Here is a 71,016-nt window from a genome sequence, read left to right on the forward strand (position 1 = left end):
TTGAAAAGGTTGTCTCCAGTTTAGTCCTCTGCTATTGTCAGCAAGTGCCTTAGGAAAGGCCATTTCTCAGCTAATCAGGCTGCTGTATAAAACCTTAAGGAAACACATTTAAACTCCATGGTCAGCATGGTGCTGACATACCTAGTTGCAGACTAATCTCAGAATTCTTAGCTAAAGGGGACCAGGAGAGAGAGAGAAAATGGTGGATACTGAGGGAATAATGTGAAACTGGGCTCCCCTCTGCTCCACAGGACTTCCCACTCGCACAAACCCTGCTGTATGTTCATCCTCACGCCTGACAACTGACAAAACAGACATGTGGGCATCGAGGACTGTCATCTCTGTGTCAGTCACAGTGAGCTTTCCCTTCCAGAGCTTCAAATCTACTGTTCCAGACAGTCCCCCACGTCTGGGAGATGGAGGGATGTGAATGACAGGAGTGACCCGAGAGCCACGACAAATGACACGGCCCCGTGTCACAGAGCTCTGTCTCCTGCTCTAATTCATCATCACCAGATGAAGAAGAGCTCAGACACTGCAGCTGGGGCTGGTTTAATCTTCTGCAGGGCTGTAATGACTCTGAACCCTGTGTCTAACATCCCTCAGCGTGACTACTTAATTGCAGTAATTAGGGAGTGTGGCAGGAACCTGTGCAGTGTGAAGGAGGCACTGCTCTCAGGAAACGGATTCTCTGTCCCTTGGGTCCATTAGGAAGTGATCCTGCCCATCCCTTCCACCTCCTGTGGCAGCCTGTGCTCCAGTCTGGTTGCTCAGGAGCTCTGTCTGCTCCAAGGTGGGCTGGACTCCCTGTTCTAGGCAGGGGATGTGCTGCTTCTCAATGGTTCTTCCTTCCCTCCCATTCCCAGACCTGATTTTATGCTCCAGCATCAGCAAAAGATCACTCCTGGCTACTCTTTAGAAGAAGACAAGGATGGTGTTGGTCAGTTAGAGAGATGTCTCTGGGAGAGAAGGTGACAACCAGGGCTCCTCTCTCACCATCACCTCCCACGAGACTGGAAGTGAACATCAGCTTTCCCACCGGGTCACGGGGAGCTGGAGAATCTCTCCACCCTGGGAAAAGGCATGTGGAATACTGATGGAGAGGAGAGAGCACCGGCACAGCATTGCTGTCACCCCACATTCACGGCCAGGATGGCCTTTCCCTCCACAGAGAGTGATGGCAGCTCGCCCTCGAAGTAGGTGTGATGTCCTTCTGGAGCAGCACCTCACTCCTGACCCTGCCCAGCCCCCTGCCCACATTCCCCGAGCTCAGACAGAGAAAATCCTCTCTGCCCTGTGCCCTGAGTGACTCCCACAGGCTCACAGCAGCTGGATCACAGCACAGCCCTTTCCCCACCCCACCACACGAGTCCCTCTCAGCCCCGACCCGCCCTGGCACTCAGCCTGTTCCCTCGGCTGCTCCCGCTCTGCTCCTCACACCTGATCTTCCCTGAGCTGCAGCAAAACACATTTCACACCAGGAGTGTTGACCTTTCCAGCTTCCCTGTGGTTCAGAGACACTTTCCCTGCCTGCTGTGACGTCCCTGTCCGAGCACACCCCACGTTGGTCACGCTTTGGGGGGTGACACCGAGCGTGGCCAAGGGACAGGGATTAAACCTGCCCCCAGCCAGGGCAGAAATAATCCTGGCCCCACACCACTGCACCGAGGAAGAACCCCGGCTCTGAGTTAATGAACCATAAATTCCAGCTTAATGAGTTTTATACTGAGGAGAATAATTAATGTAATTAGTACTGATACGAAAATGATGGTACTCGAGCCCGGATTACGAGGAGAGGGGAGGCTGAGGGTGGGAGGAAGCTTGGAGAAAGTTCACTCTGTCTATGATGCTGCTCACCCAGAGGAACAGGGCTGGATGCATTCTTGGCAGGCTTTAAAACCTCACCTCCCATCTGCCATAAAGGGGAAGAAAGTAGAGCATGACAATAAGAGCAAAAAAAAAACCCCAAAGAGATCAGCCTGCCCTGTTTGCAGCAGGGACATGGAGCCTTCAGTGCAGCTCTTTTTCCTGGGATGGCCTTTAATTCACAGCTCCCCCACTCCACTCCCTGCTCATGGTGTATCCTCTGCCCTCCACAGTGCCTATTTTTTTGTTCTACATGAAAATATCTTTATAAAGGTGATTAACTCCAGGATGAAACAACAGCTCTTCACCTCACACTGCATAAGCATATATTTACTTCTACTATATAACTGTTTTGATATGTTTTATGTATTTAATGCAGTCCAGGAGGCACTAATACCTGTATTTTAGTTTTATTCACGTAAACTGATACATAAATTTCTATATAACCATAAAGTGACCCAGTAAGGGGTACTCTGAGTGTGGCACTGATCAGACATTCAGCAGTGGAGAAGCAGACCTCAAAACTCATCTTAAGTGCTGACCCTGATAGCAGGAGAGAAATAAAAAAGAGCAGGAATTGAGGTGTTTCACAGCACCTCTGTTTGATTTGGCTTCTTTTCCCCCTTACCTGTGCAAGGTTTTGCTCACACCAGCCTGGGTGTTTGTGTGACTTTTCAACACAGATAAGCCAAGCTCTAGCTGGGCTTTGGTGGGAGTCTCCTGTTTCATAACCTGCCATGCAGGAGGTAAATCCAGATTCTTTCCCCCTTTTTGGAAAGCGAACACAGTCCTGGGGGGGAGATGCCAGGTTCCAGAAATACAGGATAAACCAGTCTTTGTGCAGAGTGAGGGTGGCATTGCCAGCAGTCTGCTCCCACCATCCTGCATTCTACCCTGGGCCAGGTTGCCCCTGAGGAGAAGCTGTGTCTCTCCTTGATATTTCTGAGAAACAACCCAGGGAAATGCTGGAGTTCTCAGCAAAACCGTGCCATGGTCTTGTCAGCTTATCTCAGGCAATCCAATAAATCCTGCCCAGTAATGCCCAGCTTTGGCTGCTGCTGGTGCTGTATCCAACCCACTGGCTGCAAGGCAGAGACCCTTTTACCCTCCCTCCTTCAACCCCCACCCCAGCCCTCTGCAGTCTGCTAACCCAGATCTGTGGCTAAATTGTCCCAAAAAGGCCTTTATCCAGAGGCAGAGGCTCTATCCTTGTGCAGTGGAGCTTTGTTATTAAAAAATATCCTGGGGATTTTTTCATTCTCGGAGTAAGTGGCTTGTGCTAAAAATTCTCCAATGGTGTATTGATCAAATGTGTCTGACAGGGAACCTCCTGAGTAAGCAGGAGCTCTGTGTTCAGCTGGGTTGGGCTGATGCCCCACGAGTGCAGGTTCAATGCCTCCCTTCCTGTGGAAGCAGGACTGCTTTCCTGCCCAGGGAAATCAGGCCACTGGCACTGAGAAGTGGGCTAGAGAGGAGGGAACCCAGGGGTGACCCCACTGCACCTTCCCTGAATAGCTGCTGGCCCCGAGGACCGGCTGGCTGTGACTGATTCTATCCCACCCACGTGCACAGGGAAGCTGGGAGGAGGCTTCCCAAACAGTTAACAAAAGGAATTGAGTGAAAGAGGCGTTTTTTGGGGGCACCACAGTGGTTGCATTGCTCCGAGGGCAGAGCTAGAGTGGGAATGTGCAGCAGATCAGCAGATAGTGCCTTGCAGATCACCTGGATGTCGCTCCTCTGCTTACCTGTAAGTCCCATTTCCCCACTGGCAAAGGAAAGGTGTGTTATCCCGGTCCTGGGAAGCCTTTGGAATGGGCAGGACTCAGCCAGTGTCTCCTGGGCCCCGTGCAAAGGCAGGAGTGTGTGCAGAGTTTGGGGTGGGAAGGGCAAGGGAGGAGGGAGGTGGTGAACAACTCCAGCCAGCACTGGGAGAAAGGCAGAGATCAAACAGCCCACCCGGGTTTCACAGGTATGACAGAAGCCCTTGTAACTCTTCAGTTCACTTTTATTTAAGTTCTGTGATCAGTCTTTTCCATCTGCAAGAGCTCTTGTGTCAGTGCCACCAACATATGGAACAGAAGTTGTGACATTTCACCCTGGTTACAGGAAGAAGGGCTTCATCTTAAAGGTCTTTTCAACCTAAATGGTTCTGTGTCCTATAACACCAGTTCCTCCCATATTCTGCCAGCCCACTGGGTCACACTCCACCAGTTTCCTGCTCAACTTGTTCAGCAGTCTACACCCAACAGCTTCATGGCTCAGTTCCTGGAGCAGGGATCTTTTAGAGTCAATTGGCACCATGTCAGGAGGAGAGCACCTCTCCTCAGAGTTGCTGCAGCAGGATTTCAGCACCTCCGGGGTCCCCACGGGCATGGGCAGCCTTTTCATGGAGCAAAGGGAGTGTTGAGCCCACGGCAGAAGGTGCAGGGGAGTTTGGAAGGAGCCACCAGGCAAACACTGGGCAGCAGCAGGGAAAGGGAGGGAGGAGTAAGAGCCCCGAATCAGAACCATTTCCAAACACAGATTTGTAAAACCAAAGCAGTGGACTTGGACCTCATTAGCTCTTCCTTCAAGGTTTTCCTTCAGGGTTTTCCCCCTTTTCCTAGGGTGGTGTGTGGTGAATCTCTCTTGCCATTTTTTTTTTTTTTGAGACCAACCCAGAAAGGCAAAGAGAACCAAGACATTCCTATACTTATTATATGTGCTGGCATAAGTCAAACTAGTGCTTTGAATTCAGGCTCCTCTTGCCTTTTACTTTTCTAAGGAGGGTTGAAATACTTTTGCTTTGCTGAAAGCACAGTAAAACCCTCTGTGGCAGACTTCTGTGGGCAGCTCACATTCAAAGCTGCACGAGGCAAACCAGAGTTTCTCTGTAATGCTGCAGTTTGAATCTCTGCCTTCCCCTTCCTCATCAAAGCATCCTCCCCCCCAGCCATGGGCAGCAGAGAAAACCACCTGCAACATGTTCTCTGCCTCCTCTGGCAAACAATCATTTTGTCTGGCTTGTTTCCTTATGTGTCTGAAGACCTGAACATCTTCCACTCCTCGTTTAAATTCTTAGATCTGTCTGAAACTGCATCAGGAGGTGAAGGCTCCAAATCAAACCTACCTCTGCTATTCCAGGCATGCAAGTAGGGAAGTGTGTGATGGATTTTTGCTTGCCTTTATTCCGTGGTCAGCAGTGCTGGGTTGGTTCCAGGACATCAGAGACCCTTGGGTTTTCCAGCACCTCATCACCTTTCCAAACAGAGGGACCAAAGGCAGGTTTGGCAGACTTGAACACAGTTCCCTGCTGGGGTGGAAGTGTTGGCTGTGCCTTCAGTTCAGAGCACACCCAGTTTCCAGCTCTGTGGCAACCAGAAAGTCCCCCAAGGTGTGTTGAGAAGGAAACGAGAGATAAACACATTATCTGAATCAAGACACGTAGCATTTGAGTCCATTGGTGACCAGCTGAATTCTCTGGAAACTGGGGGAGGAACTGTGAATCCAAATGACTCCGAGAAGGTTTCCATCAGTCAAGACCAAAAGGATGGCATTGTAAAGTTGTGTTGAATGCTCTAAGGCTGTGCCTGCATAGTCCCCTGATCCTTTGGGATGAGAGTGCTCCATGCACCAGCACACAGGGAAGCTGCTGCTGCCCATTTCAGCTTGGCCAAAAAATGTTCACCCCCACCTCAGCCAGCCAAGCCCAGCCAGGTCACTCAGCTGTCATCCAGTGGGACACCACCTCCCAGCAGGAATCTACCTCCCCAGGAGCAGCAATTCCCACCACAGAGGGGAAACCTTGTCCTTGTGACCAGCTCCCAGCCCCTCTCAAGCACAAAGTGTCAGCGTGCACAGGGAAGCAGGGAAGGGTGGGAACACTCCGTGCTCCAGGGGTGTGTTTGGTGCCTTGCAAGGGCCTGGGGGATCCATGCACGTGGTGCCATCTCACACAGGGCTGGATTGCCCCACTCACTGAAGAATAAACTTCTCTCTTACGTACAGATCTGCTCATTATCCTGCAGGGGATCCACGAGGTAGTGTGACATTCACAGATGTGCTTCTCTGGGGAGGAGGAGGAGGAGGAGGAGGAGGAGAAGGAGGAGGGACAAGCAGGGCGAGGCTGGAGGCTGCTCCAGGTGGGAACACAGCAAGTGCAGGCACCAACTCCAGCTGCTCACGTTCAGATACACAAAAATCAATGGGTGCCTCAGTCCGGGTGGCACAGCAGGAGCTGGGATGGGGCAGCCAAGGGGTTCCCCCCTCCCCTGGCAGGGAGGCTTCACCTGGCTGGGAGTTCCTTTCTCACGTGTACAGAACAGCACTGACACGTTGTCTGGGGCCTGGGCAGTGGGATGATGGAGTGGTCCCCATCCCTGCCTCCCACTCAGCTCGAGCACCCTCGTGGTTTCCAGAGGAACAGCAAGTGTGCAATGCCTGCAGAATCCCAAATACCCACCCTGAGCCAAAGGGAAAGAAATGCCCACTCGCCACATATCCCCTTGTTCAGACCTGTCCCACCCCTCCTATGCCATACCTGGGTGAAACAGGTGAAAGTTATCCCTGCAACCAAGCTCTTACACAGCATCTTCATTCCTCGTCCTCCTCCTTCCTCTGCTTTGCTTTTATATACATTTAAGTGTATATCAACATTTATTTTTTCCTCTAATACAGGTGAACACAAATGTGATGTGGAGATAAATTCCCTTCTCTAAAACACTTTGTGGCCACAGGAATGTACATGTTTGGATTGACACACCCACACACATTCCAATATCCAAAAAAAAAAAAAGTGTAGTCCCAAAACTAAGATGCTTTTAAAAAAGTTAAAAGGCCAGATTCCTCTATTGGCTTTTATCCTTCATTAAGAGCAAGGAGATTACCTGAAAACATGATTTGTTCTTGATATTCTGCCTGAGTTAATTTTAAAATTCCAATCAACAGATGCAAGGAAGAGAGAGGGGAAAAGCTAGTGGGGGGCCACGTTAGGCTTTGAAAAGAAAATTAGAGAGAATGTTTTCCTTCATAATTATTTTCCCCTTCTGGTTTCAGGTTATAAGACAGTTATTTAAAGGATGCTTCCTCCAAATGGGTTGACTTCAAAATATGTCCCCATGTCACATGGATTTAAAGGAGTCAATCCAAGAGATTGGGAATGGGAGCAGGAAGGGAAAAGGACAGAAACAAAACCCCCCAAGTCAAGCACTGATCTCTATTTTGGGGTTGGTTTTGAGCATCTTTCATTACAAGCATCTTATGATTTGGTTCAGCCATCCTGGCTGTTTAGCTCTTCACAAACAGGGATTTCCTACCTCCACTGCCAAGGGGGAAATTTCTCCAAAGGGGGGGTGGTGATAGAAAAAAAACAACTCCCAAAGCTACAGCCTGAGCCCTGAGCCCTGGCTGTGTTGGAAAACCTCACACAAGCTGGACCAGGGGCCGTGGAGGATCCACACCCGGCTCCTGCGGTGCAGGGAATGACATGAGGGAGCCTACAGGGGATGTTTCATGGGGTTGGGCACATCCCACCCACCAGAGGGGCAGCTGCCACCCACGGACACATGCACACACGGAGCCAGCTGGGCACAGGAGGGCCAGGAGGAGGAAGGAGAGAGCGATGCAGGAACCTCAGGAGACGTGGGCGAGGGCAGAGCGTTCCCTTGGGCACGAGCAAAGCCGGGCAGGGGCTCAGCCTAACCCAGGCTTAAAAATCAACCCATGAAATTTAGCTGATGGCAAAAAAGGGGGGGGGGGGGGCAGGATCTAAAAGGCCTTGGTCGCCCAGTGAAAGAACGTGGAGCTTCTTCGTTCTGCGCCTCAGACATACTGTTCCTTAGGGCAGATGTAGGGAGCCCGGGAGCCTGGGGGTGGGCAGCAGAAGGAGATGTCAGAGTGGTGAGGGTAAAGCTCCTGTGGGAGGTCTGACAGGGGGGTGTAGACACGAGGGATCTTCTCCAGGTACCGATGATCCTGGTGTGAGTAGCAGCGGCTCAGGTAATCACCCGCATCCGATACCTCTGGGTGACACTTTCCAAAGTTCTGCGGGCAGAGACAGAGAGTCAAGGGGTGAAAACTCCGGGCCACAAAACCTTCACCGCTCCTCAGCCCCTTGCTGAGACACACGTGGAACGAGCAGGATGGAAAATTAAACAGTTCTGCTCGCTGCTCCAGGGAAATAGAAACCCGGGTGATAAATCCTCACATTGCAAAATTTGTAGTCTCACTCCCCAAAATATCCGTGGTTTTGTTGGTGTGTATGTATAGATTGTGCACAGTTTGTCCCTTGTCCGTAAATACTCTGCTCTCTGGACAAAATAAGCAGCTGGGAGAGGAAAGACAGTTTATTTTCACTCTTTCACACCTGAGTTTTGGAAAAGCAGTGCTTGGAGGCGTCATTAATCTACCCAGGGCTCGTGCTCTTTCATTTAAAGGGCACATGTGTCTGAGCAGGGGCTTTGGATGCAAACTGGGTTACTGTGCCTGATGTTTCCGTGGCAGACAGGAGGGCACGTGCGGAGCTTTACCTGTGTGAGCAGCTCCCCTGGCAGCCTGGGGGCCAGATTTGAGAGTCAAATCAACTGCAGAGAACACAAAGCTCTCGCAAAACCCAGGCTGCTCCGTGGGTCTCATGATCTCTCCTGTGATGGAGTGTGTGCCCTGGACGCTTTGCTCTCTCCCGGGGTGAGAGAGCATCTTTCCCACAGCCCAGGGCTGCGGCTCCCCAGAGGGTGGCAGCAGATGGGAAGGATTCCTCCCTGCTCACAGCCCCTTTCCTCCTCTGGAAGCCCTGCAGGATGACCCAAGCAGGAGGGACACCTGGAGAGGACGGGGCTGTTGGTTTTTAAAATCACCCCACACTTATGGGCGCCAACCAAGAGCCAATTTCTCCTCTAAGGGAGAGCCAACAACACTTTGGTGCCTGTGGTTTCAACAGGGGCTGGTTGAAGCAAGTAACTTGCCCTTGAGTCCTTCCTTGTTCTCGTTCAAAAATACCAGAAAGAGTCAGTTTAGTGGAAAGGACAAGGATTTGACCCTCAGGAGAGAACGCCTGAAGGAACAGAACAATCTACTCAGCTCATCTGCTGCCAGTTCCTGGATAAATATTTCACCAGGATGCTTAAAAAAAAATTTGTATAGAAAACAAGGTGTCAACAAGAATTTATTGATGGGTAGGACTGCTGGGAGAGGCAAGAACAAAGTTGAAGGGCTGCACAGTCTTAAGGCAATTTTGGGAACAGCCTGGGTGGGAGCAAGTGAAGGCTGCTGAGGATGGAAAGTTTGTCTGAGCACCAGGAAAACAGCAGCAATTCCAAGGTCAACCTGATTTTCATTTCCCTGCCATTGGCACAGCTGAATATGCCACAGATTAAGCTTTCAAAAGTCAGTGATTGTGTGTTAGAATTGCTCTGCTGGTATCCTAAATCCGGGTGGGCCATTCCCACAGCTGCCTCACGAGGGTTTGGCCACTTCTGGCCTCGAAGTGAAAAGGTGGTAAAAAGTGAAAAGTGAATGGTGTGCAGCATTAGAGCTGTTTAACTGGAGGAACCCAGGCCAGGGGCCACGAGGGAGCTTCACTAACTCCACCTTAACCTCAGACCCCTGTTTGCTCTTCTTCTGATGGCACCAGCTGCTCAAAAGGCACAAAGAAGGGGTAACAGCCAGGGAGGGTGTGAGCCAGCATGGGGAGTGTGCAAAGTCTGTATAATCTACCCTCCAGAAATCTCAGACACAACAGAACTCCTTTCCATACCTGCAAGGGGGGGAAAAAATAATAGCCATGCTCTCCTCCTGCTTTACAGGGGTCATTAACTTTCTGGGTAAAGCCAAGCTGAAAGGGAAGTTGTCTTAATTATGGCAATTTAGTAAGACACAACAGGCAAGGGGTTTTCTTAGCAAGGTTTGTAATCTGTTATCTGTTAATGGGAGGGAAGGTTTAGATGGTTTTTGGGCATGCAACAGAAAAGCACAGGATTTGATGTTACTGTGTCTAAGAAAGGTCTCACGGGAAAGAGATTCTCAGTTAACAGAAAGTGATGTGTAAGTTGAGCTGGGTGTGAGCAGGTAACTCTAAATTAAACAAAGGGGGTTATGAGATCCTATTTTATGGGCTGCTGTGACAATATTCTGGGTCAGTAAAGCATAATTCTTTCTGCTTGTCTCCCAGTCCATGTGGGCAGGAGACAGACATCCATAAATATTGCTAAAAGACACTAAGTGCAATTCTGTCCCCACTTGTTTGCCCAGGTGAGTCCAAACAAATTCTCCTTTTCTTTCTGGTCAGTGTTTTGTGAAGTCAGGGTCAAAGGAAGAGACTTCCCTGTCTCCTTTCACCTTTCCTCAGCAGGTGAAGGCAGGATTTGCATTGCTCCTGCTTTGTTCCCTGATCTCATTTCTAAGTAGCAAAAGGGAAGAGAACAAAATCAGCCTGGTGGTTTTTTTTAACATATTTAGCAGCCCGTGCCCTTTGACTTCCTTCCCCAGTCCCACTGTGAATTTTCCCCAGTCTAATTTATCTTTAACGAAGTTTGAAATTAAATTAGGGATAATGAACTAATTAAATTGAACTGGCACACGATTCTACCACCTTCCCCCACCTGACTTCTCCCACTTGCTTTTGTCTCCAGCATGACTCCATGCAATTCTTCATTATCTGGGTTACATCCTCCCCTCTCAGTTTTATTTTCAAGAGCTTGATTAAAGGGGATGTCAGCAATCTATCCATTTCAGACAGCCTGGCAGATTACCTTTGAACAGGCTTTATTTGAATGAATTAGAGAGCTTTCATTCCTGCCGTGTCTTACTCTCAACCCTTCTCCACCCCCCATACACCTGATTCCATCTTTTCTTCTATTTGCAGAGCAGCTCTTTGGGTAAAACCATGTGTGCAGCAGGTGACCACATCTTGTACTTTCAATCATCTTGAAATAATGAGTTTTTACTGGTCTAAAAGTGAAAAGCTCCTTCTCAGCATCCTGAGGATTTCTCTGCTGCAGTTTTTGGGAAATCTGAAGAGTATTGAGAGCTGGGCAGACACTGGTTTTCTCTACTTGGCCAAACCCAGGGCACATTCCTGCACTTAAGGAATGTATGAGCCTGTTCCCTGGCTGGGAAAAGTCCCTGCTGCTAAAAACTCTTCAAACTTTGGGCTGCCACCACCCTGACCCTCTCCATCAGCTGATCTGGAATTTTGGGATGCAGCACAGGCTGGTGGCCAGAAAAAAAGTTCTGTTGAGTGACAGCAACATAAGACTGTTGTCACTGTGGACCATTCAGTGGGGAGGATGTAGGTGTTGGGAGATATAAAATACACTGGGAACCAAAAATAAGAAGCATTTCATCATTGGGAGCCTCACATCCTCTCCTCCCTGGTTCTAAACTCCCTGCTTGCTGGTTTTGAGCTGTTTTTCATCTTCCAAGCATGGTCACAACTTTAGGTGTCTCTGGGCACGTCCCTGCTCTGTTTGATGCCTTATCTGTGAGGGAGTTCTCGAATAATCTCTGTCCTGAGCAAAGAACAAACATTCCTGTCCCAGGGATGAGCAGGAACCAGTGGTCCTGAGCTTGCTCTCAGGATCTCTGTGAGCATAAAACCGAGGGCAGGGGGGACAGAGGGACTCACCCCTGGGACAGAGGGACTCACCCCTGAGCTCAGAAAACAAAAAGGATGAGCATGAGGAAAGCTGAAATTCCCAAAACACACGGCAGGGACCTGTGATGAGGGATGCACTCAGACACATGCAAGTATTAGTTATGCAGAAAACTTGCTCATAAAGTTGCATTCCTTCCCACAGCATGCTCCTGTCCTTCTCTTGCTGCCTCTAGCACCTACCTGGTCCGTGTTCCTACAGCAGCTTACACCAGCAACAACCTGAAACATTGCCCTCCTTGCTGTTTCTCTCCCAAATCCTCCTCTCTATCCTTCTGGAGTCAAGGCAGAGCTGCTGTTTAAACTGGGGAAACTAATAAGGAGCCACCTTAGCTCTTTGCTTTATTTCCCCTGCAATTTGGAAAGGGGAATTTTCACCCCGGTCACCGATTTTTTGGGTTCTTGGCACGAGTCTTTTGGTTTTCAGATATTCTTGCTGCAACAGGGACAAGAAATTCCCAAGCAAAGCTGAGAACCAGAGTGCGGGGAGGTGAAGGGGGGAGGAAATAATTAAAAAAGCATCAAGAAAAATGAAATTGCCCTGATCTGTGGTGTGTCTTAGCGGGGAGATTTCGTGGCGGCGAGATTACACCTTCAAAGCACCATATGACTGGCTTTATTTTTACTTCAGAGAGACTGGGAGCATTTCCAAATTTGGATTTGGAGGATTACTGTCCTTTTGCTGACAATAAAATTCCCCACCCCGGGGAGGACAAGGCGAGACCTCCCAAGATGGATTAGGGAGCTCTTGCCTTGTTTGGAGCGGCGGGAGCAGCTCCTCCAGCACAGCCCAGGGATCTGTTGGGAACTGGAGCTGAAGGCATGAGGGAGGGTGGGATTCTCATCCTCTCATCCAGAGGAGGCTGGCAGGTGCCTGGGAGCTGCTCAGCCCCAGGTGACAGACAGACCCCGTGACCCAAATGGAGAAAAGGAAAACCAAACCCATCCAAAACTTACTGTCCACTCTCGCTCGTTACGTCTACGAAGACCTTGATCCTCATTCTGGGAGCAGGAGTGGGTGAGACACCACAAGAGAGAGGTTATGGTTCTGGTCCGGGCCAGGGCTGCTGCAGACACTTACCTAGGAAGGCTTTTGCTACAGCAAGGGGACTACAGGGCTGCTTCCAACACGGGAAAACCAGGGACCACAGGGATAAAAGGCAGACTGAACTCTCCCACTGCACACCTTCCACCTGGGGGGTTTGTGCTGCACCTTCCAGCCTGGGGGTTCCCAGTCCTCAGGGAGACACTGAGCAACAGGGCTGGCCAGGGGGACTTCTTGAAAATACCATTTTCCCCCTGCTTATCTTCCTGCATGGAGCTACTTCCCTCCTTCCCAAGGATCCAATTCCCCTGCACTTTATCTCCTCTGAGCCATCCCTCTCCATCCTCAGGCTGCTGCTTCTCTGTGAGCCTCCTCTTACCCACCTGGGGCGACCTGGGAGGGATTCAGGCAGCTGTAAAGCACCTCAGCACCTCAGCCCTCCATTTGCTGTCTTCCTTTCTCCTCACCCTTCCCTGCACCTCTTCACTGGGTACCCCCTGTAGCCCCTTTGAACCCACAGCCCCTTCCTGCCCTTGAAAAAGCAGCAAAACAAAAGGGAAGAAGTGAGACAGAAGCTGGAATCACCACAGCTTTGGGAATACACAGGAGTGAGGAAGAGTTGTAGCCAAGGAAGGGGGTACCAATGTCATTTCCTTGGCCAACAACTCTTGGAACCATCCAGCAAATTTCCCATGGGCTGGGAAAGGAGGGATGTCTCCCTTTTAGACAGAGACCTGGGGGCTTTAATAGGTGTGGGTTTAGGGCAAGGGAATGTAAGAAGAGCTGAAGATGCCTCTTTCCACTAAAAAAAACACCACTCAAAGGGTCACTGGCAGCCAGAGATGGACCAGAACAACCACTCATAGGTTTAAATTCAGACTGAGTCCTAATCCCTCCCTGCCACAGGACCCGAGCTTGGTGACACTCATGCAAAAAACAGGAGAGCAAAGTCAGGTCCGGTCTCTGATTTTGAGAAGGAGAGCACCAAAGAAAATAACCTTTCCCCCTCTCTCCCAAACATCCAAACACGCTGCCTTGCACCACCCTCACACAACAGCAGCTCTGTCACTGTCACATACACAGCCCCTCTCTGACTGTCTCTTATTCACTGAGTCTTTCGGATGCAGGAACCTTTACGTGTTCCCATATTCTCTCACATCCTCTCCCACCTTGTTCTTTCACACATGCACATATGTTCCATCTTATCTATAGTTACTTCCATGCACACAAAACTCTTCTTTTTTAATTTTCCTTTCAATCAGTCCTTTTTTCTTCCCCCCCCCACCTCCTTCTTGCACTTGGAAAACACCTCTTAACATTTCTAGGAGGATTTTTGACTCCTGCAGAACTAGGTACTAGAATCCTGGTACTGCTGCTGCAAAAATTCCCTGAACTGAATCCCAGACCAGGAGCTGTGCCCACCTCATCTCTCCCTGTGCCTCCAGCCACGCTGATGCAGCAGTGGGGGCAAACCCTGGCCTGAAATGAAGGAATCAACACTTTCCCCCTCTCCCACTGTAGAAAGCAAAGGAAAACACTGGAAAGAGCATGCACAGAGGCAAGGCAAGGCAAGGCATTCCTGTCAGCACCCCCAAAAATCAGGGTAGCACGGAGAGCAGGCAGCGCGCGGGAGGCGGGAGCGAGAGAGGAGGGGACAGACTGGGCACGGTGGGGACCACTCCAGAGGGGGGGAGGAGATGCAGGGAGGGAAGAGCGATGACTTTGAGGGGTGCAGTGAGGAAGGCAGAGTGCAGTTGTGTACCTTGAGGCCAGAATCTGAGGGGAAAGGGCCTAGAGTGACATGCGCTAGCGTAAGTTGGGCTGGATGGTTGCATACTCGACTAGGTCTCCGCCAGCATGGATGGAGGTCCGAGGGCTGGGTGACGAGGCCAGAGCGGACGTGTCCAGCTCTGCATACTGGACATCACAGTCCTTGTTGCCAGAGTTCTGGAGAGAAGAGAGCAGCAAGGCAGTGGGGGACACAGGAGGGAGGAGTCGGGGTCGGAGTGGGGAGTGAGAACGGGACGGAGGGTCCGTGCGGACGAGTGAGCGAGAGGGGAGAGGGGGCGTGTGGAGGGTGAGGGAGAAAGAAGAGAAGGGTGAAGGGGAGAGGGAGGGGAAGAAAAAAAGAGTTAAAAAAGAGGGAGGTAGGGAGGTAATGAATAAATCAGTAAGGTAAAATCTCAAGTCAAAGCAGAAGTCCCAAAGGCACTGCTCCCCAGATTCACCACAGAGCTGAGTGACTAAGCCCGGCTTGGCAGCACTCCCCTTTTCTCACTGCTCTGCTCTTCCATCCAACCCCTCTAGGATCAGCATTTTCCTTAGCTGGGGGGTGGTTCAGTGAATTCAAGCCTTCTCAGGTACCTGTGCTGTCTGTTTTGGCCCAGGGGTTTGGGGTTCACTGCAGCACAGTGGGGGCACATGCAGGGCTGGGGGGGCAGGACTGAAAACCTTGAATTCTGGGCCTTGGGAAGGAGATACCTGGAGGGAATGACCTCAGAGCCACAGCTCCAGGGGCACTGCCATAAGGAAATGGCACTGCTTGGCCAACAGTGTTGTTTTACCCCAGTGTGGGGACTGTAGGGCCCTTAAGTGCCACATTGAACACAAGGCTTGACTGCACAGCTTGCTACTGCAGATTAACTATGCAGCATGATTTTGTCATTGTAATAACGACTAATAGAGGCTAAAAGCATCCTTCTTTGGCATGGAAATATTTATGGGTATTCCTTTACTAAGCAGGCTTATCAGCAAGAGCTGCATGAATGGAATATTATCCAATTTGTCTGATCATTCCTACCCAGCCATCTTTCATGCTTTGCAAACAATAATAATGGGAGAGCCCTGGAAGGCAGGATGGCCCGGAAAGCTCAGGGCTCAGTGGGGAATGTGGATCACCAGGAGGAGCCTTGGTGCCAATAGCCAAGGTGTGAGGGGGACTCTGGCTACTTGCCCTGTGGAATTTCTTTAATACTCACTTTTAGAGCTGTTTTCTGTGCCAGCATTAGCCAGGCATCTGCTAAGCCTCTCTGAGAGGAGAGCCTTTTCTCTTCCAAATGGAACAGCTTTCCAATTTCTCTCTCCCCTTTCCAAAATGGCTGCATCACATGGTAATTATGCAAAAGGTGTTTAATTTGAAAGTGTTTCTCTCCTCTTTGTTTGGAAGTGTCCTCAGCCACCTACCAGCTGTGGCAGAGCCATTTTCAGAAGTTTATAGCCCTGTAATGAGCTGGTTGAGTGCCTGTTGCTGGAAGGGGTTATTCAGTGAGTGACTGTCTCTGCCTGCTGTGCCAGGGCTTGGCTCCCTGATTCCCCATGAGGGGAATGGGGAACAGGGCTGCAGCAGCATTTCCACGCTTCCCAAGCTGGATGCTGGGGGAACAGGAGGCTCGAGGTCACCTCTGTCCTGCCCTTGGTGAGCAGATGGCAGTGGCAAGTTGTTGGCACAAGAGCTGTGCATCCTGTGGCCTCTCTGCTTCATGTCTGGATCCAGACTATGGGCATTTAGGAAAATTAGTAATGCCAACTCCAGCCTCAAACCTAAACCCAGGCCCTGCAAACCCCTTCCCCCTGAACTCTGTATCTCAGTCCCAGAGAAAGGCAGACTAAGTTTTACCTTTTCCTGCCTACTTTGCCTCACTCCTCTCCAAAGTAGTGCTTCCTTCCCACAGGAGGTGTTTTCTCCATGGAGTTTCTCCCATTGCTGGGCTTTCTCCTTCTCCCTGCTGCTCGTTTGGAGCAGAATTTATTACAATATCAATAATGTGACTTGTATACAAGGTCTGGCACTGCCTCACACAAGCGCTGTGTGTAAATCATCGGCATCGGCACCCCGGTAATTGCCCTGCAAACTGAGAGGAATTATTCTGCTGTCTGCAGCAATGAAACTTTCTCCTCCACCTGTGCAAATGGGGCCTGCTGACACCTACACTAATCATGGCTCTGCTCCTCCATGCACTGGTAGCCCCAGCTCCCTCCTCGTGTTGCTGCTCACACGCACCCAGAGCACACCCGCTGTCACCCACACACCTGAGGCACACTCAGCCTTCCCTCCCTTCACTCCTGCCTTGATACCTCCCATAAACCAACTCTGTCACCCCACAAGAGCTCAGAGATGCAGGCAACCCCTCCATCCCTACACCCACTTCTCAGTTGTCCACTCCACTGTCCTCGGGCATTTTGCTGCTGTCAGCTCCACTTCAGCTTTCCCGCAGTCTGCAACTCCTAAATGTACATATTCCTTCACAGTTCTGACACAGGGCTCCCCCTGCTCCCTTCTGCAGGTATCCTGGCCCTGCAGACATGCCCCAGCCTCTCCCTCCCCCTGGTCCCCTGCCAGCACATGTCCACACACACATCCCTGCACACCCTCTTTGGAGGTTCCTCCTCCACCTGCCTCCTTTATTTTGTCTCTGGCACCTCTCCCATTTCCCCCTCCCTCGCTCTTTGCCATCTCTAATCATTTTCTGACTCCCATTCTAGCACTGTGAAATTGTCAACCCCAGGCAGTGGCTTTCATGCTGCCTTGTGATAAATCTAGTTTATCCCAAATTACGAGGTTTTGCACAATTCATTTAAAGCTGAATGCACCCGCCCCATTTTCCTGCAGAATCCGTTCCCTTCAACTCTCATCTTCTTCACTCCCCTCCCAAGTCAAATCTGCAGATGAAGTACAAGCAGAACAAGAATATCTTGCCTTTCTGCTGTGCCTTCCCCTCTAAAGGATCCCAGAACCACAGATACTCTGGAGTAGCTGTGTCTGAACACGGTGGGAGCGGGGCTGTAGCAGAGTGAGGTTGGCAGAGACCAGGTGAAGCTGAAGGGATGTGCTTCCCTCCTCATCCTCCAGCTGACCCACCTCCCAGGTGAAGGATCGGGCAGGTCTGGCTCCATCCCATGGAACAGGGTTGCTGGGACTGAGCTGGGAGTGCTGGTCTTGGTAACCACCACTCTCCCTGCTGCTGTTCCCTGGGGGTTTCCACACCAGTGCTATCCCAGACACCCCTCAGAACCCCAGTGTGACACGAGTAGGAGGTCTCTGCAATGCTTTAGGGGTGGAAAAAAGTGATGCAGGCCACTTTTTTCCCATCAGGGAGGAGGGCAGGAGCTGGCTCCTCTGCAAAGCGTGGCTGGGCGACGCGGTGCACACCCGGCCTGGCTGTGGCAGCACGTCCTGCCTGTGCTGCCTGGGAGAAATCCAGCAAAATCAGCACTCCTTGGCTGCAAAGCAACACCCTTCTCCCCCCTGCCAGTCCCAAACTTGAATAGCCTGCTGCCTGCCTGAAGGACACGGTGATTTAGCAAGGAATGGGAGCAAGCCTCAGCTCGCTCCTCCTGGGGCGCAGAGCCAGGGCACGGAGCAGGTACGTGATGGGTTACAGGGGCTGACCAGGGGATGGGCCAACCCACAGCTGTGCCAGACCCGTGCCAAGAGCAGGCAGAGCTGTGGCAGCAGGGTTTGAGTCCCCCAGACCCCACATCACCACTGCAAAGTGAGCCCTTCATGGGCCAGATGAAACGAGAGCTCCGTCACCTCCTGGCTGAATCCACGGGTGGGGAGCAGCGAGTGCCAGGCTTGGGACGTGGAAATGCATCTTCTCAGGCCAGGATTGAGAGCAGCAAACTCTGTTCCCATGGTTACAGAGCAGCTACCCATCAGGCCCCATCTCACATCACTAACTCTGCCACTTAATTAACTGACTGCTCATTATTTCCCAAAATGAGCTCCTCCATCCTCCTGCCTGCCTGAAATCCAGCCCTCAGATGCTCTCCCAGCAGCTGCCTTGCTTTAGCACCCTGTGTTTCATTTAAAACTCAGCAAGGATTACAAAGACCCAGGACTGAGGGAGGGCTCCAAGGGGAAGTTTTTCCTTTGGGGCCACGGGCCACGCTCAGCTGGGATGAGGGAAATGGGATCACATGCACACAGCCCAGCACAGAGCTCTGCCTTCTGATTTCCAATGCCCTCGGCATCTGTCTCGCTGCAGACTTCTGCCAGCTAAAGGTCACTGGGCCCTGTCCTTCCATTATCTGCACAGGAACACCCATTAAAGGGTCATAGCAGGATGAACTGGGTTATAATGAGTTATGTTCATAAAATATTACTCCGGTGTGGGCTGGTATTTGCACAGCCTTCTCAAACAAATGGGCTCACGCTGCTGGAGCACCAGGCTGGGTGTGCAGTGCTCTGAACCATCCCTTGTGGAGGAAGAATTTGGGAGAGACCTGCAGCATTTACATGGGGATGCCTTGTCTCCCATGGATCAAGGGGGGAGCAGCCCCATGCCATGGGGTGAGGGAGGGAGAGGATATTGTCTGAGGTCCAGTGGTTTTCTGTTTTCTCATCCAAAAAGGACTCTCATCTTACTTGCCTTTGCATCTGACATTTCCTCCTTCAGCCTCCCTCCTTGCAAGCCTGCCTTTCCCACGTGGCTGCTAATATCTCTTCCTGACCCTTAATCTCACTGCTGCTGCTGCCTCACATTAGCATCTCCCCTTCTGAGGCTGAACAAATCCACACACACACACACACAAAAAAAAAAGGGGTTTAAAGAACTTGTTGTCAAGCGAGAGTCAGACACTGGCACGCTCTGCCCTGCAGATAATTGCTTTGTGAAGCTCTCCCTGCTGCTTCCTTCAGCTGCAAACTCTAACAGGGGCTCCTTGCAGGAGGTGAAGAGTGGCCAGGGTGGGCTTGTAGGTGTCATATGTGGGTAAAGGATTTGGAGTTAACAGGGGTGTTCTACTGAGGAATGAGCCATAAAGGCACAGCTCTAGGACCTGGGGAAAGGGGCAGAGGTGGGTCTCAGAGGTGGGCTGAGATCAGTGTGGATGTTGCCTTCCTCCAGCAGAGGAGAATCCTGGGCTGAGAAGCTGCTCTTGGGGGGGGTCTTTTAATTTTTAGGGTGAGAGATGCAGTGTGCAAGGCAGAGAGGCTGGGGGTGAGGGTGAGGCCAGGCAGCACCATCAGCACCCTGTCTGGCAGGGTCCTTACCAGTTTGTCAGTGTAGGGAGAGGGCTCAGGGGCTGCCATGTCATAGTATGGAGTCTGCAAGGGGAGCTTCTGGATCTCCTCCTCGTGTTTCATGTTGTCCAAGTGAACAACCTGTAATAGAGGAGAGAGAAGAGAGATGAGAAGGGCAAGGTCTGTCCTCCTGTCACAGCTTGAGGCAATGTCTGTTCAGGGGACACCATGAAGGGCAGAGCATCTCACCTCCTCCCTTGCTCCCACCACATTATTTGCCTCCTTTTCTCTTTGTCTCATTCTCACACCCCTCACTAACACTTGTGCTGTTCAAAGTGGGGGGAGATGCTCAAAAGTCCTCACACCCAAGAGCCCACCTGAACACCAACTCCTTTGGAACTCAACAGCCACAAAAGGGACTGGGCAGAATCCAAATTACAGCTTTCAACGAGTGCCAAACTCTGGGAGTTCTGGGGGGACGAGTCACAGCATCAGAGAATCACAGAATCAGAGACTCACAGAATGGTTTGGGCTGGAAAACCTTAAAGATAATTTATTTCCAACCCCCAGCCATGGGCAGGGACACCTTCCACTAGAGCAGGTTGTTCACAGCCCTGTCCAACCTGGTCTTGAAAAGTCCTTACTCTCTGCCCCTCCTCAGACTCAGGCCATGGACTTCTTTGCTCCTGGAAACCCCATTTTCCAACATTTAGGTACTGTGGACACTGCCTGGGATCAATTTTCCTTGCCAGAGGAAGGCTGGGGAGGCATACCTGGATATCTTCTGGAGTCAGGTGGCTTTTCATCTCCTGTTTCCTCTTTGGTGGAGGGGCAGGTTTGTGGGATGGAGGCAAGTCAATTCTGCAGGGAAAGAAGTGTCTGATGATTAGAGAGCAAGGGAGAAGGATCTGCTGCTTTGATGTGCCCTGTACCGAGGCTTTGATTGTGTTTGTCACCAAACTGCCAATATAATCATATAGATTACTCTCAGGAACTCCCCCGTGCCCTTTTCCTCACCCCAATTAGAATTGTTAATAGAAATAAACTCCCTGCTAGCATTCTGTTCCTGTTCCAAGCAAATCTCCATGTCGGATTGCAGATCCCGAGGGTGCAGCTGGGATACCCAGCTTTGGAATGGCTCAAAAATCATCCCACGGGAGGTGGTTTATTTTTTATGGCCGTGAGGTACTGGGAAATGCTAGCAAGGTTATGCCAACCCCAGTTTGGCAGCTTACCTGGAATGGCAGCCCCTGCCACAGGCTTCCCAGCAGGACTTTGGATCCTCCTCCCAGACAGGCTGTGCCACGCAGGGACATTCATCCCTGACCCCCAGTCAGGGGATCAGCTCTTGCCCCAGAGCAAAGGGATTGGCAGCCACGGTAATCCCAGCCTAGAGACTGTCTCTGCACATTCTGTTCACATGCACAGATGTGTCTAATCCTTTTACAAAACTTATTAAAACTCTGATCCACTAATTAGCCGGGTCCCCCCTCCCTCCTCTCCACCAGATCTGATGGAGATGGGCGACTTCTCTTGGCAGCCCAGTGGATTCCAGCGTGGGACCAGAGCTTATGGGTGAAGGGGAGGGTGAAAGAGCTCCCTGAGGCTCTGTAAAACATTGACTTTGTGGCTGTATAGAAAAGAAATTCTATTACCTTTTGGATCAGCTTCCACAATAGAGGCAGCACCTCAGCAGAGCAGGGCACTGTTGTGTTTCTATTCTCTGGTAAAGTGGCTCTTCCCTGAGCCTGGTGGAGGGCCATTGTGGGAAGTGGATTGTCAGAAAGCATCTCCATCACAGGGCCTGTGCTGTTGATGTAATTTCACCTCGTGGTGCTGGGGTTTTTTTTGTTTGTGTGCCTTTTCTCTCTCTGCTCCTGCTCTCCCCACTTCTCTTCCCTCCCTTCTGCCGCTCTCCTCCGGTGCCCTCCCTCAAATGGGATTAAATGGAGCACAAAATGTGCCCAAGGTGTAACAACAATGAGCTGGGGGGTTGTGGAAGATAAAAGCAACCTCTGGGCCTTGGGCTTTCCGTGCCTCCCCTGTGAGGTAGGAGAGGAGGGAGGTGGTGGGAAGAGTGGGAAGGGAGGGAGGGGGTGCTCTGGTGAAGAGCTGGTGACAAGACAGAGCTTTTCAGAAGAGCCCAGGCTAAACGTTTCTGAAGAGGTTCATGCTGCATAAACTGACCTCCACACCACACAATTCCCTGCCTGGGATCTGAGCTGTGTGGTGCAGGGCAGAGCAAAGCAAGTACCTGTCAAAGAGGAGCCTCTGTGATGTCCTCTCTCCCTACTATTGCCAGAGTTCATGTCACCCTACGTGCAAAACCAGAATGCTGAGTGGATGTGAATCCTTTCCAGACCCTTTGGAACATATTCAGAGGTGCTCAGGGTGACATCTCTGATGACAGAATGTCATCCAGCCCAACTCAAGAGCCTGAAGCCATTTCACTGAGAAAGAAAGAACAGGATCCTCTTCTACCCATGGAGGTGAGAGGGGCACTGAGCTGCTGCACCATGGTCTAAAATATGCTACAGCATCTGGGTGAACATCATTGTGCTTCAGTTTCCACTTAAAGCTCATGGTAAGAACTCAAAAAACAGGAGAGAGAAGGATGGAAAGCACGAGGGAGCCCCAGTGAAGGGAAGAGAATCAGAGGAGTGCTCCAGGGGGTGGCAGACCCGGCAGAGACGCCACGAAAAAATCGGCTCGCTGCCAATTTTAACTTGTGTGCAGGTAGTGGGGGGCCAGAGGTGCTCTCTCCCACCCCACAGCACCCACACCACCCGTGGGCTGTGGCTCTGTGGGCGTGGGGTCACTCACAGGTCGTGGTCCGTGTCCGTGCGGTTCTTCTGCTGCCGCCGGTAGACGACGATGACGGTGACGGCCACGCCGAGGATGAGAGCGGCTGCCACGACGCCTCCCACGATGCCAATGATGCCTCCCGGGGCACTCTGAGGTAGTGGCTTGTCTACAACGCACAGGGCAGCACAGGGGAGAGGGTCAGAGCATCAGTAGGGCAGCACAAGGACCAGCACAGGCAGGGATTCCAGGAGCAAAGGTGCCAGCTCGCCCCATGGAGGGAGACAGGTCGTGATGAAACACAGCCCTCAGAGCTCAGGAGAACAGAATTTGGGGCTACAATGCAGCCCACTGTGTCCCCAAGAGTTAACCCCTTCCTTAATCCACTCTGCAATTTCCTCTTAAGTCAGGTGGTTATTCCTGGATCTCTTATTCAGCCTTTGTTCAGCTCTAGAAAAAAGAAGGGTTTAGGGAACAAAGGTGCTTCCAAGCTCTCAAGTGGACCTGCTACTTGATGTTGTTTAACTATTTTTGAAAGCCTTCTGCTGGGCTTTGTCAAAGTGTATTCACTGAATTCCTGGCACTGCCTGGAATGAAGGAGAGCCTTGTTCAAGTAGACCTTAGGAGAGCTAAGGAGCAAGGCTGAATTTCATTGAGGTGGAGCAGAGGTATGTGCACCCCTAAAGCTTTCCTAAAAAGATGTCCTGAGTGCAGGATTTAGGGGTAAAGGGGAAACATATCTCATCTTGCATTTCATCTCCTGCTTGCCCCATGGCTGGAGAGCTCTGTGACCTGGGCCAGCTCCTGGGTGACCAACATGGACCTCATTCAAAGGCAACCCATCCCATGGGCCTGATGGGAAAGTGCTTTGAAACCCACGATAAAAGGATTTAATTTGCTCTACCTTCCAACCTAATTAAACTTGAAAACTAGCTAATTGGTACTTTGTACTTACAACTCTGGCAGTGATGAAAGGAGGAGATAATTGGAATGGAGGAAGAAGGAGGAGGAGGAGGAGGAGGAGGAAAAGAAATTCAGGGGAGGGGAGTAAGACAGGGATGAGGGAACAAGGTGCTTCGCAAAACTTGTCTACCACATTTAATTTTTGTACTTATCTTAATGCCCTGGGTACTGGCTGCTCTTAGAGACCAGATGCTGGATTATATGGCCCTTATTTGTGATAATTATGGCTCTGGGTACCATAGTGGCAGCCAGGATCTCCCCTAAACCACCTGGCCCCGAGGCCACTAAATTATACCCACTTTACACGTGCAAAGGAATAAAACCAAGCTAAGTGTGGTCATAAAACATCTGCACACGCTCCTAAACCACGTAGGACCACGTACACAGGGCTTTTCAGGGTGAACATCTGCCCCTTCCTCCCACCTCACACCCGGGGATTCAGCACTCAGATCCTGAAATCCCGGCGCTGGAGCTTTGCCAGCAGCCTATTCCCAGGTCTCACCTGGCCGCCAGCCTTCCTCACCTCTCAGATTTGCAGCTGCCATCCAGGAGTGGAGTGAGGTGTGTAAACATCTCGCAGGGAACACTCCCCCTCCGGTCAATACCGGATTGCAGATCAGAGCCCTGCCGTGTTGGCTGTGTCGGTACAAACCGCTCGGGCTGCCGGCACCACGCTGGGACAGCGCTGCCGGGGAGCAATTTACCCTGGGAATTGTTTGGACACCGATTCCCCACCCTTTCCCGGGCAAACCCGGCTTTCTCTTGCCAAACTACGGCACCCCAGAGCACCCACGGGGCAGCATCCCACGCTGGTCCTTAATTAAGAGCTCGGAGCCGCGTGTGTGATGCTGCAGTCATCAGAACTCGCTGCTCCCCGAAAATCCTCAGCAGTGGCAGCCACTTTTCTTCCTCTTCCCTCCTCCAAAAGCCACGTTGTCTCGAAAATAATATTTCTGCCTTGAGACAGCTCTCTCACAGCCCTGCTCAGGCACAGGGCTGACATGTTGCAATCCAAGCTCCCGTAAAGAATCTCCCAGTCCCTTTGGCTGGGGCATTCCCGAGATGAATTGGCCCCTAATGGCTCTCGGGATGCAGCAGAGAACATCAGCCTCCTGCTGCCGCTGTAAATGTGTGTGTATGTGCGCGGGGGAAGGGGGTGGAAGGAGAAAGAGGGAAATAAATAAATAAAATGAATCTCCGGGAACTTGGACAGGGACCTGCGTAACAGCAGGAAGGGGCAAAGAGAATTTAGAGAGGGGAAAATACAACCATCGTTTTGAAGAAGAGGGAGAGGTAAACGCAGGGCACTGGGTAAAGACAGTAAGGGGATGAGGAGAGTGAAAGAATGAAGGAGGACAAGGAGAAATTTGGGGTCTATCAGGGTCCCTCCTTCTCGCCAGGCTCTCAGGACTGGGGTATGAAGATCCTGGTGTCAGTGCCCACCCAGCTACCTCAGCCAGGGCTGGGTGACACTGCAGGGGCAAGTCCCAAACCCTGACACAGCCCCGGGACAGCAAACCCTGCCCCTCATGTGTGCAGGACAGCCCGAGCCACCCACCCTGCAAAGGGTTGGTCCTGGCTTTGCAGGAGTCCAGGCTGGAAGCTGTGAGAGGTGCCAGGGATAATTGCTGACAATAACAGGAAACACCAGGAGACAAGGAAGATAAATGAGAGAAGAAGGTCCTGAGAGAGCAAGAAAGTGCAGAGGATAGAAGAAGAAAATGAGTAGTAGAGAGAAACCTTCCTTTCTGCTTGCTCTTCCCTCTCCATTTTTTTCCCCCTTTTTAAAACCATTTTTCATCTATGTCCCTCAATCTCCCCTTCCTGGGGAAGAGCTGTGTCTGATGGTTTGGAGGGCACCAACAGAGCTTTTTTGGAGGGCAGGGTGGCTGCAAGAAGGGGTGTTATGAGTCAAACAGGAGAACACCAGGAAAAGCCCCAGGAGATGATCAGAACTGGCAGCTGAGGATTCGGTTACACTGACAGGGCTTTGGGGCAGCCCTGGGAAGATGTTTGCAAGGCTTGTGAATCAGGATCAGAATAAATTGGCAGGACAGCTCAGGGGCCTCCAGACAGGAGTGGGAAAAGGCTTTGCCAATTAAGAATGCAAACCCCCGTGCTCTGTGTCACGCTTGAATAATTTAAAACTCTCCAAAAAAAAAGTTGGTGTGAAGCAGTTGGCAGTGAGGCAGGTACCAGAGAGAACCCAAAGGGGCTGAACAAACAGCTCAGCCTTATCTGGATGTCTAAGGGCTGCTGGGAAACTCCTCGTTCCTGCTGCAAAACTGAATTAATTCACAGTATTACAATTAAGGAGAAAAGAAGGGCGTCCCACCCCCAGTCTCTTTCAGAGCTGTTTTGTTCGTTACTTTGTTCTCCCACGGCTCTTCTGGAGATGGAGGCAGACACAGGAAAGGAGGAAAAGTGGTTATCTCTCTGCAAAGCATCCTTGCCAGTCACCTGATGGTGCGTGTGTCTGGCTTTCCAAAAGTAACTGCTAACAGATGAAGGTCTTTGTACCAACTGGATCAATTAAAGCATTTTGTGGGGTGCTGATACTGTAATTCACCACTCCCAGAGCTCAGCTAAATCACACCCAGCATTCCAGTGCTGCCAGTTGTTCCCAAAGAAGCGAGGAATGGATGGGCATGGATGTGTATCCCGACGGGATGCAGCAGACACAGCCACAGCACACAACTGAGCAGAGTTTAATGGCACTGGCTCTGACAAACCCCTTGTCCAAACAGCCTCGGGGCTCATGGCTCTGTCTGTGAGGGCTCTGATTCACTGCCAAGAGCCAGGGGAGCGTTGCACAGCGGAGAGACAAAGGGACAGAGGCATCCACGGGAGCAGAGCCCAGGGGAGACACAGTGCAGCTGCCCAGAGCAGCAGTCAATAAAAACTGAGGGACAACAAAGGCTCGGGAGAACCAACTTACAGGAGAGTAAGAGAGATGCTCCCAAAGGCAACTTGCAGTGAGGCAGAGATGGATCAACTGGAAAGCATCCAGACAAGGGTATGGCAGAGCAGAGGAAATGACTCACTTGCTCTTGGTAAGGAGGGAGGGATGTGGAGGAATTTGTGAAAGGAGAGACTTTGTCTGTCACACTTTTGGAAGTGAGGTCTCTTCCCTCAGAGCTGCTTGTGTGGTTGGGACATTTGCATCGTGAAGCAGCCTGGCTGATTTTGGGATCAAGGCTTGAGGGAGGGATATGTTACATCCCCAGCAAGGGTCTGTGCCTGCCTGGGATTGACTTTGGCTGTAAAGCTGGGATCAGACAGCTAATTCTGCCCTCCCTGCAGCGTGTGCACAGTGCCATCCAGCCTCAGCAGGTCTGTGGGAAGGAGTCTGGGCAGGCAGGAAGGCTTCATTTGGGTGAGGGGACTGGGTCTCACACTGGGATTGGCTTTCTTCTGTTCTGCCTGTCTGCCATGAATTCAGCTGCCCCAAGGAGAGCCTGAGCCCCATCTGATTGCTGATGCCCCAACCTGCCCCCCCAGGTAAATCTGGAAGCTGGGTCAGTCTCTGGGCTGTTTTACTGCAGCGAAGCCAATACTTCTGAGTGAAGCCAATTTGCTCAAAGAGAGCTGCACACTCTCCTCCTGTCTTTGCCCCCTCCTAAATTCAACCTGATCCCTCATTGCTTCGCAGAAAACCAGCACAGCAACACACAACACCTCTGATAAACGTTTTGCTCCAAGACCTGCCTGCATCCATAACCAGTTCCAAAGCAGGGTTCCCTTTCCATTTATCACCTCCCCACACAGAGCAAATCCCCACCTATTCCGTGGCCGGCTGGCCCAGGCGCTCAGCCCGTGCTGCCCTGCTCACAGACACGTTGCAAATCCACGGGAAGGGATTGGGATCCTTCTCTCCTCTGCTGGCAGCTCTGAAGCCCCTCCAGCAGCCAGCCCTGCTGGAGTTAGTGCTGCCTTGGTGCTCCCCTGCCTGCATGTGTAAAACACCCCGTGCCAGAGCAATGCCAGCCCAAAGAAAGCCTGTCCCTGCCCTGGATTGTCACCCTGACCCACTGCGAGGAGTCAGCACTTGCCGGACTCTTTTCTTCCTGCTGAGCAAGACAATGAGCTCAGACGATGCATATTTATAACACACCCCACCTGACACATTCCAGGGAGCCTGAGACAAGTTCAGGGAGAGCTAAATTAAACGGAGCTGAAAAGCTTGGCAGAACAAATAGATCCCCGGTTCGGTTTTAAAGACGAGAGCAGGATTGGCTAATTTGAGACACGCTCCAGTGGAACACACACACACCCCCGGGCACAAGCTGGTTCCCCAGCCTCCTGGTTCCCTGCCTTTGCAAAGGGTTAATGGAATGCTGCTCCCAGGAGAGCCAGAGCCAGAGCTGGTGGAACTGATAGGCCAAAGGGGAGGATGAACAGCAAGGCCCTGGGGATTTTAAAGGGATCTGAAGACTGAGGGAGCAGAGGATTCTCTGGTGGCAGTTCCCTTCGCTGGGTATATCAAGTGAATCCCTTCCAGGGACAGTGAAGCATCCAGAGGATAAAAGGGATTAAGAAGGGAAGGACACTGCTGGAGAAGCTGTGCCAGGGGCACGGGACCTTCAGTGTGTGAGGTTGAAGTGCCCTCCTGCCCCTTCAGCAGCAGCATTTCCTGGGTCTAAAATATTCACACCCTGTGGTCCTGGCCTGGAGATTATTTATTTCAGAGTTGCCTAAGCCTGGGTGCTTGGTGGTGTCCCACAAACCCAGCACACCCATTGGACTTTTCATGCTGCTATTTACACACAGGAATTCAGAGTTAGTAACAGGTACAGCCCCTCTGTTAGGATTAGTTTAGTCATTTCCACACAAATTCCATAACCCCACCTAACTTCTACTCATGATCTTTACCTGGGCAGGGTCTTTTTTAGTATTATAATTATATAAAAGATACATTAATATTTTTTAGTGTTATAATGAGCATAGTTCAGCTGTAGGACACACGGACCTTGAGTCTTTTGCCAAGTTGGCAATGTATACACAGACATACATCAACATTTTGATTTAATACTTCCTTCCCTAAAAGTTCCACGAGGTCCTTGAGTACGGGATGCTCACTGCCCTCTGTTCTACTGACACACAACAACATCTTCATTTGCTATATCCTTAAAACTTGTTAGTTCCCAGATGTCCTTGACTAAGGCATGCTGGCTGCTGCCTGTTCCACTGATTACGTCTCCTTTCTTGATGATTAGGCTTGAAAGTATACGAAGATTTTACACCAGGGAACATCCTGACTTAAAACAATCTTGACATATTCCACATTTTGCAACACAGCCAGCTAAAGGTTAAACACCAAAACGAAGGCAGAGCTTCTCTTCTGCCTCTGTGCCCTGATACAAGTCAGATGGAATTTTTAGAGCCTGTCACAGCTTCTCCCTGTCAGGGTGTTTGTTGATGTAAGTCTCACTTACACAATCAGCCACCACACAGGCGAGTGCCAAGGCATGGCTTCGATCCTGGCACTGCCTCCTTTCCCTGGAAATCCCCCCCTCAGCACAGGCTGGGGCCACAGGGCCCCCCCAAATGGGGTGCTCACCTCCCACAGGGGTTGCTGCATCTCCCTGCAGCAAAGGGGTGCTGGGAGGGTCCTGCTTGTATTGTGTGTTTGATGAGGCCAAAAGCTGGTGTCCCCAAGGGTGGTTCAACAAACAAATGCCTCTGACCTCTCTGCCTTGTCCTTTCTCCCGTCCCAGGAGAGGGAATCCCTCTCAGCTGCTGAGCCCCTCTGTGAGTGACCTGATATGTCCCCTCTCTAATCCCTCTCCTCTGAAAACCAGAGCTGGGTATCCCCTGGGTCATTCCCAGCGTGGGTATCCCACTGTCTGGGTTCCAATCCCCACATCCCCTGAAGATGCCTGACCACTCTGCTTTCCTCTGTAATTTTTCCAGTGCCAGCTGGCACTCAGGGACTGTGCAAACCACTGGCCTGTCTCTGATGAGGTTTTGGGAGAGCCTGGCAGTGTGGTGTGCGGGTCCAGCCCTCCCTGGGGTGCCTGCTTTGAAGTGGACACAGGGATGTGCTTGATATTAGTGGAGATTTCACAGACATTCCAGCAAAGGCAATTGCTTTGCCATTCACCGAGGGCAGGGACCAGCCTCCCCCCTCTCCCCTCCTGCAGGAAGCAGCAGCCACAGCCATCCTTGGTGAAACAGCATCTGCTTAAGTAGCTACTGGCTGCAAAGGCATGTCTGGAATGTGGCTTTAGCCCCTGGTGACCTCCCCTTGCTGTGCTTCCAGTGGCCACTACCCAGGGTGGGGTTTGGATGCAGCAGTGGGAGCTGGGTGTTAACCCCACGGGGTCCAGCAGAGAGGAGGCTCCTGCAGAGGAACTCCACTAAAGACACCTCTCACTGGGCTGGTTTTTCTTCTCTGTGCCACTCTAGCAAAAGAGGGGGCAAATACGACCTCGTTGCCTCTAACCCACCTGTCCAAACCCAGCCCAAACCTCACCTGGCCTCTCTCCATCCCACTTGGCCAACCCCACAGACACCCCCTGCCTTCCTGCAACCTGCAGCTCAGTGCAGCAGGATGGACAATGCCCCAGCCTGGTTTTGGGGGAGAAGATGAGCCCTGGAGAAGAAGGGAAGTGTTATCTGACATTTCCTCAGCCTCCCAGCCCTTAATTTTAGTTCTGCTTCATTTCCTTGCAGCTCGGCAGAGTAATGAACAATCAAATCCCTTTAGTAATTTATTTCTTCTGCTGTACAGTTTCGAGGAGGTGATGACACTTGAAATTGCCTCTCCTGGAGGGATGAAGGGGCCAGATCCCAAACCCTGTTACACCAGAGTGTGTTTCTCTTGATCTCAGCAGCCTGCTGGAGCTGCCCAGAGCACAGTGTGGTCCCAAATCCATGTTTAGCCAGAGATACAGCCTTGCTCCCTTGATGAGTCCATTAAGGTCATGCTATTACAAGCAGCCACCAGATGAATTCTGTCAGATAGAAGGTACAGGAACTCAGACAGCTCAGACTCTCATCATTTGCGTTAATAGAGTTAATTTGCTCAACAATCTCCGGCAGCTCTCCTGGGAACATCTCACTCTGCCTGGGCTGTGCCCTGGGTTGTGTTTGTCTCCTGCTGCCTTTGGGGTGCTCCCAGCACTGGGCAGCGTGTCCTGGCTGTCTCCAAAGGATGAGCTCCCCTCCCGTTTGCATCCATGCCCAGGAACACGGGGTGTGCCCGGCAGGGTGAGGAGGAATTGCTCTGCCCCTCTGTCACCCCAAAGTGCCTCGATGGTTGTGCAAAGGGAGAGGTGGGCAGGGCTGCAGTTCTCCTCTCTCCCCTGGGAGCTGCAGCAGCAGGGAGGGCTCTGTGCCTCTTCACACCCCCCTTCCCTTCTCTCCTCTCCTCTCCCACAGCTTCCCAAACACCCCTGAGACCTGCTGCAGGCCGGCCAAAAGGATGACTTCAGCCTCCTGGAAAAGGGAGGGAGCTGCCAGATGTGTGAGAAGGAAGCTGTTGGATGCTCCTGTGGCTCTGCCTTGGACTCTGGTGCTGCTGTCCCTCACACACCCCTTCCTGAGGGGCAGTGCTGAGGGTCAATCTGCTTCTCCCAAGCCAGGACTGTCCCTGTGCCTGCCCTGGCTGAGGAGGTGCAGAAAATCCCTGGCTGCCCCTGATCTCCAGGACAGGGACACGATGCAAAGGCAACTCAAACTTCACATTCCTGACCCTTTTCCTGATTTCTCCCTCCCCTTCACGGCACTGAAAGACTTCTGAGACACCTTCCCTCCTAACTTCCTAAAGGCTGTAACCCCCAGTATTTAGCCATGTAACCTCACCCAGCAGGGTGTTTGTCAGCCTGCACACAGGGAGCTTCCCCCAGCTCCAGTATGGATCAAATGGAAAAGCTGGAAAGAGAGCCATCAGTCAGTAGGACACAGAAGCTGTGAAGGACACAGGCTATTGATACAAAAGCCAGGCTCACCCTGGGGAACACAACAGGAATAAACAAAATCCCTGCAGTGCTCCAGAGGCACTTCAGCAGATGGGTATGGTCAAGAGGCCTGTAATGACTCAGAAAAGGCAGAAGGTTTGAATAACTATTCATGATCCGTCTCTGGAGACCAACACACATTTGTTTGTGGCTTCTGAGATGACAAAACAATTTCCTCATGTTTGAGGATGACAAGAGTGAGGAGCTTGCTGGACACCATCTCCTTGGATACTCCACTTACTGTGGGCAAACAGAGAGGCTGAAAGACTTAGATGACAAGACTCCTAACTCAGAGCTGTTGGTTTTTACTATTTGTTAAAATAGTTCAGTTCTAGAAGGTTAAATTTTAGCAGAATGGAAGAGGACACAGAGAAAGACTTGAATCCTACAGGGTGATTTCCTGGCAGCAAAGAGAAAGCAAACACAGGCTCCAGTTAATAAAGAATTAAAAGGAGGGAACATAATCAATGCCAGTCTGCAAGGTTCAGGGGAAATGGGTCTTGTCAGTCAAACACAATGTCATTTTTTGCCTACTAAACCAGTCATCTCATCAAATAAGTGTAGAGATGGGATAGAAAATAGATTTAGAATGGCTGACTGACAGGTCTCAGGGGTTGTCAAGAGGGAGTTGAACAGAGAGTCCCAGAGGCTGCCAGAGCTGATCAGTCCCAAGGTGACACTGGAAGCCAGGACAAGCCTTGCCCAGCTCTAAATCTCTCTCTCCCCACCCTAATCCCCTGCTGGGTGTCAGGCCTTTTGGCTCAGAGGGGAGGTGACCCCTCTCTGACACAGGGAGGATGGTGGGACTTGAGGGAAGAGCATCCTGGGGAGGGGAGAGGGGTCCCAAAGGCTCTGTGGAGGGTGCAGAGCTGCCTGTGCACATCCCTCCAGTCAGGGCCAGGCTCCACACGTCCTCCTCCTCATCTCCCCCTGTTCTGTTGCTCAGGTAACACTTTCAAGGCAGGTCCTCCAAGCAAAATTTTAGGTCAGCTATAATTGGGAAACCTCACGTGGAGCCATAAAACATCAGTTAATATGCTGGAACTATCTAGTTAAATGCCAATTATAAAACCCCATAAGCTCCTCAACTCAAATATATTAATAACATAATTAAACATTTATTGCTTATGCAAATTAAAAGTTAAGTTAATCGGACGGCAACGAAAACCCCGGGAAGTGACCGTTTAAATAACTAATTTCTATTTAATTGTGATTCCTCCCTGTTACAAAGCCCCCCCATGCCATCATTCCTGGAGTGTTTACTTGAGCCATTCCGGCTTGGCATTCCCGCTCTGGCATCCATTCATCACTCCAGACAGCTGCAGCATTCAGCCCAACAGCTGGCAGCAGCTGCACGGGGTGCCCCTCTTCTGCACACTGGGGGAATTATTGGGCCTTGGGATGAGTGTTGCGTGCTGGGATCAGCCCCTCGGCTGGACAGAGCTGCCATTAGTCCATTAATATTGTAAGGTGGCCACTGGAAGGGCTGGGAGCTCCAGCAGGGCAGTGGGATGAGGCTGGGAGGTGGGGAATGAGAGCAAAGCCACATGGATGGGATGTCCCCCCCTCCATCCCTCCCTTCCTCCAAGCCACAGGCAATCAGTTCAACCTGCCAGGTGTGGAGCTGGCAGTTTTCTTTTCCAAACTGAGAGGTAAACAGGCTGCTGGCAGGAGTCTGGGAGGAACAGAGGGATGGGGAGAGATGGGAACATTCCTGCAGCCTCTCTCCATGGGGTGTTGTGAGCAGGGTTGGCTTTGCAAAGCCCCAAGTGCAGCTGGGACTCAGGTGTGAGGGTAGGAAAGGGACTGATGATGAGGAGAAACCCCCTCCTCTCACAGTTCCTCAAAGGGATCCCTCTGATCCCTAAAGATCTGATCCCTGTTCACCCCTGGAGCTCCCTGGCAAACCCCAGCACGGTGTTTCCTGCAGAAAGAGCATTTAGTGCCTCTTTGCATGAAACCATTTTCTTCCCCAAACTCCAAACCCTTCAGACAAAAAAAAAACCCCTGCATGTTTCCTGCCAGGACCTGGGTTTGGGCCAGCAGTTGTGAAATCTGCAGGGGAGGGAGCGTCCCTAACTCACCTTGAGCCAGGCTTAGTCAGACGGGGCCACGCTCACCTCAGCTGCTGAGGGTGAGTGAGCAGCTCCGATGGCAGGTATCCATAAATCACTGCCTTTCAATAATTCAGCCCCTGGAGGGTGATACAACATTTTTAACCTACATTTCAGGTGAAAATGTAAGCACGGCCACGCCTGACTCCCGGATTGCTGCTCGCTAGTATGTAAAATTTCAGCAGTGCAACACACATTTTTTTTTTTTTTTTTTTTTTTTTTTTAACAGGCTGATCCTTGTTCTGCAAACACTATCTGAGAGCCAGCCTGCATCCAGACACGTCTGGGGAGGCTGTGAAATGCCTTGTTTGGAGGAGGAGGAGGAGTGAACCAGCCCCCACCACTGAGGGCATCTGAGGCTCAACAGCACTTCTCGGTGTCACAGGTCCCCCAGCTGGAATACATTTGCATAAAGCAATTTCCTCTGACAAATATGTTCATACAAATCAAACCCAAGATTGCAAATAATTTGAAACCACGAGAAAAAGAAAAAAAAAAAACCAAACCCTAATCAAACATATTTTGCTGCAAGTAATTCACCAGCACTGTAAGTTTTTCTCAGTCCAATTTATCCAGTGGTAGCTGGAGGAGATTTAATGGGGTGTGTGACCTTGTGTGCTCTGACTTGAACTCGAGCAGGGCTTGCCTCTCACCTCACAAGGAATTTGGGATTGAAGGTCATATATTTCTGAACTGACCTGTTTCCAGTGCCCCTGAGCCCCCACCCCCTCACAGCCAGCCTGGTTTAACATCTCCCAATTAAACTGACTTTTCCTCTGTCTGCTGGAGCCTTTTGGCTCTGGCACTTCCAGTTCTGAGTCTGCCACGCGTGTGGATCCCTGGGACATCCATCTGGTTTGGCTGTCATGCAAGGCACTAATCCCAGGTGTCTGTGCCCAAGGATATTGGGCAAGTTACCTGGAAATCCCCTGATTACACTGGGCTTTATCTCACTCTCACTCCCCACAAATCCTTCTCAGGCCACATTCATCTGAATGGGCAGAAATAATAACTCCATTGTAGGCAGAAAAGTTGGATGTGCTTGCACCAGATGGGGACCTGGCTCTGTACCTCCACCATGGACATTCCAGCCCTGAATTCTGCTTACACCTCCCAGCTCCAGGGAGGGAAATCCCACCGTGTTCACTCTGCTCTGGACCCTCTGCTGCTGGACCACGCTCAGCACGGGGCACACAGCAAACACAACCCCCTGGTTCATCTCCTCCTGCCCTGTTCCAGCTCCTCCCCTGACTCTCAGCTGATCCTCAGGGCTCTGAAGTCACTTTTGGGGCCAGCAGTGCTCGCCTGCAGAGATGTGGCTTGGAGAAGGGATCCAAGCCACGCTGCCATTTCTCCATGGGCCGCATGCACCGCTGGCATTCCCCCCACCCCAACGTGTTTCTGGTTTGTTCCAGAGAAACACAATACTTGGGGGCACTGCATGGGACTCTGTTCCCGCTGTGTTCAGCCCTCTGCAACCTGAGCTGCTGAGGAGAGGCCCCGTGCAATGGGTTTTATCCATCATCGCTCAACTCTAAGACACGGCCTGGGAAATCAGCGCGGCATTTCCCAAGGGCTCACCCCAGCAGGACCACGGGCAAAGACAGCCCCTCTTATCCTTCTTCCCATCTTAGACCCGGCTCCCCAGTGCTCCTTTTGTTTCTCTCCCCCCCCCAAACTTGGCTGGAGTGGCTGAGCCAGCTGCTGGGATCTGGTTCTGTGGGATGGTGCCCCTCAGCATCGCTGCTGTGGTCACCCTGAAAGGCTGAGCCGAAGCAAAGCTGCACTTCCAACATTTTGCCTGGCTAAGGTGAGCTGGCAGATGGGAAAATGAGAGGGGTAAAACATGTGGACAGAAGGATACAGCCCAAACAGCAGTCACATCTCCCTTGGACAGGTTGAAGCCTCACAACAGGAGTGTCCCTGCCTTTCCCTCCCACTGCACCTGAGGAAAGCATTCCCAAGGCTCTCTTTCACCCCTTCCAAAGGGAGGTGCCCAGCACACTCCTTTCTCAGCAGCAGGACTGAGAACCGGCTCCAACAGCAGCACAGGGTTTGGAGGAGCCTCCTGCCAGGCAGCAGCACACAGGGCATCGATCACCATCCTCCTGCCAGGCAGCACCCGGGGCACTGATCACCAGCCTGGAATCAGCCTCCTGCTGCTCTGGCACAGCCTCCACTCCTGCTACAGGGAACGAACAATCTGCACCAACCCACTCCTTCCCAGCCTGATCCTGAACACTTCCCTCTCCATCCAGCTCATGGAGACCAGCTCAAGTTCAAATTCAGGTCGGTGCCTTTCTCCCTTTCCCTCTGTGACGGATCAGATCTGGTCCAGATCTCCAGCACATCACCCACGTGCTGAAGTTGGGTGCAAAAATCCCTTTCCAGAGCCATGGAGAAGTGTGTGTTGGTATCAGAGCAGGGACAGCACGCACTGATCCCTCTGATCTCCTGCTCTCCTCGTCTCTCCCTCCCTTGCAAAAGCCTGGCCTTGATCTTTGGGAACAAGGCTGCCTTTGTAGCATCTCTTCACAGCCAGGAAGCTGGGGAGGAAAGGAGAAAGGCAAACTGTTCTTGCCCGTGCAGAGATGAGTGATGGAGACACAGAGATGCCTGATCTCCCCTCCCAGCAGACCCTCAGCACCCCTACAGTATTTAGAGGGGTTTGATGCCCCATTTTAGAGGGGTTTGATGCCCCATTTCCATGGCAGGCAAGTGTTGCACTATAGAACACCCTCCTGTGTCAGAGCAAAGGCTGGCCTAGCCCTGTATCCTGCCCTGACCACAGCAAATTCCACGTGCCTGGAGAAAATATAAGGAAAGCAAGTGTGTATTGACACTTTTCCAATAGCCTGTCCCGTCTGCCACAGCCAACAGCGACTTCAGAACTTCCTCAGCTACAGGCAGCATCCTCATTTTTAACACCTTTAATGGATTTTTTTCTTCTCTTTGTTTTTCTAGCTTTTTTTTTTTTTTTTTTTTTTAGCTCAGGTAAACTTTTGGCACCAGCCAAGGGATTTCACTGTTTACACCAACAAGGCTCCCACCTCCTTTTGTCTGTCTGGAATCTGCTGCCCAGGAATTCCATACAATATGTCAGAGGCAAAACCATTCCCTGCCCACCTCCTCCAGCCCACTGCTGTTTGGGAGGTCTCTTAACCCTGAGCCTTCAGCCTTCACCTGCAAGCAACTCCCAAATTCCAAAATATTGCATATCCTGGGATATTTGCAGCTGTGACTCTCCTTCCAGCTCCCAGCCACGGGGTGCACAACGACGCAGTCCCAGATGCACCAAAAACGAGGAGAACGTCTCTTTTTTTTTTTTCTTTTAAAATTCTTTATTTATAAAAAAGTACATTTTTTTTTTTCCACAGCTGAGCCACTATTGGTTTTTATACAAGTAAAAGGAAGGGTGATGCAACACCCCACCCACACAAATTATAACCATGAAAATGTCCCCCCCCCTATCCCTCCAGGACTCCAAATGAACAAATTACAAAGGATGGAAAACTGGACCAAAAAAAAAAATAATACAACAAACAAACAAACGAAAATCATAAAAGTCCATTACATTATTATTATTTTTTATTTTTATTTTGTACAAAAGCACTTACAACACAGATTACAAAAAAAAAAAAAAAAAAAGTGGGGTTGGGATTGTTTGTCTGTCTGCAGTCTTTATTCCACAATGATAATTACAGCAAGAGGATGAAGAAAAAGAGAGATAAAATCACTGGAGCTAAGGAATCATGGTTGGTTGTTTGTTTTTTTTTTAAAAAGAAAGGCAAAAGAAAAGAAAATCCAGATCCTCAGCATGAGACCCTCCACCAGTACCAGTTCTGCCAGTGGAGGATCTGCCCCCATATGCTCCTTACATTCACCCCCAGGTAAACTGCATATGGAAAGTCACACTGGTCCAAAACACGAAGTTTTGAGACCCAAACTCACCCTCCTCTCTAAGGCTTGGGTTTCCTTCCCTTGCTGGTGGGCTGAATCCCCCCTTCACCCCCCTCTGCCCTCGGTGCCCCCCACCCCCGTGGCCCCTGGGGAGAGGTTGGTGAGTTTTGGGAGTGATGGTGGGGCCGTGGTGGGACCTGAGAGCTTCCCACCCTTGCCCTGCCTCTCCCAGGGTGCAGCTGCAGCTGCTGGCACATCTCAGCAGATACCAGGGGGTGGCAAGGGGGGGGAATAAAGAACAGGCATCAGTGCACGCCAGGCTGGCAGTGCCCCCTCTCCCCATCGGGGTCCACTGCCCACAGCCTGGGCAGACCCAAAACTTCAGTGCTACGACAGCAGAGGCTGTGAACTCGGAAAAATGGGAAAGTGGATTTTAACCTGCTGGCAAAAGGCTCCAACCCGTCTCACTGCTCCCCTTCCCGGAACAAACTGGGCCTGGGATACCCTCCTTTCCACAGTGGGAAACCTCTGAGCCTGCAGGAATGACACATCTGACTCCCTCACGGAGCTGGGCAGGGGGGGGTTCCCCTCCACCTAAGGATTGGTGCCCAAAACTCCCAAAAATCCGTGTGCGTGTGTGCGTGTGTGTGCTCGTGCATGGGAAAGGAAAACAGCAAAGCAGAGCAGCAGCCCCTGTTCTAATCACATTCCCTTCTCTAATTGCTTGAAGATCAATCTTTGGAATCTCTCTCTCTCTCTCTAACCCTCTGTGATTTCTGCAGAACAGTTGTTGTTTCTTTTTGACTCAACATCAGGAAAATGGTTCCCTTTGTCCCTTATGTCTTTGCAATCAATTTGGTGTAACCACTTCAGTTTGTTGATTTATTTCATGAAGAAATCCTCAGGTTGTTTCTTTTTTTAATTTATTTTTTTTTCCCCCTGGTTGAATGAAAATAACTTAACAGGGGAAAAAAAACCTGGTAATTAAATAAGGGAAAATAACATCACCAGGGTGAATTGCAATGAATAATCCTAGAGATAAGCCCCAGCAGGAAAACAGCTGGGGTGTCTTTGTACATAAACCACAGGCTCATTTTGGGTTGTGACACAGATGGGTTTGCTTGTACAGCTCCCTGAAAACACACAGGGAAGGAACTGGGGGATCAGCCCAAATTCACCTGTGTTTTGGGTCACGGGACCCTCAGGGCTCAGCCTGAGCTCCCCCTCAGCCTGCTCAGCTTCCACACATCCCCAGCTCGGTCCTGAGGTCCCACAGGCTTTGCCCCACGCTGCCAGCCAGGATCAGGGCTTGGGAAGGGGAAAAGCACCACGCTGATATGTCTCTTCACTGGCAAGAGCCCAGCACGGGGATCCCAAAAACGATCCCTTCCAATGGATGGGGCAGCCGGCCACGGCTCCGAGGCACTGACACCCAGCCCAGAGCAGGGGGAAGGCATTTCCCAGGCACAAAAGCCAGCCCAGGTACCACTAATGGGACACACCAGTTCAGGACTGGTGTGAAATGGGACAGTTCCTGGAGAGCAGCAGCTCCCTAGCACCGGGGAGGAGAGGCAGCCAGCACAGGCTGGGCACTGAGAGCACAGGGACAGCTTCCCTCTCCCAACTGGAAGCTTCCACTTGCTCTTTTCCCAGGTCCTGCGGGGACCTTTTATGCCTCCTTAGCACCTCTGATGAAAGGGGGGTGGACAAGCTGGGGATTTTTCACCTGAGGGTCCCAGAGGGGTCACCCAGCCTGGGAGCTGTGAAACTCCAGCCTGACACAATCTGCCCACTGCCAGAAACTGGGGCACAAAGGGACAAGTGACCCCGTCCCCTGAGGAAAGAACAGACTGCCCCTCTGACCCCCTCACAGCCCAGGAGACCCCCGGGGCCAGCAGGCAGGTTGTGCCTGCAAGGTGAGCACTGCAGGGTCTCCAGCACCTTCCCTGCCCTGCAGAACCCCCCAGGAAGCACGTGTTGTTCAACCTGGCAGCTCTCCTGAGCTCCCCCTCGCACTCAGGTAGAGACAGGTACCACCTTCTTCCTGGAAAACCTGATCTAATTACCTTCCAGGGCTCCCTCAGAGCAATTTAACCCAGAGAAGACAGTGATGCTATTACAGGACCAAAACAGATCTCAGATGGAACACCAATCTGATTTTCCACCCCCACACTTCTTTTTCCTTCTGCCTTTTTTAATGGATTAATGGCTAATCACTTGGCTAATTGCCACCCCAAGAGCCTCTTGGCCATTTAGCTGACCTTGCAGGGGACAGCAGGAAGCAAATCACAGCACAGAGGTGGCATTTCTCCATGGCTGCAGGGATAACTGCACCAAGGGAGCAATGCTGGAGGGCCCAAGGATGAGAGGAATGCACTCCTGAACCCTGAACTTGCAGGGTACCTCACTGCTGGGCCAGGCAACGCTGCCTAAGGATCTTCCACTCCAGGCTTGATCAGGTTCTGGATGAAAAACAATCATTTGATCCCTTTTCTGAACCACTGTGACGAGGTAAGTGGCTGAGCTAAGTCCTACATTTGTGCTGGTGCACTATTGGGGAGGAAAAAAATGTGCTGCAGCAGGAAGGGAACGAGCTTGGAAATCCCACATTGCTGCACTATCTCCTTTCCTTTCCCCGGGTTTTTGGAGCCCCATTCAGTGAACCATGTGGACAGTGTGTGAATAGGCAGCAAATAAACCATCTCAAAAAATGACACCTCCAAATGCAAAGGAATAACTCCCCAAAGCAGATTGCTCAGGACTCCCTGTTCATGATTCCTGAAAGCCAGACCTTAACTTGGGAACATCCACACTGTCCTGTTCTCTCCCAGGCCCTTCTGCTCTGTCTGCCAGGCTTTGTGCCTTTGCTCTTTAGGGCACAGCTTCCCTGTGGGGTCAGTGCAATGGGAATTTGCCAGCTCAGAGCAGTGGCCCCTGCCTGTGACTAGTGAAGAACATGAAGAATCGCTGCTGGACTCTGCAGATTTCATAAAAGGTTGTTTTCTTCCAAACCCATCCCCTCACAGAGTGTGTCTGTGCTGGGGGAAACCTGCAGAGGAGGGTCTGTGCCACTGACTGCACTCTGGTGATGGACCACCCAGAGTCTGGTGTTGGGGACACTGTCACAGTCCTGTTCAGAGCCCGGTTGTGAAATTCAGACCTAAAGGATTATTCACTTGAGAGAAGGACTTTGCTGGGAATTCCAGGCTCTGCAGCACACCCCGTGTTGCTCTGGGGTGAGCTGTGGCTGGGGTACAACCCTCAGCTGTGCTGCCCTGCTCCAGATTACAGATTCCTTGGGGGAATTAAAGCCCTGTACACGCTGCTATCCCAAGGCACTGGAGAGAAGCCATTCCCACTCCTAACCACCAGCCCCTACTAGTCATCAGAGACCTGTTAAGAGATTTTATTTCCTTTATTGGGGGGTTTCTTGCTAGCAGGGTGCTCCTGGGGGCAGTGGACGGACCCAGGAAGGTTTTAGCCTCATTTTTTTAAGCTTCAGCCTGAGAGACCTCAAGGGAATCTCTGTCTGCCCTGCCTTCCAGAGGACATAAAGCAGCCTTCCTGTGGCATGTGGCTGTTCTGCCAGAAGCCAGGAAGCCTGAGGGGCTGGCAGGAACAGAAGGAGGATTGCAGCCCAACAATTGGATTTCCCACTCCCCTTCCCCACTAACGCAATCAGGGCAAGGGACAAACTGTGGATGGCTCAGGCTGAGCTTCATGTGGTCTGGACCAAGCACCACATGGTGAAGGGGAGCACTGGAAGCTGCCTGGATCAGAGATCTGACCTTGACTCATCTGTGTGGGTCTGCCTCTCCACCCTCCCTTTTGTAGCAGGATAAACCACTGGATGCTATGGAACAAAACCCAGCGGGTAAGGCAGGAGGAGAATTAGTCCTGCTATTTTTAGATGTGCATGATAATACAGCTCAGAAAACTGGGGATTTCTTTTCAAACAAAAGATTTATTTATACATCAAATTAAAAAAAAAAAAATAAAATTAACCCACAAGAAGAAAAATAAGCCCCAACCCAGTGAATCTAATTTTGGAGACGGTCGGTGTGAGACAGAGGGCCCTGAAGTCTGGAATCCCATTTATCCACAGAGCAGAGATAGCAGCAATCCAAACCTCCCCATCACAACACAGTGGCTCAAGGGAAGGAGGACGAGATCAATACCCCAGGCTCAATCACTCCTACCCTGTCTACCAAGCCTGTGCTTAGAAGAGGGATGTGATATTGAAGAAGTGGCAATCAATGCCAACTATGTGGTACAGCCAAGGCTGAGGTTGTTGCTAGGAGAGAGAGAGAGAGAGAGAGAGAGAGAGAGGGGGAGAGAGGGAGAGAGAAGGAAGAAGCACCCCCATGCTCTGACCAGAATAATAAAAAAAAAAAGAAGTGTAAACACATGACAATTAAGTCTTAGTGGTATAACCAAAGCCAGGGGCTGATCCTGCCCTGCCAGGGTGTGCAGAGCTGAAGGCAGTGAGTGTGTGGAAGCGAAGTGTTCTCGGTTGGTCCCTTCCCCAGTCGGTGTGTGCCCGACTTGTGCCCCCAGTGAACTGCTCTGTGGCTGGTACTGACAACAACAACAGCAACAAGAACAAAAAGAGCCAGCATTTCTCTGAGCCATCACAGGGGGAAAAATGTCAGCAATAAATACTCCTCTCCTTTCTTTTAAAAGAACACTCAGACAAAGACAGAAAATGAAAAGCCAGGAAATAATAAATTGTGGAGGGAAAATGGCAGTTTTGTTTCCCTGCTCTGCTATCAGCCCATGCACCTGGGGTTTGGTCTAGGGCTTTTTTTCCCCCCCTTTCTCCTCATTTTCCTTTTATTGAGTCATTAAAAACTGGGTGTGGATCTCTCCAGGTGTGCAGCAGGCAATGGCAATGTCACCCAGACCCCACTGAAGAAAAAAACCCAAGTGATTAGGGGGAAAAACCAAATCCATTCACCTGATAAAATGGCACCTATGTTTCCATTGCCATAAAGTTTCCTGGCCTCTGTCCTAGGGACAGCCCCCGCCTCCCAAGGTTAAAAACAAACAAACAAGACAACATACAAACAAATTCCAGTGTTTCAGGGGTGTGGGAGCGGGAGGAGGAACCCTCGGGGAGGGGAGTGGGGCCGAAGGGCACTCTGAGACATGAAGACACAAAACAGAGTGTAATATACAGGCTGGGCAACAGTCGTTAAAGCAAAGAGTAACACCTAAGCCACCGACCAATACAAACACCACAGAAGGGGACGAAAAGTCGTCGAGAGATTAAAAAGCAGAAAAAAAAAAACAAAACAAAACCAAAGAAAAACAAAAAACCGAAAAACCGAGAGAGAAAATAATTACCCAACCTCCCGCCTCCCTTTAATGCCTTCCCCACCCCCCCCAAAAAAAAAAAACCGATCTGTAAGCAAAGCTGCCCCTCCTTTCCCTGCCCCAGCCCTTCCTTGCCAGTGCTGGAAGTGTCCAAAAGTCTGTGCTGGGGCTGGCCGGGGGGGCGAGCGTGTGTGTGTTTGTGTGCAGGGGGGAGCGCGGGTGTGCAAGCTCCGAGGGGTGCAGGGGAGCAGGAGGGCATCACTCGTGTGTGTGTGTGTGTGTTGTGTGGTGTGTGTGGTGTGTGTGTTGGTGTAGCAGTGCCGTGCCAGGCTACACGTACCACTCCTTTTTGGAAATAAAAGACCCGTCGTTCTGCGACACCATGTTCTCGGCCATGTCGAGCTGCTCGGGGTCGTACTGGAAGCCGAGTGTCCTTTCGTCGTAGGGCTCAGGGTGGGCCTCCCCCTCGTCTACGGTGAAGTAAGGCCTCTTGGCGTCCTCCTCGTACACTTTGGGGCCGCCCAGCTTGCGCTCGCCGCCCGCCTCCTCGTCCTCGTCCTCGTAGGTGCTGCCGCCCAACGGGCCCGGCTTCTTCTCGTCGTCCGAGTCGTCGGGGTACTGCAGGTTCTGGGCCATGGGGGGGTGGTGCTGCGGGATGCCGGCCTTGCTGTAGCCGTTGCCGTACACGTGCTTCTTTGTGCTGTAGTCACCCTTGAAGGTGTGACGCCGGCGCCGGAGTACCACAAAGAGCACCACGGCCACCAGCAGGACCAGCGAGACGCCGCCCACTATGCCCCCAATCACCGGTGTGGGGATGTTCGGCTGCACCATGGATTTGTGATCATCGATTGGAGACGGGGTGTAGGGGAATTCTGGGTAGGAAAAGACAGATGGAAGGGGGAACAGTGTCAAACCATGCGGAAACGCGCCCCTCCCTCCATGCTTTCATTGCCAGTTTGGGGAGGGGAGGGGGGGTGAGGGGGTGGGAAGATGAGGGTAAGGAACAGGGAAGGGAAAAACTAGGGAAAAGGGAATAGGGGTGTCCTCATGGGGGTCAGCTCTGCCTTAGCGAGGGGAGCGCAGCGTGCCGTGCCAAGCTGGCCAAGCCTCATGCAGGAGCCCCGGGGGCTGGAAGCAGTGTGTCTGTCCCTCCCCACCCCACCTGGTCTCTCCGGCCGTGCTCAGATCCCACCAGCCCAGTGTCTTGAGTTCGGACGCTTTTCCGCTTTACCGGGTGACATTTTTCCAGTTCCGGTTGCCCAGAGCGCACTGGCAGCCCCAGAGTGCTCCTGGTGGGGAGCTACACCCACATCCCAGTCCAGCGGTGGGCACCGAGATGCCACAACTGCTCCTGGAGGTGCCACGCTGGACCCGCCAGCTTGGCATCCCCCTCCTGGCATCCCAGCCCGGACCACAACCAGTTTAGTCCAGAGTAGAAGGCACCAGCACCTTGTGATCTCCCACCCACACACCCACAAGGACTGTGTGGCTGCTCAGAGTCCTGCTGGCTCCTGACCCCGTGTGCTGACCCTGGTGACTGTTCTCTGAAGCACAGGGACACAGACCTCCCACTGCTTCTTTGTCTTCCATGGCCAGCCCAGTGCCACTACTCATGCTAATCTTGTTCCTACAGTTACCCTGACCCATTTTAAAAAAAAATAAATAACTCAAAAGAGAAAGAGAAAAAGAGATGAGAAAGCAGCTCTCTTCCCTTTCATGCAGTTCAACACCTACACTTTGGCACAGATAAAGTTTGATCCAGGACTTGAATAAACTTCCTGAAGCTCCCTGGGCACAGTTACAGCCCCTGGCCAAACTCAGCTTTCACGCAGTGCCTGTTGAACACCCGTGTCCACGAGGCATTAAGCACCACATGGTTGTTCAGTCCTTCACCTGCCTCTGAATTTAGACAGCAGGCGCCTGGTTAATGCCCCGTGGCAGCCTTGCCCTTGCACACCAGGCTCAGACCTCTCCCACTGCTCTTCCCACCCCAAGGCCTGTCTGCCAGCCCTGCTCTGAGCTGCAAACCTTTGGTGCTGCTCCAGAGCCTCGTGGTCCTCACTTTTTACTCCAGCAGCCAAGGAGAGGGGCAGGGCGAGCAGCAATCTCAACGTGCCCTCCCAGAGAGCAGCCAGGATGGGGAGATGGGGAAGGAGGGGCTCAAAGGAGCAGATTCCAAAGGGATATGAGGCAGTGTCTGCCTCCTACCCCTCTTCACGTCCCTGCTGGCAGGGAGTGGGGTTCTGCAGCACAGCTTAGCCCAGCAGCTGAGCAAGAGGGGAGAAAAGAGCTTCCCCCCAACAGAGGCAGTTCCTGAAACAGCTGCAGATTTTGGACAAGGGCACTGAGTTTGAGCAATTGCTGGCCTGATCCATAAATGGGGCTTTTTTTTTGTGCCTGAAAGCTGATTTATTCCTGCCTTTCTTGAGACGACAACCCGACAACAGCATCTTGGTCCCTGCAGTGCTGCCTTGCCTCGAGCAAAGCCTCATGAGGCTGAACCCACACAGAGAGCAGCCCACTGGGCAGAGTGGGCTGGGGACAGGCAGATGGAGGGGTCCCTGCTGCAGCCACAATGAGGAGCAAGATGCTGTGCAGGCAGGAGCCAGCATTTTTCCAAAGACAGCCTTTGGAGCAGCAGCAAGGGCATGTCTTTCAGCACAGGGAGCTGGGGTTGGGTTCTGGAAAGCCAAAACCACATGTTGCATCAACAGAAGGCTTGTCACAGCCAGCTGGTTAATGCAAAACCTCTCTGCAGGGACAGCAGGAAAAGTCACGTCCATCCCCTCATGGTCTTGGCTGCTGAGGGCTCGGCCTCAACCACACTGTTCCTTCTCCCCCTGCCCAAGCCACTTCCCAGGGCTGCTCCTTGCCCTCACAGCCTCTGCAAGCCCGTGGTGCCCGATTCCCAAAACTGTGCAACAAAGCAGGGACTACCTGGAGGCTGAGTGGGAGCAGGGAAAGACCAGCAAGCAGCTCAGTCCCCAGGGGCTCTCTGTTTTATTTTCCCACAGCTCCGATCCGAAGCCTCTTCCCACCCTGCTGCTCCCTGCAGCAAGGCTGATGTTGTGCATGGGACCACGGGCCCCAAAATCCACCCTGAGAAGACCCAGACATGGTGTGTAGTGTCCCTAAAAGCCACACTGATCCCTCTGCCTCCCTGCTCTGGAACACAGATCTGAGAGGGGCAGTCTGTGCCCGATTCCTGAAGGAGCTTGGCCCACTTTTCCCTCAAAAGCCTCATTAGCAGTCCAGGTTGGACGCGAGAAGCGAAAAGGGGGAGAGAGGGATGTTTTTCTACCTTTTCTTACAGATATTTATTTTTTCCTGCCCTTTGTGCTGCCCACCCCTGAGACAGAACCCGCCCACGTGCCACCCCCCTGGCACTGCCAACGCTGTGGACACGAGCACGAGCACGAGCCGCCGTGTTGGCTTTCACACGTCGCTCGGGGAAGGAACTATTTTCTGCTCCCGTCCCATCCCCATCCTCCTCGCAGTGGCCCAGTTCCCATGCCAGAGAAAACAAACCCGAACTGTGGGAAGAGAAGTGAGAGGAAGGACGGGGAAGATCACAAGCCAGCAGCCGAAATCATCCCTTCCTCAGGCACGGTTTGCTCCCAGTGCATCCCTCCGGACCGGACACACGGGGGGCTCCGGGGGTGCCATGGGGAAGGTGGGTGACCCCGGGGTGGGGGGACAGGCAGAACCGAGGGGCCAGTGGTCCAGAGAGGAGGGGTCCTGGCCACTCCAGAGCCCGGCACTGCCACTGGATGGCGGCACAGACCGGCGCTGGCTCCGCAGCAGGGTGGGCACTGCCGGCGACCCTCACCATGAGCTCTGGCTGCAGGAGCAGCAAGGGCGGGATGAGCCGGGAAGGGAGGAGTATTCCCTGGGAAGGGAGCAGCATTCCCCGGGCAGGGCTATGCCTCTGCCTTGCAACAAGGTGCCTTGGTGCCAAGGCAGGTGGTGAGCGGGGAGCAGCGTGTCAGCTGTGCCTGGGTCCCTGCCACGGTGCCCCCATCCAGCTCCCGGGTTAATCAATGACTGGGACAGGTCTGGCTCACAGTGGGCACCTCTCCACATGCAGCCACTGCTCCAGCCCCCACAGAGGGGGACTCACCCCTCTGCCCACTTGGTTTCGTGTCTGGGGTGCAAAGAGAGCAGCACTGCAGCCTGGGCAGAGAGAGGAGGCAAGTGTGGGAAAAGGAACCCTCTTTTTGTGTCCAAGGGGGGCGTGAAATTTCTGGAAACTGGTGCGATGCCTGAGCGTGATTGGGGGCCCCCATGTGAAAAATCCATTAGGAAGAGCCTGGAGAGAATTAAAGCCACTGTGAAAAGCGGCCTGGAGAAACAGGAGACAGCAGAGCAGAGGGAGGGGGAACAAGCCAGGCTTTAATGCCAGCATAAAAAGCCTCCCCCCCCCTCCTACCACCCCCCAGCCCTCATAAAAAGAGGGAGTGCTGTATGAATAGGAATTAAAGCAGCAACACTATCTGCCCGTGCCCGGCTCTGCCAGCTGTTGTATTCAGCCCAGCTTCCTGTCCCCGTGCCAGGAGCTGGACCTCTGGGACAGCAGCTGGGAACGCCGGGGGGTCACGCTGGGCTCCGCTCTGGCACCCGGCCGAGCCCACAGGTTCTCTTTGATCCCTCCATCCCCAGCTCCAGGCACCTCCTGCCCTCCCCCTGCAGCACCCCCGGGCACAGCAGAGCAGCCACTGCAGGGACAAACCCTCCCCAGCACTGAGCGGCCTCGAAAATAAAGACTTTTTAAAAATCACGTCTCTCTTCTCATGGCTGGCTTCCAATAAAAATGAGGCGCATGCAAATCATCCCACCTGCCCATCAATCCCACATCTAATGCCTTTTGAACCTGCTGGCCGATTTCAGTGCTATCTGACAGAAGGAGAATGAACCAAAATTAGCCCTCTCATAAAGCTCTTGGTGAGAGCTGGAGAGGGATCCTTGGTAGAGGTGGGAGCTAAACCTCATTAGACATCAGAGAACCCAGAAGGGACAAGAGGCTGCTCCCAAAGGGCAGGATGGGCCCAGATCAGAAAAAGTATATTTTTAGACACCAAGTAATTCTTCTGTGATATGCAGATCCACGGGAAACCAGCTTTCAAAAGCCCTTCTGCTCATCACACTCCTCGGATATTTTAAAAGATTCTACTTCCTGTGGACACGTTTCTTCTTGAAGGCACATTTCCATCCTTTTGCCTTCAATTGTAAAGACCAAGGAAAAACCCAGCACCAGCCAAAGTTCTCCCTGCAGCCACGGGCACTGAGGAAAATGTCAAACTCCACGAGAAATCACCTTCTGGACATGTGTCAGCCCAAGCTGCTCCTTGCACGAAGCTCTTCCAGAGGAAGGCTCTGGATTTCCTTCTACCTTGCAAAACCAAACACCCGCAGCAACGGAGCAGGAACCTGAATTCCAATGGATTCGGGGCTTCCCAGTTCCCAGCTGGCCTCAGCAAACACTACAATGACTATGTGGGTGTTGTTTTTTAAGAGGCAGATTGCTGATGGCAAACTTCCCCTGCCCGGAAGAGTCCACGCCAAATTATCCCAGGACTTTGCCCCCGTGCTGTGTACACGAGTGAAGATAAGGAGATGCCTCTGGACCTGCCTCAGCCTGGAATTTGAGAAGCCCGTAGCACTGCTGCCCTTTTGCCTTCCCCTTTGCACCTCTGCATGCCCACCACCAGCTCCAAGGGCTCCTGCCTTTCCTCTCCCTTCCAGGGGTTCCTCGCGCAGATGGAGGGAGAGGAGGTGGTCGGGGGGTGGAAAAACCACTGGCAACTAATCCAGAAGTTCAGCAGCTGCCACTGGCATTTCAGAGTGTGACAGCTTCCAGGCCAGATGCCAAACGTGTCTTAGGTTCTAATCTCTCTGTCAGGTCACCTATCACTTGTCAATCAAGCCCTGCTCCCGCTGGCACAGATGCCACCAGACAGGATGCAGCAGCAGACACTCCGGAAGATTAGCATCAGACAGACACCCCCCAGGCTTGTAATCAGACAGACACCCCCCAGGCTTGTTCCTCTGCAGCCCCCCCAGGCCATACATCCTCCCACTTAAAGCTGCCTGGCCGGTGGTGTGGCTTTGGGAGCACCTGCTTCAGGCTTGGGATTTAGGACTTCCCAGAAAGGGCTTTCCCTGTGTGCTCTGAGCCTCAGCAAAGCCCTGCTGCTGCTGCATGGCAGAGGGTTCCAGCCAGCCCAGGGGCTGTTTGCAGTGACCTTGCTGGGAGGAGATCACTGCTGGTGTGTAAATAACTCCCTGCTGCAAGCCAAGCAAACAGGGGGGGTGTGATCAGCCCCTGCCAGCCTTTCCTTCCCCCCAGCCTGTAGCACATCCAAGGCCAGGGCTGGCACAGCCTCTCCCTGCTCCCCCAGCTCTCCTCTGAAGGTCCATGATGGTTTAACATCTCTCTCCTTGTGCTGAAGCCAGTACAGAAGTAGGTGAACATCCCCTGCACACACACACACACACACACACAAATATGTATGTACAAACATGCACAGGGGATGGACATGCTCTGCTGCACACAGAAAAGCACGTGTTCCTAAATACATGCATGCACACACATGCAAATGCACTGGTGTTCCAGTCCTGCACACACACATGACTGTGCAGCAGGGCACCCCTGTGCAGGCAGCTCTGGGAAGCCCATTTCCACAGCCAGGATGAGGATCAGGGTCACACAGGTGTGTATGTCCATGGCCAGGATGCAAATGGGGTCACACAGGTGTGTATGTCCATGGCCAGGATGCAAATGGGGTCACACAGGTGTGTATGTCCACGATTAGGATACAAATGGGGGTCACAGCTGTGTATGTCCATGGCCAGGATTCCATTGGGGTCACACACATGTGTGTCCGTGGCCAGGATGCACACAGGGGTCACACAGCTGTGTGTGTCCATGGCCAAGATACAAATTAGGGTCACAGAGGTGTGTTTGGCCCCGACCAGCCCCCTGTGCAGGACCCCCACACCCACACACGGGCAGTCTCCAACCACAGCCTTTCATTATGTCACCCACCCGCCTGCAATAAATAGTTACATGTCACACTACATGGCTTGGCTATGCCTGACAAAGGTCCTGCAAGGCAGGGGAAGCTATTATAGGAACAGATTGCTGGAATAAAATATTAAATTTCCACTTATCAATCTCTTTAATGCGCTATAACTCTCATAGAAGCATTCAGCCTTCTCTCTCTGAACAAGTCTCTTTCCCCATCAGGGGCCAGAACCAGCCCTGCCCTCCTCCTCTCTGGGGCCTGGAGGAAGGATTTTGGGTGGCAGGAGGGGGGAGACAGGGAGGCAGAAGGGGGAAAAGCTGCTGCAGGGTTTTCTCTGCATCAGCCTTCTGTGTTGTTTTTTTTCTCCCAAGGCTGGCTGCTCACTAGATTGAACTCCATTTATTGCATGCAGCTCTTGAAAGAGGTTTCGTGGTCCACTGACAATCCCTAAATTGCCTGCAAGACCCAAACAAATGTACCTGTAATAGCTGAGTGAGGAGGGCTGAGCCCTCCCCAGCACTGGCCTAATCGGTCCTCAGGGAGAGCTGGATAAACATATTCAGATCCCATGAATTATTAAAGGCTCTCTTTTTTTATTTTTATGTGGTGGAGGCCTGGCCTACTGGGTTGGCTGCTAATCCCTCCTGCCAGGGCAGCCATGGGTGTGCCCTTCATTCCCTCTCATTTAACCTCAACCCCACAATTCGGAGCTTTGGGGACAAACTGAGATTACAGGCAGGCAGACACCAACCCAAACCCCAAAATCCTGCCAGTCCCCGCTTCCTTTGCCAGCTCTGTGCTGATGGAGCGTGAGAACAATGCTCTACCAGTCCTCTGAAAAACCACCAGGAAGGGAGACACTTCCAAAAGCCAGAGGGGGAACCCACAGCCCCTCGTGCCCAGAGGAGCCCTCGTGCCTGTGCTGGTGAGTTGGTGCAGCCCACCTGGGCTGCAACGCTGCTGTGGTGCTGAGACACATCCCAAACTGCCAGGTGGCAGCAGGAAATGTCAAGAGAAGGCTGTGTGTGGTGTTTGGGAACACGTGTCCTGACACCACAGGCGACACAGGGTGGCTGGGCAGACAGAATGACAGCGAGGAATGGACGTACGGGCTGGGCAGGAATGGAAAGTGAGACGTGGTGCAGAGAGCCTGTTAGTCTCAAAGTCTTCTGAACTATTCCACCTCCTTCTCTGTGACTGGGGGCTGAGTTTGGAGGCTTTTGCCCTCTGCTCACTGTTCCAAACGTGCCCCAGTGTTCGAGTCGCTGCGTGGGATGGATTTCTGTTGCCGAAGGGAGTCAGCTCAGTTTGTACCAGGCACTGCCTGCACTGTCCCAGGAATGCTGTGCCTTTGGTGGCAACTCCCATGGCATGGCCAGCAGCTGATTTTGGCCATGACCTTCCCCTGGCTTCAGGCAGCTGGGAGGGTTGGGCACCAAGAGCTTTGTTATTCCACTGCCTTTAGCTGTGGAAACAGCCCCCAGAGAAAAGCATGTACCAGGAACGACTCAGCAGGCAAGGATCCAGGACAGGAGGTGTGAATTAAAGGCCTGCTATAGTGATAATGATCATAAATAAATACCGGGTAATTAGCATCTAATTAGCACATCCCATCCATTGACCTCCAAGCACTTGGATAGAGGAAGATTAGCCTGGTTTTACCCATGTTACAGAGAGGGGAACTGAGGTGGTGAGGGTGCCAAACACAGAGTTATTGCTCATTTTAGCTGCCCTGGGCTCATATTTATGGTTGCTCAGCATTTACCACCACAGAAAGCGGGTGGAGGGGGCTGGGGCTCAGCCCCCCTGAGAACTCCATCACACTCAGGTTAAACAACTCCTCAGGCACTGGGGTGGCTCCCAGGGGTGCCTGCTGGCAGAACAGCAGGGCTCTGACTGCCTCAGGGTGGGCAGCAGGAAGGACTAACAACCCCAGGAACCTGTCCTGTATTTCCCTGGGAAGCCCCCAGTGCCCCCTCCAGCTCACAGGCACCTGGGCTGCCCCGGGGTGTTTGCAGCCCAGACCTCACTGCAGTGAGGTACTTCCAGCTCTCCTGAGACCCACAGCTGAGCACTGCCTGTCATTAACCCACTGACAAACCAAATCACTCCTTTTACCCCAAAGGAATGGGACAAACTTCCCTTTCCTGCTCTCAAAGCACCAACAGCCACTTTTCCCCTTTGGTGGTGCCTCGCAATGTCCCTTTGACTCTCTGAAATGAGGCTATTGCCATATGGTATTGCTTTTTTTTTCAACTATTTCTCAACATCACTTTCTCTCCCTGACACTGCCTAAACCTCTCCACACGTCTTTTCCTCACTCCTGTGGCTACACTGATTTGCAAGTCATCAAACTCCTTCTGTCTCAGATGACATCACACAGCACCACTGTCCCACTGCCTGCACCCTGGGATGTTATTCCTTTCTGGAGCCCAGACAAAGCCACTCCAGTGCCCACAGCCTCTCAGAAATCAGGCAGGTGAGCAAGTGCACAGACCAACAGGGCATTGGAAGGAGCTCAAATGAAAAACCATGAGTTACCTAACACCAGAAACACCAAACATCATCCTGCACAAATGACTCATCCATCTCACGCCTTGCAGCCCATATCCTCATCCTACCCCTTCTTCTGCCTCCCAATAAACATCTCCCTGACGTGTCTGTGCTTTTAACACACCCAGTGATCTCTCTGAATCCGAAGCAGAAGGCAAGGGGGAAACAAATTGAATACATCTCGGTGCAAGAAAGGAGAAGACAACACGAGGAGAGGAGAAAAGAAAATCCAAGGCAAACCAGCGCAAAACCAGAACAGAGCAAAGAACCCGCTGCCCCCTCTGCATCCCCACCCTCGAAAGGAGATGCTGGTGACTGGGGAGATGTGACTCCCCCTCCCCAGCTCCCTGTCCCCGTGGTTCAGAGCACACCAGGTGCTGTCCTACCTGTGACATTGACCTCCACCAGGCCCGACCGCGTGCCGATGGCGTTGGTGGCCTCGCAGACGTAGGTGCCGGCCACGCTGTAGGACACGGGCCCTTTGAAGTAGATGGTGTTGTTCTGGATTTCCACACTCCCTGGCAGAGTCCCGTTTGGCCTGGAGGGGGGGGGACAAAGAGCGTGGTTGGCCCCAGAGATGACACCCAGTGGCACTGACACCCTGGGTCTGCTTTTGGGCAGGTCCAGGAGCTGGTGGTGCTGTCTGGAAGGTACCCACTGATGTAGCCAGGAAAAGGACACAACCTGACCCTGCTCTGCTCCAATTTCCTGCCCATGTAACACTCCTGGGCAGCTGATCAGCCAGTGTTAATTGCAACTCAGGCTCTAAAAGAACAGTGTTGATTTAAAGCCCTGCCATCTATGACCTGCCCACGTCAGAACAGCAAGTGTGAAGCTGGAATAATGCAAAACTAGAATAAATGAACAAAGGCAGATAAAAAAAAAATAAAAAAGCCCCTGTGTGTTAGGAAAAGACACACATGGCCTGGTTATTCTTAATTACTGAAGCAAAGTAAAGTAATTACTTCTCTTAGGCAATTAAAAATTACTCAAGTAATTCCTTCCCCTCCTCCCAACCCAAATGTGCACATATTGTCAGCAATTTGTAAGAAACAAAAGGGAATAATGGGGGCATAATTAGGATTGTAAAGAAGTGCCTAAATGCACATGCACTTCTTCTGCATGTCTACATACACACATAGGCACCCAGGTACAGCAAACATTTGAGTCTTTCCCAGCTACACCAATCCAGTGATCCCAAAACTGATGGAAGAACAGAACACCTTAACCTTGGTCCCCACAGAGCCCTGGATCTACAAAGACAAGGGCACATCTCGTGGGGTGGGATGCTAAATAAGGCCATCTCCTCCTCTAACAGCTCCCCTGACTGTTGCTCATCACCATCCAAATGGCAGGGGAGGAAAGCACTGCTGGGTTTTACATTCCAGGCAGGAGCAAAACAGCAGCAGCAGTAATTGCTTCCTGACCTCCGGGAAGGGGAAGAGGAACATCTGAGCACAGAAATAGCCTCAAGTGGCATCTTTTCTGCCGTGGGTGCATCTCGGCCTCTGAGGCTTTCCTGGAAATGTTGTGAGGAGCCCAAAGAGCCCCTCGGAGTTTAAGGCAGCCTGGCAGAACCAACAGATGGAGGGAGCTGGGGATGAGGACTAGAAGAAAAGCAAGAAAAACAATCCTCTTCAGACTTTCCCTTTGAACAGTTTGATCTGGGAAGTGAAATGAGAGAGAATATGCTCCTTGCAAAGCCATGTTGAGAGCCTCTTTCCTGATGACAAATGCCAGCTGAAAAGAAGAAAGGATCCATTTGATCTTTCTCTTTTAAAGTTACATGAGTGCTTATAGAAAAGAGAGAGCAGCAGAATCACATCAGGTTGTATCAATTCCCATCTGGCTCCCCAGACACCCCTCACTCACTTTTCATGTCTCTTTAGTGTTTTCAGCCAAAAGCTGAAACCCTGGAGGATGAGGAATTGGTTCTGTTTAATGTCAGTCACGTGGGGATCTCCTGGAGCTGATTCCAGGGAAAGGTTGTTCACACACAGACAAATTTTGTGCCATTTGTGCCCCTTTAAGGCAGGGAAATCCTGGGTTATTTTCCAGCTCTGCTACCAAAGCACTTGGTGGTGCTGGGCAAATTAATCACCTTGTCACATCTCAGCTGCTTCACGTCACCAGGGCAGAATATTATTCCAGTGAGGTGAGAACAGGAAGTTTTGCTGGATATTGAGGCTGCAGTGCTGCTGGCAGCAAGTTTCATCACAGGCACAGGTTCTGCCTTGGAGTGACACCGCTGACACTAATGGGACTGGGCCCTAATTGACCAGAGGGTGAGTGAGGTGTCTGCAGAGGCTCCCTGGCCCTGGTGGAAGGTGACATGTGCTGCTGAGAGCAGAGGCACTGGAGGCACTTACAGCTTCCATTCGTAGGTGTGAGCTGGGGGGTTGGCATCAGATTTGCATATCAGCTTCACATCCTTGCGGTTGAGGAACCAGTTGCCGTCGAAGCCCTCGATGGTGACTTCTGGCTCGTCTGCAGGGGGCGGTGGGAGAGAGAGAAAAGCAGTAGGGAAAGGGAGAGGAGAGAGGGAAAAGGAAAGGAAAGAGTTGTGGAAAAGCAAGGAGGAGAAAATGAAACAGGAAGAGATGAGGGGGCAGGGGTGGGAGAAGGAGAGAGATTGCAAGGAGGCAAAGATGACAGGACAAGAAATGTGAGGGAGGGGAGCAAAAGGGACATGGTAGAGGCAGAGAGGGAAGGTGTGAAAAGGAGAAAACATATGATTATTCCAAGGGATCACTTCAGTTTTCACTCTCAAAAAAAAGAGAGCAGCCTCCACCACACCAACATCCTCCCTTTGGAAAATTCTCTTCTGCCCGACTTTATCCCAGACTTTATCCCGCACCCACCGCAGGGACTGGGCACTGCTCCCTGCCCCCAGCCCTGCCCCCTGCCCTGCTCCAGGCCCTGCCCAGGCCCACTCACACTGCACGTTGAGGGTGATGCTGTCAGTGAACCTGTCCAGCTGGTAGTTGACCACACACATGAGCTGCTGCCGATGGGCCTCCCGGCTCGGCACCAGCCGGTACCGGCTGATCACCGTGAAGGTGCCGTTGCTGTTCCTGATCTCCTGGAATTCCGCCTCCCCCTTCAGCTTGGTGTCCCAGGTGACAGTGCTGGGGGGCTTCCCGTTGGAGGAGGTGCAGGTGGCCACCAGGATCTTCTCTGTCCTGCCAGACTTCGCTATGAGCGGCCTCTTGGTGCCCTCCATCCAGTTCGTGGGCTTGGCTGCGAGGGAGGGCAGAAAGAAAAGGGTACAATTACAATTTATCAATAAAGAGACGGCCAGCAAACCAATGCTACCCTGTCTGCTGCATCCCAAGAGACATCTAGCACCACTGTGACAGACCTTGGGGCGAGCCCAGGATAATTGCCAGCAATTATTCCCCTGTAAGAGTTGCTTTACAGCAGTGCTTTTACACCTTGCACCATCCAGCTGCAGCACCTCTGGAGAGAGAATGGTGGAGGTGGCCTGGATGCACAGATACACAGTGGGAAGTCAATCCTTTCCTGCCAGAGGTTTTCAGCCCTATGTTAGAGAGAAACTGAAACTGGAGAGCAAACAAATCATGTAGACCTTGGCTGTGTCTGTTCCTTCCCAACCCTAAGCTCCACGGACAAGCTCTGCTTGTGCTTAGGATCTCTCTCTTGTCTTTCCTCTCTGTTCACTGGACAGTTACAAGCTCATTAAAACTCCCACAGGGAACTGGCCACTGCTCATGCACCTGCCTTGAGAGTGTAGGTGGGGGGAAAAGGGAACCTGAGGTCTGGGGAGAAGAGGAGGTGTGACAGCTCAGCGAACCACCTACCCTGGGCTCCCTGCTCTTCACCTCTTCCCAGTCAACTTGAAAGATCATCACAGGCAAAATTTACACCCAAAGATTCACCTCTGCCCTGAGCTCCCGGGACACAGGTCTCAGGTTCCTCCAGATCTGCTGAACTGGAGGCAACAGTTCACCCCCCAAAGTCTTACCCAGCACAGTGAGGTTCAGCTGCCCTTCCCGGTTGCCGGTGGGGAAAGTTGCAAACTCACAGATGTAAACCCCCTCATCCTCCAGCTCCAGCCGGGAGAGCTGGATGGTGCCATCCTTGAAGGAAGGGTTCCGGAAGGTCACCCTCTCCTTGTAGGGGGACAGGATGGACACCCCCATGGCAGGGTTGTAGATGGCCACATTCTGCTTGGTGCCGTTGGTGGCCTTCTGCCACGTCACCTGCGTGATCTTCACATTGGGGAGGGGGTTGGTGAAGCTGCAGTGCAGGACCACGTCTGTGCCGATGAACCCCGACACGGTGTCATTGACCAACACGGTCTGAGCCTGCAGCCCTGCGAGGAAACGGAAACATGAGTGTGTGTGCACAGCCCAGGCAGAGGAAAACAAGGTTATGGCACATCAGGCTCGTGAAATCCTTTATTTATCCCCTTTGCTGCTTCTTGGCATGGCTGACATGAGGACGGTCTGTGGCTGCAGGCTCTCAGTACATTCTGCACCCACCTGCAGCTTCATTCCTTTCATTCAGATGTTCATGAACACCTTCTTCCCCACAACTGGTGTTCACTCTTCACCATAATCAGCCAAACTAGGGCTCATGATCACCAGAAGTTTGGATCAATAATGCTTTCCTTCCTTTTGTCTTCAACTCTAGGTGACACCAGATCAGTTATGGTAAATATGCAGGGCATGTGTGTCTGGAGGCATGTTAAAGGGCTGATATTTATCAGCACAGCACATCCTAACATATGCTAACACACATTCACACATCCATTTAATCCCACTGGAACTGCATCAGGAATTAAAGGAGCGGCAAAGACTCAGCCCTCATTTCAGGGCAGCAGCAATTCCCATACAAGAATCACTTTACAGCACTGCCTGTACACCTTGCACCATCCACCTGCACCATCTAGATCATTTCTGTGGCCTTTTTTTCACCCCAAAGTGGCAGAATGTAGGAACCTTCCATCTTGGTTCTGTGCAGTAAAGATGAAAGGTGCCTGGGAAAAGTGGTGGCTGGAGTTCATGACAGTTCTTCTGTCTCTTGATTCCTCCCCTGACAGGTGGAGAAAAATGTCTCCCACCAGACTGATCCTGAAATTCATCTCTGCTGCTACTGTGTCTTTTCCCAATCTGTATATTTAGAGATAATACTCTGCTAATTATACAGCCAGTATTTATATGATAAATAAAACAGAGAAGCAAGGTGGTAAGAACAAGAAAAGCAGGTTTTGCTCCCTGCTTCTGGTAGAATCTGTAATTGGATGTATTCTGGGAGCCTGAGAGTAAAGGAAAGAAAGGGATAATAAAGAGAGAAAGATGTACAAAGAGTGAGCAACATGAAGGGGTAATAAAAGAGAGAGAAGCTGGGGAAAGAAAAATGCCCAGTAAGAGAAACACGACAGCATCTTCTAAGTGAAATGTCACCCTACCCTGCTCCTGCAGGGGATGAATGGGCTCCCTGTGCCAGGCCAGAACGAGCTGCTCAGTGTCAGCCCCCACAGATCCCTGGCAGGGCTACCTGGGACTTCTCCAGAGGACGTGAGCAGGACTCCCCCTCCCGCACTTCCACACACACACAGTGCAGGCAGACAAAAGTCTTCTCACCCGCAAACACGCAGGCTCCACGCTGCCCCCTCACTCCACGCCTGCTGCTCTCAGGCTTATCCCAATCCCCACATCTCATCTACGCCTCTTCCCTCTCCCTTCTCCTTCCTGTGACCCCGAGGACAAGCCTCGACAGCCCAGCCCGGCCAGGAGACGCCACCAGCTGACCACAGCCATCAGCAGTTCCGACCGAAACTTGGCCTCCAGAGCTCTGTGTGGACTTGCCCCCTTCCCTGAGCCAAGCCCTGGTTTGCCCCACACCCCAGCAGTGCAGCTGGGTGCTGAGGAATGTTTTCCAGAGCTGCTTCACAGTCACAGCAAGGCGGTGGTGCCCTCATGTGCCTGCATGCACCAGTCCTCTGAGGCTCAGCCCAGCTGGCAGGGTGCACCTCTCCCCTCCCAGCGTAGCCAGGGACATTTTTTGCCACCGTTTTCCCTCCAGAAACCACAGGGAAGGGATGTTCCTGCTCTGAGAAAGTCATATCTGGATCATGTTTCTCTACTGGAGGATGTCCCAGCAGTAGGACACAGCGAAGGACTTCTCTGACACCAGTCTGGTCTGTGCCCACAGTGTCCTTCCTGATGAAATGAGGGCACGGGCCGGGTTTAGATGATGTCATGCTGGGATTTGAGGGAAGAATGGGTGGATGGGGAGGGGGGACAGGTCTCCAACGTGCCCTGCAGCATATGCTGCTCCCTGCACCCCAGAGGTGAGCGAGCCTCTTGCAGCGTTGCCCACACCTGCGGAGGCGAGGAACAGCTCTGCCAAGCAAAGTCTGGCTCTGAACCCTTCAGAGCCTCCCAGAGCATGTGGGAGCTTGCTGGGGAACGATTCCAGCACGTAGCCAGGGCCCTGGGAACAGCCCCCCACCCTCCTCAGCACTGCCTGGCTGGAGGTGTGCTCAGCTCTCCCTCCTTCTCCCAGGGCTGGGGGAGAGCAGGTTCATCAGCACCCCTTTCATGAAGGGCTCGTGCCCCCAGGCAGAGCCTGCCTGGGGCTGGGGCGATGGCACAGCTGGCTCTGCTCCCACACAAGCTCCCTGACCCCCCACAGGCCCCAGGGCATCCCTTTGAACCGGGATTTCCACATCCCAATAAACAGGCCCAGGAAGCAGTGGCCCGGCGTCTCCTGGAGCAAGAGATGAGCAGAACTCCAGAGAGGAGAGGATGGAAAGCCACCAGCTTCTCCTTGGAGAAGGGCAGACAGCCTGTCTCTCCCTCGTGGGACATCTAACTGCACCTAAGCTGTGCCCCTTAAATAAGGTTATAGTCAATCAACCTAGCAGGGAATGTGATATATAGCACAAGAAAGATCAATCCACACCCTCACTTCAATCATTACCATGCCCTTCCTTTATGCTGTGATTTCCCTGCAAATTAATGAACTGACCCTTTTAAAAATCAAGTGATTTTTCTTGACCTTGAGTGGTAGTGACAATTCCCTGTTCTATCCTCCCTCTTCCACCCTCTCCCTGCCATGGGATCCATGCATCCACGCAGACTGGACTTGGGCATAAACTGGAGAGGAAGTGAATTTTGGAGCTGATCCTGAACCAGACCCCAGAATGGTCCAGTAGAACCCTCTCCCCAAGTGTAAAGAGCCAGATTTCTGGCCAGGGAAAAGGCTGGTGCCAGTTCAGTGAGCACTGCTTGCCAACAACCAAATGCTGCCAGAGCTGGGATTCAGGCCCCTACACGTACCAGCTTCAACAAAAACACATTCCAAACTTTCCCGAGGCTTCAGGGGAGAAAGGGGAAAAAGAAAATAACACCCAGCAGAAGAAATAACAAAACAAACCAAACAAAAAAATAATACCCTGAAAAAACCCCAAACACTGCAAAGGAAATCGTGTTTCCTTTCCAGGTGGCTGAACGACTCATGGCTCTTTTGCAAGACAGGATGAACTCTTTATGTTCAGCTTCCCATGCTCCCCCACCCTCAAGCAGAAGGCAGAGGGCAAACCCAAAGTGCTGCCACGCTCTTTGGGAGCACTTGTTTGCTGGGATGGTGGCTCTTCCCCCAGCCCGTTACACACTCAATAATTCATCAGGGCAAATGCATGGATAATTGATGGCAATGAGCACGCTGGGCCGGGAGAGGAGGAGAAAATAAAATCACTAATCAGCCTCTGGAGAGGTTTGAACATATTAAACTGGATGTGTGTGTGTGTGTGTGTGTGCAGGGCCGGGTTCTTCCCTGCTGAGTGATCTGTGTGGTTGGTGCAGCAGAGAAAAGGCTTGGGATGCATCCTGCTGTTGGCACGTCCTGTGCCAGATCTCCCAGTGCCCACCAATCCGTGCTGACACCTCCCAGGGGCAGCCAGCACACGAGGAAGGATTAGCTGGATGGGTTGCAGCTTGCCTGGGTTGCGTTTTTATTCATTAGTTTTTGTGGTGTTATTTTTTTGTCGAGGACCAAAAAGGCCCAGCTTGTGTGCCAAAGACATGTTGGTGCCAAGGCCTCATTAGTGGAGACCTCTGAGATCCTACTCCTCCACCTTGGCCTCTGAAGTGGTTTGTGTTGATGCCTTTCCCCACGATCCCAAACCCAGATATTTTACCAGGTCGTGCAAGGCCTTGGGGGCACCGTGCAGAGCTGGGGGTGCCCTGAGGCACAGGCAGTGGGCTGGAAGGAAGGTCTGGACTCCCTGGGTGTGAGGGGCAGTGGGGAGGGAGCAGACAAAGTGGCAGGTGGTGGCTCTTGACCCTGAAAACCCTTTCTCCCAGCACCTCTCCCAGGAGGTGCTGTTACGTCGAGGCTCCCACACCTGCAAATCTGGTTCTTGCTCCCCCATATAGAAAGCTCTGGAAACGATCTCCAGGCACTTGTGAGCTCTGACACAACACTGAGCCTCCATTCAATGCCTCTTTGTTAACAACCCTGTGAACTCCAGGCTGCTTTGCACAACCTTGCCTCTGCTGAGCCTCTCACCAACTTCTCTCCCTCCTGTTCCCTGATACTCATCTTCCCCCCAGGGCACTGAAACAGCCCTTGGCAGAAGTGTGATGAGCCACCCTTTGGTGTGGCAATATCATGACTGATGCAAATGTCAGAGGAATCACTCCTGATAGCCTTTGCATCACTCAGAACCAAACTGAAGGGTTGCAGCAGCCGGATCTTACAGAAGGACAAATCCATGCATCACATCAGCCTACAAAGATCCTACAAAAAAGCACCTGAGTTTGAGACAGCACCTCTACCATGTCCAATGATGTCCCCATACGTGGCCCCATACGCCTCACAGGCACCACAAACAGATGTCCAAGAACTTTCTAGGAGGGGAAAAAGGGGATGGAACAGGAGCTCAAAACTTCCCACTCGCTGGCACTGAGAAATGTCTCTCCTGGTATTTCTGAGCTCACCTTTCAAGGCTTCCCCTATTTTTAAGTGGAAAACAAGGTCTGAAACGCCACACAAGCTGCCTCCAGCAGCCCCAAGGAACGGCACAGGTGCGTTACAGGCAGGGTGGGAAACGGGAAAGAAGCTCCTAAAATCCCAGCAGGGGAATTTCAGGTGGCAAGAAGCAAAGGTGTGAGGTGGCGCTTGGCCAAGGTGTTGGGGTTAGGTACCTTTTCTTCTTGCCAGGGAGACTTTGTATTGATTGCCAGGCATTTAAATCAGTACTGTGCTGCTCTTCCAAGAGCACAGTGCCTGCCTCGCCCTGCTCACCCAGTGGCTTGAAGCCCATTGCAGGGAAGGAGTGGGCTCCAGTGAGTCAGTGGGCTCCAGTGAGTCACCACCATGAACTTCCCGTGGCATCCAGACTTTCACTGGAGGTCTCTCTGTCATCCACTGACTCAGTCCTGCCCCACTTCAACGTGGAGCTTGAGCACCACAGGGATTAGAAGATTCTGAGTTTCCAGCACAGGGGGAAGGGGGCCTTGGAAGGGAGGGATGAGAGAGAAAAGAGATGTGGCGAGATTAGGGCTCCAGCTGACATGGCTGCACATGAAAGGGCTGAGATAACACCGGGACAGGGTGGGGGCACCCCAAGAGCAACCGCACCACCCAAGCACCCCTTCCCCCAGCTGGGAGCTGCATGGGATCTGACTGGGAAATGGCAGAGCACACAACAGCCCGGGCTGGCTCTCGCCCAAGTCCCTCTCAAACAAGAAAAAATATGGGCTTGGTTTTGGCTTGCAGATGGGAAACACACAGGGCCCTTTCCTCTGGGTCACCCGTGCATCCCCAGAGCCAGCACACGGCAGGGATGTGTGATCCCTGCACCAGTCAGTGACTTGCATCGAGTGAGGCCTCCAGCCAGCCCTTCACTGGGTCAGGGCAGTGGAGATGCCTCTGGGATAAAGCAGGGCTGCCTTCTCTTGCCTGGGCAGTGTTCCCTCCTCAGATAAATAGAGCACAAAGCAGCCTCGGGATCCCCTTGAACCAAAGCTCCTTCCCAAAGGGCCGGATCCATTGATGCTCCACTTGTTCTCTGTTATGGTTTGGGAAGCCTATTCATTGAGCCACCGCTGGGATTCACACACTGGGATTCTTTCTAAGCAAGACCAAGGCCTTGTTTGTCCCAGGTGTTCCTCACAGAAACAGAGGAAAGAAAAGCAGAGGCCAGTGATAGGCCACGGATCGAAGAGACAGCAAAAATCAGAGAGGAACACCAGACTAGACCAGAAGTTCTTGCTGCCTGTGCTTCAACCTTGCAAACAGCCTCAGCTGCAGCCAGCCTTTTAGTTCTCCAGGAAAAAGGCTGCAAAGCAGAGGAGTGGGATGGGAACAACCGCGTGCCTTTGCTCCCGGCTCTCCCTCTCTGCCATACCTGCCCTGGCTCTCACACAGCTGCTCTGCTTCACCCCCCGAGTCAAGGGGAGGGGACCCATGCCCCATGGCAAAAGCAGGCAGGCTGGCAGAGCAGAAAGAGCTGACACAGCACTGGGAAAGGCCTTCCTGCAATAAAACTCTGAAAGCCCATGCTCAGCAACAAAGCACAAAGGCTCCCGGTCCCTGCGGAGCAGCCGGATCCCGTCCCGCCCCACCAGCACGTCAGCTAATCCCAGGAGAGGGAGCTGCCAGTTCCCACACACCTGAGCAGCTCAGCAGGCTGCCCTGTGCCTCCACCTGACGTGCACCACTGCTCAGCACTCTCCCCTCCACGCTGCCTCTCCCCTGAGGCCTTTTGGACTGGACTTTACTCCAGCTCCTTCCTCAGCTCTTTTCCCACCGTGTGCTCTCTTACCCAGTCCCGTCCAGTGCCCGGGTTCACAGCTCTCATCTCCTTTCTCCTGTGGCCTTGTGCAACTTCTCGCAGCTAAGTCACATCTCCTTCTGCCCCTCTACCTGTCTCCATAAGCAGGGACAGAACTGCCTCTCCACCTGGTGTCTGTAATGTTTGTTCCTTTGACTTGCCCTCCTTCCATTTCAGCCTTACAAATTTTCCCACCCCTCTTGTGCCTCTCCAACATCACCACCGCATCCCAGGCCTCTCACTTGCCTCCTCTCATCCCCAGCCACCATTTCCTCTCTGCAGATGCATCAATGATATGTCCAGGATCATAATCCTGCACTGGGAAAGGTGGGCAGCTGGTCAGGCAAGGGCAAAGAACAAAAAATTCAAGACCCTTCTCTCCAGAGTCAGCTGCCTGCCAGCAAGGAGAAAACCAAGGTGGTTTTTGCTTGCCAACTGTGACCTGTAAGCAAGAGAGAAGACTGAGAAAGGGGACCACATGCAGAGCCAATGCTTATTTGGTGGTTGGGTGGGGAAGAAAGGAACAGTACAGCTGGAAAATCAAGTGTGGAGGAGGGGAAAGAAGCTGAGCATTGAGCAGAAGGAAGCTAATTAAGCTGAGACTGTCCTGAGACCTTATCTTGATGGGCTGAGTCCCCACATGTACAGGAGTGTTTTCTCTGCATTGCCTCTTTCTTGGGCTTCCTTGTAGCCTTGGATGGTGTTCAGGGGGTTTTGGTCCAGTGCTAAATATCCTCCCTATTAGAGCCCTCCAGGTGCTAAGGAGGAGGGATTTAATGAGGAGCTGTGAAGAGGGATCAAGATAGTAACCCATACAGAGCCTCATTTCCGAAATGAAGGAACTTGAGACTGAAGAGACTCCATAAAAACAAAAATAAGCTCGATGGCACAGAAAAAGAGAAGAGCAGATCCTTGCTTCCCTCCCTGGGCTGAGGGCTCGGAGCTGGAGCAGGAAATCAGGGAGCTCTCCGGGCTGGATCAGGGATGACTCACTCGCCTCCACAGTGGGAACGCGACAAAGCCGAAACTCTGCTGACTCAGGCGTGACTTCAGCCAGGGTTAACAGCCAGCCCTCATCCCACTGCCCCCACCACCCAGTTCCCTCTGTCCCGACCCAAACCCAGCCTCTGGTATCAGAGGGGGAGATGCCAGGCCACGGGAAATTACCAAAGGATACAAACTCTGGCCTCCTGTCCAAACCATGGTGAAAAAACACACCCCTGCCAAACCATGCTGGTGTTGGCCAGGCCTGTAATTTTCATGAGGAGGATCAAAACTCCTACTTTCCTACAGTTTAAATGCATGTTAACAGTCACAGCTTTCTCTCCTCTGTGGTTTTGCTTCCCTTTTGTCTTTCCTCCCATTATCTTGCAGGATGTAACACATTGCTGGTATTTCCCTGTCCCTATCCTCCAAAAAAAGGAACTGTTTTCCCCTATCAAAAAAGGGGGAATGCCACACTCTGTTCTTCTGCAATTTGCTCAAAGATAGAAACGGAGGAGTTTTTTTGTAACCAGAAAAATGGGATGTGTGTTCTGGTGGCTGACAACTGAGGAGCAATCTTTGCAAACAACACGAAGGCAAACATGGCACCAACAGATGCAATGGACACACACCCCTGGCTGGCTGACTGCCTGGGATTTCTCTCTTAATGTGTTTTATCTTGCCCTAGAGATATCTCTGCAGGCAAGTGGAAGAGACTCAGACCTCCCAACTTTCTCTGGGCTGTTTAAGGATTCCTGCCCGGGAACAACAGCCTGTAAAGAACAGTGAGCACAAACACACCAAAATTCAGTGCCCTGCCTGATTTCCAGCCTTGCTGCTGCTCAGCTTTCTTATCACCAAGTCCCTGTGCAAGGAACTAATTCCAGAAATTTCACCTCTCCCTGGATTTATGATCTCCAGGGTGCAGAGGCAGACATGGCTTCAGTCCTACCTGGGCCCCATCTGTAGCAACAGCTCTGCATATTTATGGAAAGCTTTGCAAATTCAAAAGGCTTTTCAAACAGTAACTAATTAATCCTCCAACACCCTGAGAGGCAGGAAAGCATTATTACCCCTGCTTTCAGGGATGGGGAAATCAAGAGGTGCTGAATGACAAAGAGATGTGCCCAAGGCCACCCAGGCAAGCACCGGCAATCTCCCCTGGGTGGCTTGGTTAGATGTGGGCATCTGCATATTGTGGTGGCAATTCTCACCTAAGGAAGCAGGGATGGAGGCATTTCTGGGAAGGCCCCACAGCCCCACCCACCACTCATGCAAATGGCAAAGTCACCCTCATTTTCATGGCTGAGGAAACCCAGGGACCTGAAGTGGAAAACCCATTTTATCAACAGAGCCTGGAAGCAAACCTAAACATTACCCAGTCAACAGCCAGGCTGAAGGGTCCCAAAATGTGGCTTGTGTTTTTCTCAACAATATGCAAACTGGGTGCAACCAAATCTATGACATTTTGTATTAGGAACGTGCCAGAAATTAGGAGAGATATTTAGACTGAGGGTGAGTGTCCCATTCACACTCCAAGCAAAGCCAGCTCCACATTTCTGAGAATATTCCACATGCTGAAAAAGAGTAGGTTTAGGTTAGATTTCAGGAAGAAATCCTTCCCTGTGAGGGTGGGGAGGCCCTGGCACAGGTTTCCTTGACAAGCTGTGGCTGCCCCATCCCTGGAAGTGTCCAAGGCCAGGTTGGACGGGGCTTGGAGCAACCTGGGCTAGTGGAAGGTGTCCCTGCCCATGGCAGGGGGTGGGATGAGATGATCTTTAAGATCCCTTCCAACCCAAACCATTCTGTGGTTCTGTGATCACCAGGCTCTGCTGACTCCAGACCTCCCAGGAGATGGGGAGCTGAGCAGAGGGGGGCTGGCAGAGAGACCCCCATGCTGGGTGGAGATGCAGCTCCCATATCTCTTAAGGTCACAGCCTCCATCCAGGCTGCCTGGGGAATGACTGCTGAGCTTCTAAAGGGCTGCACAGCTGGGGCTCAGAGGGGCCTGCTGAGCCTGTAAGACCCAGGACTGTAAACAAGTGACAAGACCACCCATTAAAGGCAGCCCGTGCACGAGCATCTGAAGGGGGGGAAGGCAGTGAGGGTCAGAGCCCAGACCTCCCACCCAGGGTCATGCTCCCTGCCTCACCCTGCCTGGCCACAGCTCTGGGATGCTTTGCTTTCCCAGGAGACCAACACAGTTATACCCACTCCTACCTGCCCAGAAAGGTGAGGGCAAGTCTTGAGGAGCAGGAGTTCAAAGGGACTTCTGCAGGAAAAAAAAGCTGATTTGTCCTGCTTTAGTTCACAAAAAACAGGGAGCACATCACATTTCAGTCTGGACACCTCTCGGTGGGAGCACTGCTCCTTTTGGGGCTCAAACAGGGGGAACTGGTGGTGAAGAGTCAAGAGTTGTATATCCTCAGTGCCATGAGGGGCACAGATCAACTTCCAGGAAGAGAAACTAAGGGTTTCTCTCCATGCCTTATTACCTCCTTCTCGAACAAGGTGAGCTTTGTGCTTCCAGGTAGCCCCAGGGAGGAGCTGGGTTGGGATAAAACACCCAGGGAAACTCGATGACAAAACGTCACTCTGGGGGTGGAACGACACCCTGTGCTGAGTGACTCACCCCACCTCTCCTGCCCAGGGACAAGGGTGTCCTTCAAACACAGCCACCTGCACTGGGGTGCTGCTCTTTAGGCTGGGTTTGGGGGCCGCTCCCAGCAGGTTTCACTTTTATCCCAAATCTGGGGGTGCCTGAGCAGGGAGGCTGGGATGGCTCTGACAGGAGATGCAGGCAGCTCCAAGGCCTGAATCCCTTCCCTCACAGATCTGCTCCAAACCTCCTGCTCCCCAAGTCCTGACTGTCAAGAGACAAACCAGAACCCAACAGTTCCCCGTGAAGATCTATTAACAGCCAACAGGATGGAGCCAGCCAAGAGCCAACACCCCATTTTCCAGCCTCGCGCTGGAGAATCTGAGGGTTAAACAGCCCAGCTGGCCTCAAGTGACACATTTCATTGACTTTCATAGTTATTTCATTGACTTCTGTTACACTACATCAGCACCAGGCCCACTGTTTCCCTCTTGGGGAGCAATAAGCCACGTTCCAAAGGATGTGGATGCTCAGCAGGGCAGATGGATTTTCCTGTGCCACTGGGGAGAGCTCCAGTGAATCATCCCAGCCTTCAAAGAGCAGGAGGTCAACTGCTCTCTGGGGACTCCTGTGGGCTTTGTCCCAGCTCAAACTGAGGACTGACACAGCTGCCACAAAAATGGAAAGCATGTGATGAAAAATAGCTGGAGCTAGGGGAAAAATTTCCGGCACAGCATATTTTTCTGATGGAAAGTGCCATTTAGTCCAAGCCAAAACTACCCACTGGAACGTGCTGATTTTGGCAAAATTCAATGAGAGAAAAAAACCCAGAAAGCCTTTTGATAAGGTTGAGATGGTTTTTCCTTTTGGACCCTCATTTTTATGGTTAAAACACTGACCAGAGCTGCAGCCAGAACGGAATGCTTTGCCTGTCATGCAACAGGACACTTTGGATTGAGCCAGGCCAAGGTTCTCCTTTTGAAATCTCACTTCTGTGGAAATTTTTCAAATGACAGTCTGAAAGCAGAAGGGAAACTCCCTCTGAAACACCCAACATCCCCACTTGCAAGCCCATCCTGCATTTAGTCATCCCCACAGCCGACCTTTTGCAACACCCAAGGAGAGAGATCCCTGTGAATGTGCCCACCTTCATCCTCCACAGCCCACTCTGGGCTCTGGTCCATCTGGATTCATTCTCTTCTGGGTCTCACCCCACCCTGGTTAGGAGTTCTCTGGGGGTTTGGGCCACCCCCCAAGCTGTGTGGGACCCCAGCACCTCTCCCTCCACTCCCTGTCTCTTCCTCCTTCCCGACAGACGGATTTGCTCCCACCCTCCACCTGCCTGGTGTGCCCACCTCCTCCTCCTCCTCCTTCTGCTGTTTGTGCCTTTCCACTCACTAACAGCTACATGGGAGGCTGGTTAAGAGAACTCCTGTTCTTTTCAGACTGGGGGGAATAAAGAGGGAGAGAGAACACAAGCCAGACTATTACATTTTTTAGCAGACATGACAATATGGACACAGTTCCAGCAGAACACTGTACATTTTTTAAGACACACTTCACCCCAAAAATGTCAGCCAGCTCCCCTGGTGGCAGGAAAAGCAAAGAAATGAAAGGGTCCTTCAGGTCTGCAGCTGAATTTTTACCTTGGAAAAGCTGAAAACAACTGGGCAAGATGTCTCAGCCCCTGGCTGTGCAGTCAGGAGGCCGAGGGCTTGGCTGCTGCACACACAGCTGCCCCAGCTCCCCACCCTCCTCAGCAGAGCCCCCCACCTCCCTGCTGCCTCCCCCCAGGGCTGGCTCCCCAACATCCCAGCTCCCACAGAGGCAGCCCTGGAGTGCCCATGGATGGGGGAAATGGCTCTGGAGACACCACACAGGAGGCAGAATCCGGGAATGGGATGGGCTTTTCCCAGACAGCTTGTGTATTCTCCATCCCTGGAGACGTTCAAGGTCAGGTTGGACAGGGCTTGGAGCAACCTGGTCTAGTGGAAGGTGTCCCTAAATGGTCTTTTATGCCCATTCCAACCCAAACCATGGACTTTCTTGACCTACCACGCCGTGTCCCAGCTGGGGACCCTCCCACGTGAGGAGCAAAGGAGGAATTGTGCGGAATGAATCCCTGGGAGATAAAAAACACCTCCCTCACAGTCCTGGTGCTCCACAGGAGGATGGGACAAGCCTGGCCACAGCTCCCCTTGGTGCTTCACCACCTCTGGACTTGGCAGCTGGGCCTGAGTTGCTCACAAGCTGCACAGCAGCTCCAGTGTCACCCCAAGAGCAGCCACTGCTTGAACTCACAGCTGTCCAGAAACATCTTTACTTGTTGCTCGGGTACCAAGGTGATAGATATAACACAGCTGGATGCTTGACTACCTAAGAAGATGGATGGAAGGATATAAATAGCTAACAGGAAGAGAAAAGAGGACAAAGAGTCCCATTTCCAACTTGGTAAAAAATATGACCAGGATCATAGCGGAGAAAGACTTCCAGAAATAACCACACGGGTATTAAAGGCATGGAAAATAAATTAAAAGAGAAACCAAGGAAAAAGAGATTAAAAGGAGCTTCTTAACTTGTTTGAACAGTAATTTTCCCATCATGGAAAAAGGGTTAATGTCACCTGGATGCAACAAACCCTTACTGGTGGTAAGGTACCCAGATATTTCAGTGTGGGGAGTGACAAGCAGGCAGGAGAAAAGAAAGATAAGCTTGTAGATAAATGCCATTAACTCCTATTAGTGCAGGAGTTAAGAGAGTTCAAAGGCTCAGTCTTAAGGGTAGAGGTCTCATGGACTGTGTCTGGCAACAGAGGCTTGTCTGGAGAAACTCTGAGAGGAGGCAGTTAAACAAACCAAAAGTTTCTTCCTAATTCTGAGAAGGCACCAGACTTGAGAATCTCGTGTTTCTGATGCTGTCACAGCACCAGACCCACGGCAGTCACAGGGAACCCTAAACAGATCAATAGTGTGGAGATCAGAGCAGTCCAAGAACACAGAGGTGATGAGCTCTGCAGCTGAAGTCACCCTGTGCCCTGACCCAGCCAAACACAGGGGCAACGAGCTGGAGGGAACAGAGCCCAGAGGATGAGAATGATGTGCCCCAAAGGGAAATGAAGAGCCTTCATTGAGGGGAGAGACACACCTTCCTCAGGAGACATCCCATCAGGAAGAAGTAACACCCCTGAAATGCAAAATAACAGGCTCTTTGCAGGGTGCAGGGCAGGCTGAGAGGACACCCAGTGTGCTCCCCAAGGTGCTCCCAACCCTGAGGGCTTCAAAAGCTCAACAAGCACCGAGAAAAGGACTGGATTTTCTGCTGTGGATGTCCTCCAGTGAAGGACTCAGGCAGGGAAGCTACAGGAAGCCCAAGAGGAAGAGGAAGTTTACAGCTGTCCTCAGAAAAGTGAACGTGGCCTTTCCTCTCAGAGCTTCCATATCCCTTGGGAAAGCATAACAACTTCTGTGCAAGTCTGCACAGCATCCTCTGGGAGTTGGAACCTCAGGCCTGACAACTCAGTGGCATAGTGTGAATCCAAAGTAATTGCATTGTTTGCTCTGGGAATACTCCAGATACACTTGGCATAACACAGAAATAGACTCGAAATCCTCTTGTTGCAGGATCTACAAACCCTCTGCTCTCTCACATCCCTGGGATCTGCTTTTCATCTTCTCCCCTGACTTCTTTCTTTCCATCGCCCTGATTTTAGAAAAAAGGTATTTGAGTTCCTGCCTTCGCTCCCTCACTGTGTAATGAAATCTTTGTATCCTCCAAACATGCCTTGCAGAGAAGGGGTTCTCTGGAGCAGACAGTGAGGTAAGGGTCCCTTGGGCATAAAGACAAATTATCTGCAGGCAGCTGTTTGGGCTGCAGGGTTAAGCCATTTTAATCACCTGTAAGCAGAGCAGCAGCCAAAGAGTGGTCAGTGTGTAAAGCAAGCCCTGCTGTCCCAGAGGGGCTGGGATGTCTCACCGAGGCTGCCTGCTGATCCTCTGCTAGATTAAATTCTTCTGCAGAGCTGGCCCACAGTTTTATGGCAATGGGGATAACTTTCCTGCACCTCAGAGCCCCATGTCTGGGTTGGGGCAGTGCCTGTGATCCCAGAGTGGTGAACTGCAAACCTCCCACCTGGATCACAACACGCCCTGCAAAATCCAAGGAACCACAACTCCAGCAGGGTTTGAAGCTGTTGTTTTCCCATTCCTGGCATTGCAGAGAGGCAGATCCCTGGTCTCTGCCTGTCCCCATCCTACCCAGCCCTACCCAACTCCCAGCAGTTCCCCACAGTTTGTGGTCCCCTCATATCACTGTCATCTTCCTCACATGCCCACAGAGTGAGAGAAAATGGTGTTTGGGTGTGTTTAGACATGGGCAGAGGGAAGGGAAGGCACAGATCTTTCCCAGGAGACTAAGATGGGAGTCAACAGCAGCTCTTCCCCGTGCAGGGATGGCCGTGTCCCTGCCAGCTGGGCCACGCTGTGTGCAT

At 52.0% G+C, this 71,016-nt stretch overlaps 1 protein-coding gene across 1 annotated transcript; it reads right to left on the reverse strand.

Annotated features, from left to right (window-relative positions):
• Nucleotides 1–3,853: 3,853 nt before the first annotated feature.
• Nucleotides 3,854–56,489, reverse strand: LOC113984729 (nectin-1; the record flags this gene model as incomplete). The annotated part of the gene is made up of 9 exons (XM_039389092.1): nt 3,854–7,887; nt 12,452–12,496; nt 19,534–19,644; nt 20,277–20,364; nt 22,327–22,474; nt 52,524–52,675; nt 54,507–54,624; nt 55,075–55,377; nt 56,123–56,489. Coding segments are annotated over 9 exons (1,554 nt in total), but the record flags the coding sequence as incomplete, so codon positions are not given.
• Between the last annotated feature and the right edge of the window lie 14,527 nt (nt 56,490–71,016).

This window comes from Pipra filicauda, unplaced genomic scaffold (genome assembly GCF_003945595.2).
Source record: "Pipra filicauda isolate LSUMZ 115617 unplaced genomic scaffold, ASM394559v2 scaffold700_size144734_pilon, whole genome shotgun sequence".
NCBI classification, from domain to species: domain Eukaryota; kingdom Metazoa; phylum Chordata; class Aves; order Passeriformes; family Pipridae; genus Pipra; species Pipra filicauda.